Below are 71,426 nucleotides of genomic sequence, written 5' to 3' on the forward strand. Positions count from 1 at the left end.
CCCAGAGCCGGGATCGAACCTGGGACCTCGGCGCTGTGAGGCAGAAGGGCTAACCCACTGCGCCCTTGTGCTGCCCCCTCACAGTCAATGTTGTGAGCAATCAGCACGCTCCTCACTTCCCTCGCCCCTCGCTTTACATCTGAATCACGTCAATCAAACCAGTTGGAATAAATCCATGCGGACGGAAACCAGAGGAATGTGACAACCCCACTCGTGGGAAACAGCCAACAAAATGTCTCGGGGGCTGCACTCAGAACCCAGGTGGGTGGCATGTGACACCCCCCCCCCCCCCCCCCCCCCCCCCACATTCTCGCTACAAGGCTGGAATGGAGATCGGTGGGTACTGCCAGGACTTGATAATGTCCAGAATTATTTTGGAGCCCCTCTGCGCTGAGTTGAAAGAGATAATGAAGCTGGCTGGGGATTAATGGGAACAGCCGTACAAAATTAACCACTTCAAGTATATATGGGCGACACGGCAGCACAGTGGTTAGCACTGCAGCTTCACAATTCCAGGGTCCCAGGTTCGATTCCCGGCTTGGGTCACTGTCTGTGAGGAGTCTGCACGTTCTCCCCGTGTCTGCGTGGGTTTCCTCCGGGTGCTCCGGTTTCCTCCCACAAGTCCCGAAAGACGTGCTCATTAGGTGAATTGGACATTCTGAATTCTCCCTCAGTGTACCCGAACAGGCGCCGGAATGTGGCGACTAGGGGCTTTTCACAGTAACTTCATTGCAGTGTTAATGTAAGCCTACTTGTGACATTAATAATGGTTATTATTATATAGCCAAATGGAAGGTTTCTCTTGATTCTTCTTCCCTTTTGAGGTAGAATGTTCCAGATCATAACTCACTGTGTAAAAAGAATATAACCTGGTTCTTTGCTATTTTTGTGAAATTTGACCCCCGGTAACCCATTTCCTGCCACTGGGAACAATTTCACAATATGGACTCCGTTAAAACCTTCCCTGATTTTTGAACACCTCCATTAATTCGTCCCTTAACTTTCTGTGCTCGAAGGAGAACAGAACATAGAACATAGTGCAGAAAGAGGCCATTCGGCCCATTGAGTCTGCACTGACCCACTTAAGTCCCCACCTCCACCCTATCCCCGTAACCCAATAACCCCTCCTCACCTTTTTGGTCACTAAGGGCAATTTAGCATGGCCAATCCACCTAACCTGCACGTCTTTGGACTGTGGGAGGAAACCGGAGCACCCGGAGGAAACCCACGCAGACACGGGGAGAACGTGCCAGACTCTGCACAGACAGTGACCCAGCGGGGAATCGAACCTGGGACCCTGGCGCTGTGAAGCCACAGTGCTAACCACTTGTGCTACCATGTCGCCCTAACAGTAAAGGACAGGGCTGGGTTTGCCGTTGTCGTTTCCGGTGCCTGATTCGATGCCGGGTGGTCCGTCCGCTTTCTTTCCCGTTTTGTGTTTTTATTGTGGCGGAATACAACGGAGTGGCTTTCTCAGAGGGCATTTAAGAGTGAACTGTGGGTCTGGAGTCACGTGTAGGCCAGGCAGTGTAAGGACGGCAGATTTATTCCCGAAAGGACATTAGTGAACTGGATGGGTTTTTATGAGAATTGACATAGTTTCATGGTCATCATTAGACTTTTAATTCCAGATTTTTATTGAGTTGAAATTCCATCACCTGTCGGATGGGATTCGAACCCGGGTCCCAAATCGTTATCCGGGGCTGTTTAGCACACTGGGCTAAATCGCTGGCTTTGAAAGCAGACCAAGGCAGGCCAGCAGCACGGTACGATTCCCGTAACAGCCTTCCTGAACAGGCGCCGGAATGTGGCGACTAGGGGCTTTTCACAGTGACTTAGTTTGAAGCCTACTCGTGGCAATAAGCGATTTTCATTGTTTTCATTTCATTATCCTGGGTCTTTGGATTACTAGTGCAGTGACAATACCACGATGCCACCCCCTCCTCTTAAACAATCCCAGCTTCCCCAGTCTCCCCACATATCCATCAGAGAGTGCAGCTGAAGTGGTCAGTGACACTTGTTTCACTGTTCCTTTCTCCCAGACGAGGTCCGTACTGGTGCCTATCGCCAGCTGTACCACCCCGAGCAACTCATCACCGGGAAGGAGGATGCGGCCAACAACTACGCCCGTGGGCACTACACCATCGGCAAGGAGCTGATCGACCCTGTTTTGGACAGAATTCGCAAGTTGGTAAGAGCAGTGATGCTTAAAGCTCATGTTGCAGGGGGACTTCCGGTTGCGGCTATGCGGAGCTAAGCCGCACGTTCAGCGGCTCCCGCCAGCAACGGACTTTTGGGCTCTTTTAAGGGCCCCCAGCGGTACTTGCTCGACGGTTCCCGACCTGGGAAGGTGTCTGCAGCGGATCCCCAGTGGTCTATGGTCTTGACCAGGAGTGGGGCCGGCAAAATAGCGGTGGCAGGGCCTAAGAAATAACTGTTAACTTTTGGTGGGAAGGGTCTCTGTTTTATGCTGCTTCAAGCGGTTTTAAGCTGGTTGTGTGTTGTTTCTAGGGCGGGTGGGTCGCTGTCTTTTTTGCGTGGGCGGGGTCAGGCAGGGGGAAAGCGCGGGCTTTTCTTCTGTTTCCCGCGCTGAGGGTGGATGGGGGCAGGGTCGGAGCTGAGAAGCGCGGGCTTTTTTTCCCGCGCAAGAGCGGGAGGGGGAGGAGGAGGGTCTGCTGATGGGTCTGGGGGAGGAGAAGTAGCCCCACGTTGGGAGGGGTCGGAGGTGTGGCGGGAGCTGCCAGGGTCAGCAGAAGTTAGCTGGCTCACGGGAGTGCTATGGAGGGAGTAACGCGGCTGGGAGGGGTCCTGGCCTGGGGGGAGGGGGGGGGGGGGGGGGGGGGTGTACCGGGTTGCTGCTGAAATGGCCAGGAAGGAGCTGGAGTCTGCAGGGGGGGCCAGGGTGGGGGTTTGCCGCCGTGGGGAACGGGCCGAGCGGGGGGCGCTGGCCTGGGGCGGGCAGGGGACGGTTATGGCTAGTCGGCAGGGGAGGGAGGCAGGGAGCCCTCTGATCCGGCTGATAACTTGGAATGTGAGGGGGCTGAATGGGCCGGTCAAATGGGCTCGGGTATTTACGCACCTGAAGGGGCTGAAGGCGGACGTGGCCATGCTCCAGGAGACACACCTGAAGGTGCCGGACCAGGTTAGACTGAGGAAGGGATGGGTAGGCCAGGTGTTTCCTTCGGGGCTGCATGTAAAAAATAGGGGGTGACGATTCTGGTGGGAAAAAGGGTGTTGTTTCAGGCGTCAAAGATGGTGGCTGACAGTGGATATGTGATGGTGAGCGGCAAATTGCAAGGGGAGCGGGTGGTGCTGGTGAATGTCTATGCCCCAAACTGGGACGATGCGGGTTTTATGCGGCGCATGTTGGGCCGCATTCCGGATCTAGAGACGGGGGGCCTGATACTGGGGGGGGGGAGACTTTAACACACTGCTGGATCCCCCATTGGATCGATCCATGTCCAGGACGGGTAGGAGGCCGGCGGCGGCTAAGGTGTTGAGGGGGTTTATGGACCAGATGGGAGGGGTGGATCCTTGGAGGTTCGCGAGGCCGAGGGCCAGGAAGTATTCATTTTTCTCCCACGTGCATAAAGCCTATTCCCGGATCGATTTTTTTGTTCTGAGCAGGGGGCTGAATTCGAGGGTGGAGGATGCCGAGTATTCGGCCATAGTCATTTCGGATCATGCCCCGCACTGGCTAGACCTTGAGCTGGGGGAGGAGAGGGACCAGCGCCCGCTCTGGCGCCTGGAGGTGGGGCTGCTGGCGGATGAGAAGGTGGGCGGGCGGGTTCGGGGGTGTATCAAGAGGTACTTAGAGGCCAATGATAATGGGGAGGTCCGGGTGGGGACGGTTTGGGAGGCATTGAAGGAGGTGATTAGAGGGGAGTTGATTTCCATCCGAGCCCATAGGGAGAGGGGAGAGCAGAGGGAGAGGGAGAGATTGGTGGGGGAGATGGTGAGGGTGGACAGGAGGTATGCGGAGGCTCCGGAGGAGGGACTGCTGAGGGAGCGACGTAACCTTCAGGCCAAGTTCGACTTGCTGAAAAATGAAAATGAAAATGAAAATCGCTTATTGTCACGAGTAGGCTTCAATGAAGTTACTGTGAAAAGCCCCTAGTCGCCACATTCCGGCGCCTGTCCGGGGAGGCTGGTACGGGAATTGGACCGTGCTGCTGACCCGCTTGGTCTGCTTTAAAAGCCAGCGATTTAGCCTTGTGAGCTAAACCAGCCCCTAAAAATTTAAAATCGCTTATTGTCACGAGTAGGCTTCAAATGAAGTTACTGTGAAAAGCCTCTAGTCGCCACATTCCGGCGCCTGTTCGGGGAGGCTGTTACGGGGATCGAACCGTGCTGCTGGCCTGCTTGGTCTGCTTTCAAAGCCAGCAATTTAGCGTTGTGCTAAACAGCCCCTATAGATCCTTAAACAGATCCTTAAACTGATCACCAGAAAGGTGGAAGCTCAGTGGAGGAAGGCACAGGGAGCGGTGTACGAATATGGGGAGACCAGGGAGATTGGTGGAGTGACGGATAAGGGAGGCAATGTGGTGCGAAGGGTGGTGGACATTAATGGGGTCTTCAGGGACTTTTATGGGGAATTGTACCGGTCCGAGCCCCCGGTGGAGGTGGGGGGGGGGGATGGGACACTTTTTGGATAAGCTGAAATTTCCGAAGGTGGAGGAGGGGCAGGTGGAGGGGCTGGGGGCGCTGATTGAGCTGGAGGAGCTGGTCAAAGGGATAGGCAGAATGCAGTCGGGGAAGGCGCCGGGACCGGATGGGTTTCCGGTCGAATTTTACAAAACGTACGCAGATCTGCTGGGCCCCCTGTTGGTTAGGACCTTTAACGAGGCAAGGGGGGGGGGTTGCCCCCGACTATGTCACGGGCGCTGATTTCCTTGATCCTTAAACGGGACAAGGACCCCCTGCAGTGTGGATCATACAGGCCGATCTCGTTGTTAAATGTGGACGCCAAGCTGTTGGCGAAGATCTTGGCCACAAGGATAGAGGACTGTGTGCCGGGGGTCATTCATGAGGACGAGACGGGGTTTGTGAAGGGAAGGCAGCTGAACACCAACATACGTAGGCTTCTGAATGTTATAATGATGCCGGCGGTAGAAGGGGAGGTGGAGATAGTGGTGGCGTTGGACGCGGAGAAGGCCTTTGATAGGATTGAGTGGGCGTACCTGTGGGAGGTGCTGGAAAGGTTTGGGTTCGGGGAGGGGTTTGTCAGTTGGGTGAGGCTGTTATATGAGGCCCCGATGGCGAGCGTAGCCACGAATAGGAGGAGATCGGAGTACTTTTGGTTGAACCAGGGGACGAGACAGGGGTGTCCCCTGTCCCCCTTGCTCTTCGCGTTGGCAATTGAGCCCCTGGCCATGGCGTTGAGGGAGTCGAGGAATTGGAGGGGTCTGGTGCGGGGTGGGGAGGAGCACCGAGTGTCATTATACGCAGACAGACAGACCTGGCTTCTCTCATTAACTACATCATCTGTAATCTGATAAAATGTCCCATCACCTGCTTAGCTGGGAACTAATACAATCCCTCAAATTATCTACACTGCAGGGAATATCCAACACGCTAAACAATATCTCATTAGCCATCTCTTTTTAAACACGTAAATGGTTGAAATCAATCATTACCTCACCTTTTAGGAATCCTTAATTACAGCTTTAGGAGACATTTGCGGGTATGTATTTTAACCCAGGGTTTTAGTGTCATTACTGCCATAAATAGGAAATATAATATATAACAATTTCTATGTTCACACACGTTTGATGCATATTGGAGGGGGTGGGGTGATGCATATTGGAGAGGGTGGGGTGATGCATATTGGAGAGGGTGGGGGTGATGCATATTGGAGAGGGTGGGGGTGATGCATATTGGAGAGGTGGAGGATGTGTATTGGGGGATAGGTGATGTGTATTGTGGGGGATAAGCTTGATTGATCTGTTCGTGATCATTCGTCTCGTATATTTGTATTTATTGAATTCCTGGGCGCAGGTAACTTTATTGAAACCCAAAGGTTAAGGAGCAGGTAATGTAGCACTTGTTTTCATTGGGAGGGAGGTAACATTTGCCATTTTCTTATATTCTCATTTTCCTTTGCCAGGCTGACCAGTGTACGGGTCTTCAAGGTTTCCTGGTCTTCCACAGCTTTGGTGGAGGCACTGGCTCTGGGTTCACCTCCCTCCTGATGGAACGTCTCTCCGTCGACTACGGCAAGAAGTCCAAACTGGAGTTTTCAATCTACCCGGCTCCAAGGATCTCCACCGCTGTGGTCGAACCGTACAACTCCATCCTGACCACCCACACCACCCTCGAGCACACCGACTGTTCCTTCATGGTCGACAATGAAGCCATCTACGACATCTGCCAGAAGAATCTAGAATTAGAACGTCCGGGCTACGTCAACCTGAACAGGCTGATTGGCCAGATTGTGTCGTCAATCACAGCATCTCTCCGTTTTGATGGAGCACTGAACGTCGACCTGACAGAATTCCAAACTAACTTGGTGCCTTATCCTCGTATCCATTTCCCCCTGGCGACATACGCTCCAGTAATCTCGGCTGAGAAAGCTTACCATGAGCAACTGTCTGTGGCCGAGATCACCAACTCCTGCTTTGAACCAAGCAACCAGATGGTCAAGTGTGACCCTCGCCGTGGCAAGTACATGGCCTGTTGCCTACTCTATCGGGGTGACGTGGTGCCGAAAGATATCAATGCTGCTATTGCCACCATCAAGGCCAGGCGTTCCATCCAGTTTGTTGACTGGTGCCCAACTGGTTTCAAGGTTGGCATCAACTACCAGCCTCCCACTGTGGTGCCTGGAGGTGACCTGGCCAAGGTGCAGCGTGCTGTGTGTATGCTGAGCAACACTACGGCCATCGCTGAAGCCTGGGCTCGCCTTGATCACAAGTTTGACCTGATGTACGCCAAGCGCGCCTTTGTGCATTGGTATGTGGGTGAGGGGATGGAGGAAGGGGAGTTCTCAGAGGCCCGTGAAGACATGGCAGCTTTGGAGAAAGATTACGAAGAGGTTGGTGCCGATACTATATCTGATGATGATGGAGAGGATTTCTGATCTCCATTCAACCCAAGGATGCATCATTTCACTTTCATTTTGTCTTGATTTAGATGTGAATAAAACTCATTAATATTGAGAGATTGTGTTCTGACGTGAATTGTCTGAAAAACTGAACCTTTTGAACATTATAGATTATTAGACTCAAGGTACCTATTTGGAAACTCGCTTCGGTTTATGTAAATAAACGCTATCAAATTGTTTTGGCAGGACGGGGGCACGGTGGCGCAGTGGTCCGATCGCGGCCCCGGCTCACTGTCCCTGTGGAGTTTGCACATTCTGCATGGATCTCACTCCACAACCCAAAAAGATGTGTAAGGGTAGGGTGAATTGGCTGCACTAAATTGCCCCTCAATTGGAAAAACAAAACTGTTTTGGCGGGACTTTTGACCGTCTAATTATTAAGACAAATCAAAGTAGAATGTTGCCATAGACAAAGAACAACAAAAGATAAAGAAAAGTACAGTAAGAAGTCTTACAACCCCAGGTTAAAGTCCAACAGGTTTGTTTCAAACACTAGCTTTCGGAGCGCAGCTCCTTCCTCAGGTGAATGAAATGAAAAGGAAAATGAAAATCGCTTATTGTCACGAGTAGGCTTCAAATGAAGTTACTGTGAAAAGCACCGAGTCACCACATTCTGGCGGCTGTTCGGGGAGGCTGGGACAGGAATTGAACCCGTGCTGCTAGCCTGCCACATTCCGGCACCTGTTCAGGAAGAGGTATGTTCCAGAAACATATGTACAGCCAAAGTCAAAGATGCAAGACAATGTTTTGAAAGCGAGCATTTGCAGGTAATTAAGTCTTTACAGATCCAGAGATAGGGGTAACCCCAGGTTAAAGAGGTGTGAATTGTCTCAGGTCAAGACAGTTGGTAGGATTTTGCTTGTTGTGCTCACCCCAGTCCAACACCGGCATCTCCACATCAAAGAAAAGTACAGCACAGGAACAGGCCCTTCGGCCCTCCAGGCCTGCATCGACCATGCTGCCCGTCTAAACTAAAATCTTCTACACTTCTGGGGTCTGTATCCCTCTATTCCCATCCTATTCATGTATTTGTCAAGATGCCCCTTAAACGTCACTATCGTCCCTGCTTCCACCACCTCCTCCAGGGACTTTATGGTGATTTTTTGGAAATATTTTAATTGAACTTTTAACATTTTATACAAATCAAAACAATAATAAAACTTGTGTCAAGAATTTTAAAAAGCTCCTACCAACAACTATAGGTACCCCTCCCTAAGGAAAAATGCCATGATGTGGAGATGCCGGCGTTGGACTGGGGTGAGCACAGTGTAGCCACCGAAGTTGGCCATTCCCTCAATACAAAATGGAGGAACGCAAAGCTTACAGGGTAAAATGGACAAAGTTTGCAGCACAAGCAGGCTGCACCAAGCCACTGTGTATTCTGTCTGCTAAGAGAGCAGACAGCACCGAAATGAACATTCCGCATACTAATGAAGCAATCTCCGGGACAGTTAGCATAGTAATGGAACGATCCCAGGGACAAAGGACACAAATAGGGAAGTGATTGCAACATTGTATGGGAAGCCAGACACCCCGGCACCAGCGGGGTTCGAAGACAAAGCACCTGAAGGCCCGCCCAGTAGCCGAGGGACAGCCTCAGTATTGAGGGGATTCAAACAAATCGATTGGGAAGAGGCCCAATCGATCCCCAGCAGATAGAGGGTCTGCCCAAAAGGGCGCAAAGCCCTGGGACCTATAAAAGACAGGTCCCAAACTCAGTTCGTTCTTCTTGACCAGCCCTCCTCTCTTGACCAGCCCTCTCGACCAGCCTTTACCGAAGAAGACCTTGACCGAGAGAGAGGAGAGGTTCGGACAGCAGCCGCCAGCAAGTAAGTGTCTCACAACGATCGCTACCAGAGATAGACACACCTGACCCCTTTCAACCCGTACCAACCTGAAGTCTGCGAACCCAGTGCAGAGCAAGAGGCCATTGTCCCCCTGATCCGGCAGTTCCTTATTCAGATAAGTATTGGTCTATTTAGTGGTAGGAATAGTTTAGTCATCTTAGCGTGTGCATGAGTAGTTTATAATTGTATTATAATAAACTCATTTGTTTGAACTTACTAATTGGTATATGGTTTTATTGCTTTGAACTTGACCTTGAAACTTGTGGTGGTATCTTAACGATACCTGGCGACTCCAAAGCTAAGTAACGAAACAGAGCCAAATCGAGTGTTAAGCACACTCACCCAGAACGAGCAACAACAGTAAGAAATCTTACAACACCAGGTTAAAGTCCAACAGGTTTGTTTCAAAAACTCCGAAAGCTCGTGTTTGAAACAAACCTGTTGGACTTTAACCTGGTGTTGTAAGACTTCTTAAAGAAAAATTAACATAGAACATCCCCCTCCCCCAACAGCTAACAGTGATCAGAATCAGATCCCAGAAATGTTGGAGAATGAAAGGTTTAGGGAGAGTGAAGAACTGAGGAAGATCAATATTAGTAGAGAAATGGTGCTGGGAAAATTGATGGGATTAAAGGCGGATAAATCCCCAGGGCCTGAGAATCTGCATCCCAGAGTGCTTAAGGAGGTGGCTCTGGAAATAGTGGATGCATTGGTGGTCATCTTCCGGGATTCTATAGACTCTGGAACTGTCCCTGCAGATTGGAGGGTAGCTCACGTCACTCCGATATTCAAAAAGGGAGGTAGAGAGAAAGCAGGGAATTATAGACCAGTAAGACTAACATCGGTAGTGGGAAAAATTCTTGAATCCATTATCCAAAACATTTAGAAAGCAGTGGCAGGATCAGTCAGTCAGCATGGATTTATGAAGGGGAAATCATGCTTGACAAATCTGTTGGAATTCTTTGAAGATGTAACCAGTACAGTCGACAAGGGGGAGCCAGCCGATGTGGTATATTTGGACTTTTAGAAGGTGTTTTGACAAAGTCCGGCATAAGAGATTATTGTGCAAAATTAAAGCGCATGGGATTGGGGGCAATGTATTGAGGTGGGTAGAAAACTGGTTGGCAGAGAGGAAACAAAGAGTCGGGATTAATGGGTCCTTCTCAAATTGGCAGGCGGTAACCAGTGGGGTAACACAGGGATCGGTGCTGGGACCCCAGCTATTCACAATATATATTAGTGATTTGGATGAGGGAACAAATATAACATCTCAAAGTTTGCAGATGATACCAAGTTGAGTGGGATGATGAATTGTGACGAGGATGCAGGGATCCTACAGCAAGATCTGGACAGGTTGGGCCAGTGGGCAAACCAATGGCAGATGCTGTATAATTTGGATAAGTGTGAGGTTATTCATTTTGGAAACGAAAACAGGAAGGCAGATTACTACCTGAATGGCTGTAAATTGGAAGAGGAGAGTGTGCAGCGGGTCCTGGGTGTCCTTGTGCACCAGTCACTGAAGGTAAGCATGCAGGTGCAGCAGGCGGTAAAGAAGACTCATGGTATGTTTATTGCGAGAGGTTATGCATGCAGGAGCAGGGATGTGTTGCTGCAATTATACAGGGCCTTGGTGAGGCCACACCTGGAGTATTGTGCGCAGTTTTGGTCTCCTTTTCTGAGGAAGGATGTTCTTGCTCTCGAGGGAGTGCAGCGAAGGTTTACCAGACTGATTCTAGGGATGGCAGGACTGATGTACGAGGAGAGATTGACTAGGTTGGGATTGTTCTCGCTGGAGTTCAGAAGAATGAGGGTGGATCTCATAGAGACTTATAAAATTCTAACAGGACTAGACAGGGTAGTTGCAGGAAGGATGTTCCCGATGGTGGGTGGGTCCAGAACCAGGGTCACAGTCTGAGGATTCAGGATAAACCATTTCGGACAGAGATAAGGAGACATTTCTTCACACAAAGAGCGGTGAGCCTGTGGAATTCATTACCACAGGAAGTAGTTGATGCTAAAACATTGAATATATTCAAGAGGCGGCTGGATATAGCACTTGGGGAGAATGGGATCAAAGGCTATGGGGAGAAAGCAGGATTAGGCTATCGAGTTGGATGATCAGCCATGATCGTGATGAATGGCAGAGCAGGCTCGAAGGGCCAAAAGGCCTCCTCCTGCTCCTACCTTTTATGTATCTATGTATCCTTAAAGTGCAATATGTACAGCTGCCATCTACGATAGAACCCGCTGATCGTTCCCCTCACCGTGAGCTTGACCTTCTCAAGGTACAGAAACTCCAACAAGTCACCTCGCCACACTGCGGCACTTAGTAGTGTCGCCTGTTCGGACTCAGTGGAATCCACGGCCAAGCCAGCAATGAGCCGAATGCCAGGGCATCCGCCCCCACACCCGTTCTCAGCTCCAGCTGGTGCTACGCTCCAAATATAGTGACTAACGGACAGGGCAAAGCTCAGGATTACCAATATGGTGTTGAAAAATAGAACCTCAATCCCCACCAATTTGGGGACTTCCGGTTGCGGTGGTGCGGAGCTAAGCCGCGCGTTCGGTGGCTCCCGCTATTTCCGGACTTTTGGGCTCTTTTCAGGGCCCGTAACGGCGCTTGACGGACTTCTCCCGGTGTGGGCAGGCTTCAGTAACGCTTCCCTGCCGGTGGATGGACTGGACCAGGAGCGGGGCGGTAAACAAATCGGCGCTGGAGCAGAGAAAGGTGCGAGGGAGGAAGAACAAGATGGCGGCGGGCGGGGAACCGGCAGCGTGGACGCAGTGGGCGCAGGTGCGGCAGGAGCTGCTCCATCGCTGCTTCTTGGAGATGATGGCTGAGCTGCTGGAACCGCTAAAGGCCTCTTTCGACAAGTTCCTGGCGACTCAGACGGCCCGGAGGGCGGAGATCCGCGAGGTTCGGCAAAAAGCATCAGAGAACGAGGCTTGGCGGTGAAGGTGGAGGCGCACGAGGCGCTGCACAAGAAATGGCAGGCAAGGCTTGAGGAACTGGAGAACCGCTCGCGGCGGAAGAATTTGCGGATCCTGGGCCTCCCGGAGGGGTTGGAAGGATCGGACCTGGGGGCCTATGTGGTCACGATGCTGAACTCGCGAATGGGAGCGGGGTCCTTCCAGGGGCCCTTGGAGCTAGAGGGGGGCCACCGAGTGCTGGTGAGGAAGCCCAAGCCTAACGAGCCGCCAAGCGCGGTGATGGTGCGGTTTCACCGGTTCATCGATCGAGAATGTGTGCTCAGGTGGGCCAAGAAGGAGCAGAGCAGCAGGTGGGAGAATTTAGAGGTCCGAATTTACCAGGACTGGAGCGCGGAGGTGGCGAAGAAAAGGGCCGGTTACAACCGGTCGAAAGCAATGCTGCACAGGAGAGGGGTGAAGTTTGGCCTGTTACAGCCGGCGCGCCTTTGGGTCACCTATAAAGACCACCAATATTACTTTGACTCCCCGGAGGAGGCCTGGGCCTTTGTCCAGGCCGAGAAGCTGGACTCAGGCTGAGACTTGAGGCGGGGATCGGGGACTGTTGTGTAGTGTTTTGGAGTTTTTTCTTCCTTGTTCCTTTGTTTTCTTTTTCTTTTTGGGGACGTTTGGGGGCTGTTGCGTAGCCCTGTTGGACAGGCTCCGGGAAAGGGGGGAAGGTTTGGGTTGGGAGGGGTTGAAGGTTAGGGAAGGTTGATGGGGCCTCGGGGGAGGGAGGGGTGGCCCGTGCCGGGGCGGGGGAGTTTGGGCCTGGGAAGGGAGCTGCGCCAGAGGGGGTGGGGCAGGACGAGCGGGTGGCGCGGGCTTTCTTCCCGCGCTTTGGACTGAGGGGCGGGGCTTAAGTTGGATGCGCGGGCTTTTTTCCCGCGCTGGGGCCAGAATGGGAGGGGACTGTGCCTGTCAGTGGGTAGGGAGGGGAGGAGCAGTGTTACACCGGGGGGGGGGGGGGGGGGGGGGGGGGTCGTTGGGATGGCGGGAGCAGCCGGGGTCAGCAGGAGTCAGCTGACTTACGGGAGTGCAATGAGAGGGGCAACGCAGCTAGGGGTGGCCCTAGCTAGGGGGGGTGGGGGAGGGGGTGGTTGGGGGGGGGGGGGGGAGAGGATTGGGGGGGGGGGGGGGAGTACCGGGTTGCTGCTGGAAGGGCCGAAGGGGAACGGAGGTCTTTCGGGGGGGGGGGGGGGGGGGGCGGATGTGGCTATGCTCCAGGAGACGCACCTTAGGGTGGTGGATCAGGTGAGGTTGAGAAAGGGGTGGGTAGGGCAAGTGTTCCATTCGGGGTTGGATGCGAAGAACCGGGGGGGTGGCGATTTTGGTGGGGAAGAGAGTATCGTTCGTGGCGTCGGATAGCGGTGGCAGATATGTGATGGTAAGCGGTAAGCTCCAGGGGGAGCGGGTGGTGCTGGTTAATGTGTACGCCCCGAACTGGGACGATGTGGGCTTTATGCGGCGTATGTTGGGCTGGATTCCGGACCTTGAGACGGGGGGTTTAATAATGGGAGGGGATTTCAACACAGTGCTGGACCCGGCTCTGGACCGCTCCAGGTCCAGGACGGGTAAGAGGGTGGCGGCGGCCACAGTGCTGAGGGGGTTCATAGACCAGATGGGAGGGGTGGATCCCTGGAGGTTCATGAGGCCGGGGGGGTGGGGAATTTTCGTTCTTCTCCCATGTCCACAAGGCTTACTCCCGGATTGACTTTTTTGTTCTGAGCAGGGCGTTGATTCCGAGGGTGGAAGGTGCAGATTATTCGGCGATAGCCATTTCAGATCACGCCCCATTTCTAGATCAGATTGGGGATCTAGAGCTGGGGGAGGGGAAGGACCAACGCCCGATGTGGAGGTTAGAGGTGGGGCTGCTGTCGGACGAGGAGGTATGCGAGCGGGTCCGGAGGGGTATCTAGAAATTAATGATAACGGGAGGTGCAGGTGGGGGTGGTCTGGAAGGTGCTGAAGGCGGTGGTTAGGGGGGAGCTGATTTCCATCAGGGCACATAGGGAGAGGGGGGAGAAAAGGGGGAGGGAGAGGTTGGTGGAATAAATGGTGAGGGTGGACAGGAGGTACGCGGAGGTCCCGGGGGAAGGGCTGTTGAGGAAGCGTCGTAGCCTCCAAGTGGAGTTTGATATATTGACCACCAGGAAGGCGGAGGCGCAGTGGAGGAGGGCACAGGGGGCGGTATACAAATACGGGGAAAAGGCGAGTCGGATGCTGGCGCACCAGCTCCGGAAGAGGGAGGCGGCTCGGGAGATAGGGGGAATTAGGGATGGAGGAGGAAGTCTGGTGCGGAGTGTGAGGGGCATTAACAGAGTGTTCAGGGCCTTTTATGAGGAACTATACCAGTCAGTGCCCCCAGTGGAGGAAGGAGGAATGGACCGCTTTCTGGACAAGCTAAGGTTTCAGAGAGTGAGGGAGGAGCAGGTGGAGGGTCTGGGGACACCAGTCGAGCTGGAGGAGCTGGTTAACGCGATGGGGAGCATGCAGCCGGGGAAGGCACCGGGACTCGATGGGTTCCCGGTTGAATTCTATAAGAAGTTTTCAGACCTGCTGGGCCTGCTGCTAGCAAGGACCTTTAATGAGGCGAGGGAGGGGGGGGGGGGGGGGGGGCTTTGCCCCCGACGATGTCTAGGGTGCTGATCTCACTGATTCTGAAGCGGGACAAGGACCCCCTTCAGTGCGGGTCGTATAGACCGATTTCACTCCTCAACGTGGACGCGAAGCTGGTGGCAAAGGTCTTGGCCGGGAGGGTGGAGGACGTGGTGCCGCAGGTCATACACGAGGATCAGGCGGGTTTTGTGAAGGGGAGGCAGCTGAACGTCAATGTACGGAGCCTTCTCAATGTCATATTGATGCCGGAGGTGGATGGGGAGGCGGAGATAGTGGCGTCGATGGATACGGAGAAGGCCTTTGACAGGGTGGAGTGGGGATATCTTTGGGAGGTTCTGGAGAGGTTCGGGTTTGGAGAGGGATTTATTAGGTGGGTGAGGCTGCTGTATGATGCCCGGGTGGCGAGTGTGGTTACGAATGGGAGGAGGTCGGAGAATTTTCAACTGTACCGGGGGACGAGGCAGGGGTGTCCCCTGTCTCCCCTGCTGTTCGCGCTGGCGATCGAGCCCCTGACCATGGCGCTGAGGGAGTCGAGGAACTGGAGGTGGATAGTGCGGGGGGGGGGGGGGGGGGGGGGGGATCGGCTGTCATTATACACGGATGATTTATTGTTACAGGTGGCAGACCCTGTGGGGGGGGGGGATGCCAGAGGTGATGAGGACGCTTGAGAAGTTTGGGAAGCTTCTCCGGGTATAAGCTCAATATGAGGAAGAGTGAGCTGTTCGTGGTGCATCCGGGGGACCAGGAGAGAGGGATTGGGGAGCTCCCACTGAAAAGGGCGAAGTGGAGTTTCAGATACCTGTAAGGTCTAGATAGCCAGGAGCTGGGGGGCCCTGCACAGGCTCAACTTTACAAAGCTGGTGGAGCAGATGGAGGAGGAGTTTAAGAGGTGGGATGTGTTGCCACTCTCCCTAGCGGGCAGGGTCCAGTCTGTCAAAATGACGGTGCTCCCGAGGTTCTTGTTCCTCTTCCAGTGCCTCCCTATTATGATTCCGAAGGCTTTCTTCAGGAGGGTCAGTAGGAGTATTACGGGGTTTGTGTGGGCGCAGAAGACCCCGAGGGTGAGGAGGGTGTTCCTGGAGCGGAGTAGGGATGTGGGGGGGTTGGCGTTGCCCAATCTGTGTGGGTACTACTGGGCCGTCAGTGGCGATGATACGTACGTGGGTGATGGAGGGAGAGGGGGTGGCATGGAAGAGGCTGGAGGTGGCGTCCTGTGTGGGCACGAGCTTGGAGGCACTGGTGACGGCGCCGTTGCCGCTCCCCCCAACGAGGTATACTACGAGTCCGGTGGTGGCGGCTCCCCTCAAGATTTGGGGGCAGTGGAGGAGGCATAGGGGGGAGGTGAAGGCTTCAATTTGGCCCCCGATACGGGGGAACCACCGGTTTGTACCAGGGAGGATGGATGGAGGGTTTCTGAGTTGGCACAGGGCAGGTATCAGGCGGATGGGGGACCTCTTTCTCGATGGGAAGTTTGCAACCCTAGAGGAGTTGGAGGGGAGGTGGGGTCTCCCCCCCCCGGGGAACACCTTTAGATACATGCAGATTAGGGCGTTTGTCAGGCGGCAGGTGGCGGAGTTTCCACTGTTGTCGCCAAGGGGGGTTAAGGACAGGGTGCTCTCGGGGACGTGTGTCGGTGAGGGTAGGATCTCGGCGACCTATCAAGTGATGCAGGAGGGGGAGGAGGCCTCGGTGGAGGAGCTGAAAGGTAAGTGGGAGGAGGAGCTGGGAGAGGAGATCGATGAGGGGACGTGGGTGGTTGCCCTGGGGAGGGTGAATTCCTCCTCCTCCTGCGCGAGCCTTAGTTTAATCCAACTAAAGGTGCTGCATAGGGCACATATGACTGGGACAAGGCTGAACCGGTTCTTTGGGAGTGAGGACAGGTGTGTCAGGTGTTCGGGGAGCCCGGCAAACCACACCCACATGTTTTGGGCGTGCCCGGCGTTGGAGGGTTTTTGGAGGGGCGTCACGGAGACGCTGCCAAGGGTGGTTGGTTCCAGGGTGGAGCCGGGTTGGGGGATCGCAATATTTGGGGTTGCAGTGGAGCCGGGAGTGCAGGAGGCGAGAGAGGCCGGTATTACATAAGAACATAAGAACATAAGAACATAAGAACTAGGAGCAGGAGTAGGCCATCTGGCCCCTCGAGCCTGCTCCGCCATTCAATTAGATCATGGCTGATCTTTTGTGGACTCAGCTCCACTTTCCGGCCCGAACACCATAACCCTTAATCCCTTTATTCTTCAAAAAACTATCTATCTTTACCTTAAAAACATGTAATGAAGGAGCCTCAACTGCTTCACTGGGCAAGGAATTCCATAGGTATTCTGGCCTTTGCGACCCTAGTAGCCCGGCGTAGGATTCTTTTGCAGTGGAGGGACGCGAGGCCCCCGAGAGTGGAATCCTGGGTCAACGATACGGCTGGGTTTATCAAACTGGAGAGGGTCAAGTTTGCCCTAAGGGGGGTTGGTGCAAGGGTTCTTCCGGCGGTGGCAGCCGTTTCTAGACTTCCTGGCGGAGTGTTAGGGGGCGGTCAACTTCAGCAGCAACCCGGGGAGGGGGGGGAATTCTTTACTGGGTATGTGTATTTGTTTCCATGTTATTTAATTATTATTTTTGTTAATTTATTGCTTCTGTATTTGGGGGGGGGGGGGGGGTTACTGTTTTTTTTTCCTCTTTTTTTCCGTGTTGTTGGTTAAAATTTGTTGAAAATTTGAATAAAAATAATTTTTTTTAAAAACCCCACCAATTTGGGGCAGTACCAGAACATGTGCTAGTGGTTCGTGGGCCCTTTCATACACCACTCACACCTATCATCAAACCCCTCAAACAAAATTGAATCATTCTGGCCTTGGTCAGGCCTTGAGATGCATCAAATTCAACCTTGCAAAGGATGACGTAGTGCTCACCCAACAGAGGGACTCACTCCGCACCTTCTCCCCCAAATTGGGTCCCAACTCCTCCTTCTATCTGGCCTTCACCTCTTCTACCTGAATCTGCTCTTCCCCCCCATGATCCATCCGTATATCCCTGCCGTGTTGCCCTCCTCCGACCCCACACAGCAAAGTGGATGGCGATGCCACCGGGAATGTGCAAAATGCCCGACGGACAAAATCCAGCAGCTCAAAGTATCTGAACATATCTGCTCCCCACCCCGGGGAACTCCTGCCTTCTGCTTCAACTCCTCCCAGCTGGCAAACCATCCCTCCAGAAGCATGTCCCTCACCCCCTCCAGCCCCTTACCTTTCCACCCCTCAAATGTGACATCCAATTTCACCGGCTCAAACAAATGGTCCCTACTAAGAAGAGCGCGGTCATAGAGTAACAGATATCAGACATAACAATAGTCCAACCATAATCGACAGAACCTATTTACAAGTTTGTATCTGGGGATGGCCCCCACTCCCGCCCCAGCTTTTAAGTCCTTCCTTTGCGGCTGCGCTTTCCACCTCCCATCACCAGCACCTCCGAAACAGGACCCCTTGCATGACCCCAACGCCATCCACTTCCTGGTCCCCACACCAGCCCAACACCTTCTCCGCATTGAACGCCCAATAATAAAACATCAAATTCAGCAGCGCCAAGCCCCCCTCCACCTGTCTCTCCCCTGTAGGACCCCCCCCCCCCCTCACCCCGTCGCTCCGAAACAGAGGACTTCTCCTCACCGCTATGAAACCCATTATGAGCCGCTCAAACCCCCAAAAAAACATCTCAAGTAGAAAAGCCAGAAGGCATTGAAACAAAATGAACCGGCCAGCCAGCGACAACGGGAGGCTACCCCACCTCTGTGGGTCCGCCCAATCCCGAGCCATCTGGACCCCCAGACACTGGAAACGAGTCCCAGCCAGACGGGAAGGCAGCCCCCTCCCCCCGCAACCCAGCTCCTCCCCTCGAAGGGCTCATCACAAAATACTCACTCTTCCCAACGTTTAGTTTGTACCCCAAAAAAGGAGCTGTTGGCCTCAACATTGGACAACAGTTTACTGCCCTTCACAATTCCTGTCTGATCCTCCCCCACTCCCTCCAGGAGACAGGGCTCCAACCTCAACACTAAAACCTGAGACAAAAGGTTCACATCCACATTGAGTGGGGAAATCGGTCCACACTCTGTGGGGTCCCTATCCTTCTTCAGGAGGAGGGGGGGGTGGGCGCCTGCCCCAGGGTCTCCGGGAGGGATTCCCGTACCGTGAGTTGCTAAATATCCCCAACACTAATGGGGGCCAGCTGATCCGTGAACCTGCAAAATTCTACCGGGAACCCATCCGGCCCCCGCACCTTCCCCATCTGCATCTTTCCCAGGGCCATCCGAATCTCCTCTAACCACAACGGTACCTCCGACTCCTCCTGCAATTCCTCCCCCACCTAGGGGAATTCCCACCGCTCTCAGAGCTCTACCATCCCCCGCTCGTCCTCAGGCAGCTCCGACTTATAAAGCCCCTCGTAGAAGGACCAAGATTCACCCCTCCCCCCACCCCCGTGGTCTACTATCAAACCCTGAGTGAAAAACCTGGCTCACCCGGGCCCTCCACAACCTGATCTGGTCCCGCATCCGCAAGTGAGCCTCCTGCAAGAACACCACATCGGCCCTCTGGGAAGAAACCCTTGCCCTCTTCACAGGCCCCCCCCCCAAACCCCTCACGTTCCAGGTGATCAACCTTGTCGGGGGTGTCTCTCATCCACCCCTCCCCATCGGGTCAGCCATCTGCACCGTCATACCCAAATTCCTGGATCCCAGGCCTACCTAAAGTGGACACCAACTCCACCCCTAGGGTAATGTCACTGTTAGTTCTCCCCCCCCCCCCCCCCCCCCCCCCCCCCCCCACACTCCATTGTCCTTGTTATGATCCCCTTGGAGATCTCGGGGTGTGCACCATCCGGTTCCCCGTGACCACCTCAGATTAGGAACATCGCCGATGAATGGGGCGGGGCTTCCTCCTTAGCAAAGGGAACCTCTCAGCATATAAACCCCAACCTAGCTGCAGGTCAGGAAGGATGACTTCCCATCCATTGACTCCATCTAATAATAATAATAATAATAATAATAATCATCGCTTATTGTCACGAGTGGGCTTCAATGAAGTTACTGTGGAAACCCCCCTAGTCGCCACATTCCGGCACCTGTTCGGGGAGGCCGGTAACAGAATTGAACCCACGCTGCTGGCATTGGGCAGCACGGTAGCATGGTGGTTAGCATCAATGCTTCACAGCTCCAGGGTCCCAGGTAGAACATAGAACAGTACAGCACAGAACAGGCCCTTCGGCCCTCAATGTTGTGCCGAGCCATGATCACCCTACTCAAACCCACGTATCCACCCTATACCCGTAACCCAACAACCCCCCCCCCCCCCCCTTAACCTTACTTTTATTAGGACACTACGGGCAATTTAGCATAGCCAATCCACCTAACCCGCACATCTTTGGACTGTGGGAGGAAACCGGAGCACCCGGAGGAAACCCACGCACACAGGGGGAGGACGTGCAGACTCCACACAGACAGTGACCCAGCCGGGAATCGAACCTGGGACCCTGGAGCTGTGAAGCATTTATGCTAACCACCATGCTACCCTGCTGCCCTCAGGGCTCAGGGTTCGATTCCCGGCTGGGGCACTGTCTGTGCGGAGTCTGCACGTCCTCCCCGTGTGTGCGTGGGTTTCCTCCGGGTGCTCCGGTTTCCTCCCACAGTCCAAAGATGTGCGGGTTAGGTGGATTGGCCAGGCTAAATTGCCCTTAGTGTCCTAAAAAATAATGTTAATGGGGGTTGTTGGGTTACTGGTATAGGGTGGATACGTGGGCTTGAGTAGGGTGATCATTGCTCGGCACAACATTGAGGGCCGAAGGGCCTGTTCTGTGCTGTACTGTTCTAATTCTAATTCTAATTGTTCTGCATTACAAGCCAGCTGTTTAGCCCACTGTGCTAAATGAGCCACACTGCCCCCACATCTACACCTCCCGCTGCCTGGGGAAAGTGGGCAGCATAATCAAAGACCCCTCCCACCCAGCTTACTCACTCTTCCAACTTCTTCCCTCGGGCAGGAGATACAGAAGTCTTAGAACACGCACAGACTCAAAAACAGCTTCTTCCCCACTGTCACCAGACTCCTAAACGACCCTCTTATGGACTGACCTCATTAACACTACATCCCTGTATGCTTCATCCGATGCCTGTGTCTATGTATTTACATTGTGTACCTTGTGTTGCCCTATTATGTATTTTCTTTTCATGTACTGAATGATCTGTTTGAGCTGTTTGCAGAAAAATACTTTTCACTGTACCTCGGTACACGTGACAATAAACAAATCCAATCCAATCCAATCCTTTTGAAGAGTGGAGAGATTTGATTTGGACACGGGCAGTCGCATGCCGCTCCGCTGTTTTGCGCCTGGGGCCGCAGTTTATCTCTGCAATTCCTGCATCGGGGTCACATGGATCCCAAGTGCACAGATCTCATTGAGTGCGGGGGACAAGCTCATGGGGGGTAAGTAACCTCCTCCTAATCTTACAAACACCCAAAAGGTTCACAAATGTTCTTTATTCTGCTGATCGTACCCAAACTTCAACTTCAGCTCTGGGCAGCACGGTGGCGCAGTGGGTTAGCCCTGTAGTCTCACGGCGCCGAGGTCCCAGGTTCGATCTCCGCTCTGGGTCACTGTCCGTGTGGAGTTTGCACATTCCGGTTTCGCCCCCACAACCCAAAGATGTGCAGGCTAGGTGGATTGGCCACGCTAAATTTCCCCTTAACTGGAAAAAATGAATTGGGTACACTAAATTTATTTAAAATAAACTTCAACTCAACACCACCATGGCTGACTCTGCAAGATGAGCTGTATTATAATCGCGAGTGTGGGTGCTCCACATCCCAGTGTAAATATCAGGGTCAAGCCCTCATTTCCTTGGCCAGCTTGCCCTGCCTTAATTTTGCAGGTAATGGCCGTGGGGGTGGGGGGGGGGGGGGGGGGGGGGTGGCGGGCATCCATCTATCTCCAGGAGGAAGTCCCATCTCATAGTGCTGCCGACCAATCCGAGACCAGCAGCTCCGCGTCACACTAGGATGAGTGGCCATGGCCGGTATTGCAGGAGGTCCCGGGAGGAAAGGGATTCATGGAAATCTGCAAACCCAACCAAGTCTGGCATCTCGCCGGGCGGAGTGTTGGAAAGAACACTCCCTATTCAGCCCTTATTCAGATGATTCAGCTGGGCATTAATTGCCCACTTGATGGCCTTAATTAGGCCGCCTGGCACCTCGCCCGCCACCCAGAAAATGATGGCAGTGTGGGGGCAGGTGGGGGCATGCCACCAACACTAACGTACATGTCCATCCACCTGTTTCCACTCATAGGCAGCCCATTCAATTCAGCCCATGGTCCAGCGAAGCAGGCATGGGTATCAAAATTGTGACCAGCCCTTCAAGAGGGCTGCCCTGTCCCACTAGCTTCTCAAGGGGAAAGGTAAGACGGACTACATGTTGGCCTTGCACATTGAAAATTAATCAGACAGGTAGGCTTGCCTTGATTATCAACTTTCATTGCGAATTGGATGCTTTTTGTAACAAATTCAGAGATAGAAAGAGATTAAGAAACGGCTTCTGCAGTGACCAGGTACAGAAAACTATATCTCGTGTAAAGAACCCCGCTGATGTTTACATAGAATTTACAGTGCAGAAGGAGGCCATTCGGCCCATCGAGTCTGCACCGGCTCCTGGAAAGAGCACCCTACCCAAGGTTAACACCTCCACCCTATCCCCATAACCCAGTAACCCCACCCAACACTCCCCACCCAACACTAAGGGCAATTTTGGACACCAAGGGCAATTTATCATGGCCAATCCACCTAACCTGCACATCTTTGGACTGTGGGAGGAAACCGGAGCACCCGGAGGAAACCCACGCACACACGGGGAGGATGTGCAGACTCCGCACAGACAGTGACCCAAGCCGGGAATCAAACCTGGGACCCTGGAGCTGTGAAGCCATTGTGCTATCCACAATGCTACCGTGCTGCCCACTGTGTTAATTGCAAATTTATCCCAAAACACACAAAGGTAACTTGGAAACTGGGTTCTTCATGGTGGATATTTTCAATTTAGTATAATGTGAGAAAAGATGTGCAAAACCAGGGAGGAGGTCCAGTCATTTTGTGATCAATTAAAAAAAATATATTATTAACTTAAAAGAAAGCAAGCGACAAGAAGGACTATAATACAGTAAAATAGTACACTTAACCACACTGATGACCATACACACACAGAGCATCTCATGAAGTTACCTCTTGTTGTCAATTACCTACCTGTAATGAATTTTATCAGTAGCTGATATAATGGTACCTTACCTTTAATGCATTGGCCCTTTAAGACCAGGCTTGGAACCCTGGGGGACTCCGCCTCTGGCTCCGCCCCCAGGAAACGGTATATAAGATAAGACTCACTCAGGGCACATGTGATGAGCACACTTCTCGGCTGCTGTACAGTTCTCAGATGATTAAAGCCTTTGAATCATCTATCTTCTCTCCTGTGTCGTGATTGAGGGTATCTCACTACCCTTCCTCAACTCTTTCCCCAAACAACATCCAATATTATATAACTCAATGAGCTAAATCCAGCAGATAGTTACCAGCCACAAGTTACATAAGGGGCTGGTTTAGCTCACTTGGCTTTTAAAGCAGACCAACAGCACGGTTCGATTCCCGTACCAGCCTCCCCGGACAGGTGCCGGAATGTGGTGACTAGGGGCTTTTCAGAGTAACTTCATTGAAGCCAACTCGTGACAATAAGCGATTTTCATTTCATTTCTTGTTCATGCTTGGGAAAGCTGTCTTCAGTTTCAGTCTCCAACTGGCTTGCCATTTAAACTCCAGCACAATGATTTTGCATGACCTAGTTTACTACGGTGAAAGCATCTAATTTTCCTCATCCCCTCAGCAACACCTTTTTTAATTTGAGGCAAAGTCTCCTTGGAATTTTCAACCGCTCCTTCTCTTGCTTGACTGTCTTTTCTCACATCTTCCTATTTGATATCTTTCTCAGATTTAAAAGTGTGTCGAAAAAAAGGCTTGGGCCTATAAACCAATTCATAGTCATCAGTAAGTTCTAGGGCTTGGTCTCGCATTTTTATGTCTTTGTTCCTCCACGTGAGTACTTATCATTGCAAGTAATGAAGCTTTGAATTCAGAAAACAATGTACAGCACAGGAACAGGCCCTCCAAGCCTGTTCCGATCATGGTGCCCCAACTAAAAAAAAATCTTCTGTCCTTAGTCCGTATCCCTTTATTTTCTCTCTATTCGTGTACCCATCCATGTGCCTCTTAAATGTTGCTAATATGACTGCTTCCAACACATACTCTGGCAGTGCAGCACGTTCCAGGCATCCACCACTCTCTGCGTGATAAACATACCCCGCACGTCTCCCTTAAACGATCCCCCTCTCACCTTGAACCTGTGCTCCCTTGTAATTGGGTTGGTTTAGCTCAATGGGCTATCCAGCTGGTTTGTGATGCAGAACAAGGCCAGCAGCACGGGTTCAATTCCCGTACCAGCTTACCCGAACAGGCACCAGAATATGACGACGAGGGGCTTTTCACAGTAACTTCATACTTGTGACAATGAAAGGTTATTATTATTAATTGACACTTCCATCCTTGGAAAAGACATCTGACCGTCCACCCTGTCTATGACTCATAATTTTGCAGACCTCGATCAGGTCTCTCCTCAGCCTCCATCTTCCCAGTGAAAGCAATCCTAGTTTATTCAACCTCTCCTCATAGCCAACACCCTCAATGCCAGGCAAGATCCTGGTGAACTTTCTTTGCCCTCTTTCCAAAGCTTCCACGCCCTTCTGATAACGTGGTGACCAGAACTGCACACAATACTCCAAATGCAATCTAACCAAGGTTTTATACAGCTGGAACATGATTTCCCAACTCCTGTACTCAATGCCCCGACTGATGAATGCAAACGTGCCGTATGCCTTCTTAATCACCTTGCAACAGAATTACTTCTCTAAGAGCCTCATAGGTTCCTTCTATTTTTACTGCTCTCACCCACCTCTCAAAATTACTTTATTTAACCCATTCAAATTCAATATAAGTCTGACTGGACGGTTTTCTTACATTTCAAAACTTCTGTCTGGAAGCCTCTTGTACTAACTCATTCGCACTCTAGTTGAGGCACTCTCAATTACGACGCGAGAGTGAGGTCAGTAATCAAAGGCTTTAATATACAGAGAACAGGACTGCATTCGAGAGAAGTGTGCTCGCAACATGGAGCCTTATCCTATACTGTTTCCTGGGGGCGTAGCCAGAGGCAGAGTCCCCCAGGGTTCCAAGCCTCTTAAAGGGGCAAGATCTTAAAGGTAAATACCGATCATCACAATAGTTTTCTTCACTGTATTATACTTCCCAGATCTTTCCTTTGAAAAAGACACATGTATAGACCTACCTATGAGCCTACTCTGTAAGACCAGCATCCAGATAGACACATATCTATGAGCTTACTCTGTAAGACCAGCATCCAGATAGACACATAGACCTACCTATGAGCTTACTCTGTAAGACCAGCATCCAGATAGCTTGCGACCATTTAAATTTGTCTCGCTATTTTCTCAAATGAGTTTTAAAAATACCTCCACGTCCTTCTTGTCAAATTTTGTAAGTGCTGTACAAATCTAAACATCTTCCCACTAGGTTCGTGTCTGGACTTGCGTCCTTCCACAGCCTGCCCTGGTGTCTTGCTTTAACTTCCAGCATTTTAAGTTCCAATTCTCTCTCTCTCTTTTTCCTCGTTTCCCCTTCCTAACCTTCCACGTCAAGTTACCTCAATTCCAATTTCCCTTGACATGGCTGCTCTTCTTCCATCTCTGGTTCATGTATTTTCGCTCGCAGGTGAATTTTAGACGATTCAATTGCCTCACTTTTCGGAGAACTTGATCTATCGGACAAGTCTTGTGCATGATGTACCATCGATTGCACGCGAGGCGAGTGATTTACCAAAGTCTGGCTTTAATTAACTAGAACACAGCTCTGCGATCGTCTACAGTGGAAAGGGACGATCGTCAGGCATTTGAGCATTTATACCTCGTTAATAGAGGCGTGGTTAACTCAGCCTCTCGGCCAATCGGTCGAGAGGCACATGACCGACCAGGGCCAATGGTAAGCCGACGTTCTGGCCCAATGGCAGACGAGTATGCAGATCATATCATCACAGTGCATTTAAATGCTTTGCTATATTTTCAATTACCTCGACTGTCTTAGTCCCTGCAGGTAACCCACATTCACCAATTCCATCGATTTCGCTTCAGGTACACTTCGCAAGCCTTCCGACGTTAGAATGTTTCCTCCCAAACAAATCTTAGCGGTGACAAGAGCCATGGCATGTTTCAGTCACCTGATTTTCAATCACAGGCCTCCTCACTTAGTTCAACGCTTCCCTCACTCTCGCGACGTTTAAAAGTCACAAGTTCCCCATAAATCCCGCCTCAAATTTTGTTAAGAACCCCGCTGTTGTTAAATACGAGGGTATCCCAAAACACAGAAGGGTAACTTAGAACATCAGTTCTTTCAATTTGGTCTGCTGTGAGAAGAGATGCGTAAAGCTAAGGAAACAGCCCAGTTGTTTTGTGATAAAAAATATTTATTAGCTTAAAAGGAAACACATGACAAGGAGAACTACAATACACCACAACAGTAAACTTAGCTACATTGATGGCTGCACAGTATTACATTAAATTACCCCCCCCCCCCCCAACTCCTGACGTTTCCTGACCTCTGGGAAATTCTCCTTCTTTGCAAACAACATCCAATATTTTTTTTTAAATTTTAGAGTACCCAATTAAATTTGTCCAATTATGGTGCAATTTAGCGTGGCCAATCCACCTACCCTGCACATCTTTGGGTTGTGGGGGCGAAACCCAGGCAAACACGGGGAGAATGTGCAAACTCCACACAGACAGTGACCCAGGGCCGGGATCGAACCTGGGACCTCGGCGCCGTGAGTGCTAACCCACTGCGCCACCGTGCTGCACAACAACATCCAATATTATATGACTATATGAGTTACATCCAGCAGATAATTACCACCAGAAGGGTATTTGTCCCTTTTTGGGCAAGCTGTCTTCAGTTTCAGAGAAGGAATAATCTTCTTGGTTGGAGCTTTTGATTTTAACCGGTTGCCCTTTTAGCAATATCTTGTTTTCTGGAGAGTCTGGCTTTCTGCAGCTGGGTGTGGCTGTATTGCTATCTGCCTCCACTGTGTCCCTTTCTCCAGTTATGTGCTATGAATATATCATTTTTCCCTTTGAAGTTACCCACCCTGTGGATCTAGTTTTGAGCAGATAAGTGCCAATTCCCTTATCTCTTCACCTTAAAGTCACCTCTTCTAGACCCCATTGTTTTCCCCCCCAAGTCGCATAGGTAAACACTTGCTTTTCCCAAGGGTATGCTAATTTGCATATCAAAACACCCATTCAGACAGCTGCACTTGTCAGTCCGCTTTTATCCCCTTTTCTTATTTTATTATCCCAATTTAATGTTTTAATCTTAATTTTCCTTAACAGCTGGTTCTGAAGCCAGTTTCACAAAGTTCTAACGCTCTTCCCTCAACCAGAAGATTGATCCACCCCAAAAACATGGAACACAATATCCTATTGCAGTTCGGAGGGAATGCTGCAAAGTCGGAGGTGCCACAGAATCATAGTCAGAGAGGTGTGACGTCTTTCAGATGCAAAGAGTTCCATGGCCACCGTTTCAAAGAGGAACAGGGGAGATAGCCATGGAATCCTGGTCAATATTGATTCCTCCAGCTACAGTTGATTATCTGGTCACTTATCATATTGACTATTCATTCATTCATTCATTAGCGCCCTACCCAATGGTTGGTCCTTGGCTCACTGTCTGCATTGTTCATTGAAGCATGCAGGTGCAGCAGGCGGTAAAGGCGGCAAATGGTATGTTGCTCTTCATAACGAGAGGATTCGAGTACAGGAGCTGGGATGTCCTGCTGCAATTATACACGGCCTTGGTAACTCCACATCGGGAAGATTGGGTGTAGTTTTGGTGTCCTTATCGGAGGAAGGATGTTCTTGCTATGGAGGGAGTGCAGCGAAGGTTTACCAGGCTGATTCCTGGGATGGCAGGACAGATGTATGAAGAGATTGCTGGAGCACATGCAGCCATCAAGTCTCGAGGTCTGGACACCCAAGCGAAAGCCGAGAGGTGAGCAGAGCAGCATTCAGGAGGTGCGAAGGTGGCCAGTCGAGCGGCGGTGTCGTACCTGGGGGAATTGGGCAGCAGCAGCAAGTAGTAGCAGGGTGACTCAACCAGAGCCACAGACCAGCCAGGCAACTGGGCTGGACTGGGCGGCGAGGGCGAGGTTTTGGGTTTCTGTACCTTGCATTGTGTTAACTGAGGGTGGGCAGGGTAGGAACGGAGTTGACGTCACTGTGGATGGGGCTTGACGTCACTGTGGGTGGGACTTGACGTCATTGTGGGTGGGACTTGACGTCATTGTGGGTGGGACTTGACGTCATTGTGGGTGGGACTTGACGTCATTGTGGGTGGGACTTGACGTCATTGTGGGTAGGCTGCCACATCACCGGGGGCAGAGTGCAACGTGGGGCCCCCGCAAAGAGGAAGAGCGCGGGGCAGCCAAAAGCACAGGTCCGCCTCTGCACGCTATGGCGTAACGTTTAAGAAAACAAAATGCCGGAAATCTAAAGTCCAGCTGGTTATGGAAACGATACAAATGGAGAGAAGAACAGATTAGAGTTCAAGAAAGTCACAGAGATTCGGAAAGACATTGGATCGTGAGAGGCCAGAAAGATATCTACGGTAATGCTAAAGTTTGTAAGAAATTAGAACAGTTTGCGAGACATTATTTGAAATAATTGTGGAAATGGGTGGCTGGAGCTCGGAGTTTGTGTAAAAGCCTTTAAGACAAATTAAACCTGAAGGGAGAGGTGTAAAACATGAAAGGGAAACCTCAATGGAAGCAGTGGAGGGAAAGTTTAATTTAATAGAGTATTTGAAACCACTCGTGTGGGACCTGGAGTTCGGTGAGGCAAGGTGGGCTCATTGTGCCAGAAAAGCAGCACTGCACAGCCAGGAGGACCCTGTCCCAGGATTTACCCAGCTTGTTACACCTCGAGAGAGCCAACGAGACATCACAATGTGAACTTTAAAATGGCTTCCCGATCACTCCCTACACTGAGGAGTTCTGGCGAGCGCCCAGTGAGGTTAGCACTGTTGTGTCACATTGTCAGGGTCCCGGGTTCGATTCCCGGCTTGGGTCACTGTCTGTGCGGAGTCTGCACGTTCTCCCCGTCTCTGCGTGGGTTTCCTCCGGGTGCTCCGGTTTCCTCCCACAAGTCCCGAAAGACGTGCTTAGGTAATATGGACATTCTGAATTCTCCCTCGGAGTACACGAACAGACGCCGCAGTAGGGCGACTAGGGGCACCCAACTTCATTGCTGTGTTAATGTAAGCCTATTTGTAACACTAATAAAGATTATACTTCTCTTTAAAATGAGGATTAATAAGTAAAACTCAAATGTACAATATTTAAACAAATTGCTTTAATAATTCAGTTTTCAACAAAACTGAGTCACATTTAAGTCAAGAATCAAAACAAAACGTGCTACAGTATAACATTCAATATTCTTCGTCATCATCATCAGCTACACTGTCTACACCAACCTCTTCGTAATCTTTCTCCAAAGCTGCCATGTCTTCACGGGCCTCTGAGAACTCCCCTTCCTCCATCCCCTCACCCACATACCAATGCACAAAGGCGCGCTTGGCGTACATCAGGTCAAACTTGTGATTGAGGCGAGCCCAGGCTTCAGCGATGGCCGTAGTGTTGCTCAGCATACACACAGCACGCTGCACCTTGGCCAGGTCACCTCCAGGTATGGCACTGGGAGGCTGGTAGTTGATGCCAACCTTGAAACCAGTTGGGCACCAGTCAACAAACTGGATGGAACGTTGAGCTTTCATGATCGCAATAGCAGCATTGATATCTTTCGGCACCACGTCACCCCGATAGAGTAGGCAACAGGCCATGTATTTACCACGGCGGGGGTCACACTTGACCATCTGGTTGTCTGGTTCAAAGCAGGAGTTGGTGATCTCGGCCACAGACAGTTGCTCATGGTAAGCTTTCTCAGCCGAGACTACTGGAGCGTATGTCGCCAGGGGGAAATGGATACGAGGATAAGGCACCAAGTTAGTTTGGAATTCTGTCAGGTCGACGTTCAGTGCTCCATCAAAGCGGAGAGATGCTGTGATTGACGACACAATCTGGCCAATCAGCCTGTTCAGGTTGACGTAACCTGGACGCTCAACACCCAGATTCTTCTGGCAGATGTCGTAGATGGCTTCATTGTCGACCATGAAGGAACAGTCGGTGTGCTCGAGGGTGGTGTGGGTGGTCAGGATGGAGTTGTACGGTTCAACCACAGCGGTGGAGATCCTTGGAGCCGGGTAGATTGAAAACTCCAGTTTGGTCCTCTTGGTATATTCCAGAGAGAGATGGCGCATCAACAGGGAAGTGAACCCAGAGCCAGTGCCTCCGCCAAAACTATGAAACACCAGGAAACCTTGAAGATCTGAGCATTGATCGGCCTGACGGGGACATAAAAGTGCAGGAAGGTATTATCAACATGCTCTAGTTTTGCGAGTCATATGCCATTATGAATCATTTGAATTAAACTCATTGCGTCCATTTTGCATGTGTACAATCTTTTGAGAGGACATTCCAATTTTATCCACTTCATCCCCTTCTCCCTAACCCTGAAAATTCTCCAAGTAAGCATCCAACGCCCTTCTGAAAGTTAGGAACCTTGAGATATTATGTCTGAATGCGCAGATTTTTAAAAAACATTTGCCCAGCCCTCTGCTCGTGGAAATGATTTCTCCTTATTAACTTCCAAAATTCCTTATCATTTTGAACACCATCACATCTGCCCTCAGTTCCTCTGGTCCACGAAAAAAGTTCCCGACTTCCCCAGTCTCTCCAAATAACTGAAGGATGTCATCCCTGGTACCAGACTTGGTAGCAGAACCATCTCAGGACCCAATCCACTTTTAAATACACTTAGCACTCAGGAAAACCCCGCTGTACAGGGATGTCTTGAACCTCCACTTTGAGAGATCTTTTGAGAGTGGTTTAACTGAAGAGACGTGACCCGGTCAGAGGATCAGTAGGATCTCCAGCTGCAGTCTTCAGAAGCAGTATTCTTAGAGACTTACATCTCCCAACTGGACTGCCTTCCTTCCTGCAAAATTCCTGGTACTGGAGCTCCTCCCATTAGTTACATCATCTTACCAAACTGAAACACAATGGGCGTGATTCAACTAAACGGAAACTAAGTCCCATAGAGAGCGCATTTAGCCACATGTTTCCCAGCGCTCACAGTGCTGAGAGACGCCGTTCGCATTATACAAGGGGGCCTCAGAGGGGAATACGTGGCCAAGGACGCACATCAAGGAGCTCTACTCGCCGGAACTCCTCAGTGTAGCGAGAGATCAGGATGCCATTTTTAAACGGCATATCAATCTCCGAAGCACCCGACACCCCCCCAAACCCCAACGCACTACGGGAGGGTCCCCACCAGCTCCACCCAGGTGGCACCATCAGTGCAGGGTACCAGCATGCATCTGGGGGCCTCTGATCCTTTGGGAGACCCCCCACAAGTGCCATTCCATCTGGTCCCTGTTTGTGGGGACCAGTGTTGACCGGCACTCACCCGAGGTCGCTGGGACGAAGGGGATAGATCCCAAAGCCTCTGGTACCTCGGGAATCTGCACATTAAAGTGAGACTAGCCATTGTGCTCCAATATGCAGATTTGATAAAAAAAAGTGATCCCACCCACTGTGAGCAGGATTTACAATGGGCGGGATTTACAGCGTGGGACCTCCTGAGGCATTGCGAGCCGTGTAAATCCCGGAAGCCGGATCTCCCGGTTTCTAATCACCACGCTGTGCCAAGCTGCTTTTGGGGTGCAGCTTGGCCATTGGATCACGCCCAATGTCTCTACTCCACAGTGAAACCCTCCTAATCTAAACAAAAATCTATTAGCCCAAGCTTTTACAATGCTTTAATTGCACCTATAGCTCTCAAAAAAACCTAGCTCTCTTACAAACCAGAATTTAAAAAAAACCGTGATTGCAGCACTCAAACACACAAACACTCAAACCCTTACTGCGCCAAATACATATATATCTGAAATTGCTACATTCACCACACAAATTAGACACCAAATGAGGCGAGTCAGAAAGGTAAAGTGCTTTGTTTAACTAATTGGAGTGATGGCCTGTGTTCAAATTCCCATGGTTTGAAGGATTAAGATGGACTGTTGGATACACATGATAGCGAGTGGAAATTCTCCTTGGAGAATTCCTTCCCAGATTCCACTCAGATAGACTTCTTCACTATTACTCACCTAAAATTCATCACTTTGAGCATGTTATTCTGCTGATGGAACAAGCTGGATGGGCTAGCAGGCAACTCCTCTCCTAACATTATTGCAGCAAGTATGGTTTTCCCCACGGGCAGCACGGGGCGCACTGGTTAGCACTGCTGCTTCACAGCACCGAGGACCCCAGTCCTGGCCGCGGGTCACTGGAGGAGTTTACACATTCTCGCCGTGTCTGCGTAGGTCACCCCCCCCCCCAACACACACAACCCAAAGATGTGCAGGACAGGTGGATTGGCCACGCTGAATTGCCCCTTAATTGGAAAAAGTAATTGGATACTCTCATTTTATTTTTTTTTTTTTAATGTATGGTTTCCCTGGATTGAGGGAGGGTGAACATAACATAAGAACATAAGAACTAGGAGCAGGAGTAGGCCATCTGGCCCCTCGAGCCTGCTCCGTCATTCAATGAGATCATGGCTGATCTTTTGTGGACTCAGCTCCACTTTCCGGCCCGAACACCATAACCCTTAATCCCTTTATTCTTCAAAAAACTATCGGTCTTCATCTTGAAAATATTTAATGAAGGAGCCTCGACTGCTTCACTGGGTAAGGAATTCCATAGATTCACAACCCTTTGGGTGAAGACGTTCCTCCTAAACTCAGTCCTAAATCTACTTCCCCTTATTTTGAGGCTATGTCCCCTAGTTCTGCTTTCACCCGCCAGTGGAAACAACCTGCCCGCATCTATCCTATCTATTCCCTTCATAATTTTATATGTTTCTATGAGATTCCCCCCTCATCCTTCTAAATTCCAACACAGTCCCAGTCTACTCAACCTCTCTTCGTAATCCAACCCCATCAGCTCTGGGATTAACCTAGTGAATCTCCTCTGCACACCCTCCAGTGCCAGTACGTCCTTTCTCAAGTAAGGAGACCAAAACTGAACACAATACTACAGGTGAGGCCTCACTAACACCTTATACAATTGCAACATAACCTCCCTAGTCTTAAACTCCATCCCTCTAGCAATGAAGGACAAAATTCCATTTGCCTTCTTAATCACCTGTAAACCAACTTTTTGCCACTCATGCACTAGCACACCCAGGTCTCTCTGCACAGCGGCATGCTTTCATATTTTATCGTTTAAATAATAATCCCGTTTGCTGTTATTCCTACCAAAATGGATAACCTCACATTTGTCAACATTGTATTCCATCTGCCAGACCCGAGCCCATTCACTTAACCTATCCTAATCCCTCTGCAGACTTCCAGTATCCTCTGCACTTTTCGCTTTACCACTCATCTTAGTGTCATCTGCAAACTTGGACACATTGCCCTTGAAGCTTTGACATTTTCGGATCCGGAGTGGGGAGAAGATACTTATAAATGGCTCCTGGAGTATAAGTGCCTGGCCACAATATTCAACCAAGCACAATGGATATCTAACTTCTCCATCCCCCGCTTTCTCTGTGAATATTTCCTAATGGAATCCATGTGACCAACAGCTGGCAAAATATCCCAGTTAAATATTTGATAGGCTTGGTCAGGGTGTGTGCATATTGTTGCTTAAATTCAGTAAAGGGTGCGTTACACTTTTTCGACCAGTTTGCTACCTGGAAGGACAGAACAGCAGAAGCGAGGGGAACAGCTCCAGTTCCAGTCAAATCGGGACTTTGACATGTCCGCCGTTCTTTCATTATCGCTGCGTGAAAATTATGGGACTGCCTCCCTAACAGCACTGCGGGTATACCTACACTGCATGGGACTGCAGCAGTTCAAGGTAGCTCACCACCACCACCTTCTTAGAATCATAGAATCTTGAGGGTAAATAGGGTTGGGCAATAAAAACCCAGCCTTGCCAGCAATCCACACGTTAAATAGATTTATCTGTGAAATAAATTTGTATATAAAATAACGAATGCGGACACCCACCAGTTTGCGTATTCTTTCCAAGACTTTGTCAATGATCTGTGCACCAATGCAGTAACGGCCACGGGCATAGTTGTTGGCAGCATCTTCTTTCCCAGTGATAAGCTGCTCGGGATGGTACAGTTGGCAATACGCTCCAGCTCGGATTTCATCTGCAGGAATAATGGTGGAGAAACACTTGTGCTAACCCCCCTCCACCACCGACGCACGGTACCAGCCGTGTGTACCATTTACAAGATGCCCTGCAGAAACTCACCACGGTTCCTTAAGCAGCACCTTCCAAGCCCAAAACCACTACCATCTAGAAGGACAGAGGCAGCAGATGAAATGAAAAATTGAAATGAAACCGCTTATTGTCTCGAGTAGGCTTGAATGAAGTTACTGTGAAAAGCCCCTAGTCGCCACATTCCGGCGCCTGTCCGGGGAGGCTGGTACGGGAATCGAACCGTGCTGCTGGCCTGCCTTGGTCTGCTTTAAAAGCCAGCGATTTAGCCCAGTGAGCTAAACCAGCCCCAATACCTAGATACCTAGGGACCTGCAAATTCCCCTCCAAGCTGTATATCATCCTGACTTGGAATTATAATTGCTGTATCTTCGTCGCCAATACCCTGGATCTCCCTCCCTAACAGCACCGTGGGTGTACCTACACCACATGGATTGCACCAGTTAAGTGGCTCGCCACCACCTTCTCAAGGGTAATTAGGAATGAGCACAGATGGTGGCCTAGCCAGCAACACCCACATCCAACTAGAAAATGTTTTAAAATTAAGAGGGATAGCGATCCTTAATAATGATGTGGAGATGCCGGCGTTGGACTGGGGTGAGCACAGTAAGAAGTCTGACAACACCAGGTTAAAAGTCCAACAGGTTTGTTTCGAATCACTAGCTTTCGGAGCACTGCTCCTTCCTCGGGTGAATGAAGAGGTAGGTTCCAGAAACATGTCCAGAGGACATGAGCCGCAGTCGTCCAGTGACAGACGTTTCTTTGCCTCATCTTCAGGCGGGAAGGAGGCGGATAAGCGGAGGCACTAACAAATCACTAACAGCTACAGCCAGTTTTTTTTTTTAAGTTTAAAGGGCGGGGGATTTAAACTCAACACTTAGCTCAAATAGCATTGTTTTGATACTTTCTTCTTACATGGTCCATGTTCATCCCCTTGACGAGCCCTGCAAAGTGCTTTCTTTCATGGGCGGCACGGTAGCACAGTGGTTAGCATTGATGCTTCACAGCTCCAGGGTCCCAGGTTCGATTCCCGGCTTGGGTCACTGTCTGTGTGGAGTCTGCACGTTCACCCCGTGTCTGTGTGGGTTTCCTCCGGGTACTCCGGTTTCCTCCCATAGTCCAAAAATGTTCAGGTTAGGTAGATTGGCCATGCTAAATTGCCCTTGGATGTCCATAAAGGTGAGGCGGGGTCACTGGGTCACCGGGATGGGTGGAGGTGTGGGCTTAAGTAGGGTGGTCTTTCCAAGGGCTAGTGAGGACTCGATGGGCCAGATGACCTCCTTCTGCACTGTAAATTCTAGGATTTCTATGAAATGTATGATTTCTTTTTTTAAATATATATTTTTTAATTTTTATAAATTTAGAGTACCCAATTATTTTTTTCCCAATTAAGGATCAATTTAGCGTGGCCAATCCACCTACCCTGCACATCTTTTGGGTTGTGGGGGTGAAACCCACGCAGACACGGGGAGAATGTGCAAACTCCACACAGACAGTGTCCCAGAGCCGGTTTTCGAACCGGGGTCCTCAGCGCCGCAGTCCCAGTGCTAACCACTGCGCCACCATGCTGCCCTAAAATGTATGATTTCTTAGCAGCAATAATGGGATGTCATAAATAGCGTGGGACTTCCATATCCGGGTCTTGCCCACCATTTTCTTTTAAAGAAGGTCCGTGGAGTTGTCCGGACTCTGCGGAAATCCAGCCCAGTGCGCGTGTGCGATCAATTTCACAGGTCAGCTTCACTGGCCCAAGCACACAGCAGCAGAGATTGGGTAGACTAGACCTATATTCGTTGGGGTTTGGAATAATGAGAGATCTCACTGGAACATAAAAAGTCCTTGAGGGGCTTGATGGGGTAGGTGCCAAGAAAATGTTTCCCCAGACTACAGAATCTAGAACATGGAGCGTGGGTCCCAGTGAAAGGGTTGGCCATTTAGGACAGAGATTGTAGAGGTGCTGAATCTTTGGGATCCTCATGGAACTGCGCATGCTCCAGTTGTTAACGTAAAAAAAAAGGAATGAAATGAAAATCGCTTATTGTCACGAGTAGGCTTCAATGAAGTTACTGTGAAAAGCCCCTAGTCGCCACATTCCGGCACCTGTCCGGGGAGGCTGTTACGGGAATCGAACCATGCTGCTGGCCTGCCTTGGTCTGCTTTCAAAGCCAGTGATTTAGCCCTGTGCTAAACCAGCCTCTTTATTATATTCCCCTGATTATATTCAACAGGTAGAGAAAAAAACAACAGGTAACGTTCAGCGTGTGCCGCCCTTCAGAATGGCCAGGACCTGAAACATTAACTGTCTCGCCCTCTGCAAATACTTCCTGCACCAGCCCGTTTCGAATTTCAGATTTGTAGCATCTGCAGCATTTTACATTAGACGTTGATCAGAATTTTGGATAGGAAGGGGATTGGGGGACGATGGTGAGGGAGGCCCAGTTGTGGTAAGTCAGCCGTGAAAAGTCCTTTCATGGGATGTGGGTGCTGCTGGCTCGGCAATTATTGCCCATCCCTTATCGCCTTTGAGAAGGCGGATTCTTATGTTTATTTATGTCCACATCTCAATGGGACGGTAGAGTTCAGCACAGTTGTCCTGGATCCCACTGCCGATATTAGCTGGAGAGTTTGTGCTGAATTCCACTGCTCCATTAAGCACATTCTACTCAAATCGTTTTACTGTAATGCTATCAAATCTTCCCACAATATTTGTAGACTTGGGTGCATACATTACCAATCACAGATGGTTCCAAATCCACAAAGATGGCCCTGGGCACATGTTTCCCAGCTCCCGTCTCACAGAAGAAGGTGTTAAAGATGTTATCTGCCCCTCCTGGGCTCGTGCCATCCCGCCTGTGCCCATCAGGCTGGAAGCCATGTTCCAGACAGTACAGCTCCCAGCAGGCATTGCCCATCTGGACACCAGCCTGGCCAATGTGGATGGAGATACATTCACGCTGGTGAGAAGAATAGAAAATCAGAGGGATAGCAGCACGGTGGCAGTAAAGAAAAAAGTTATTTTTGTCACTGTTAATTCCTAGAGCCGCAGCGCAATTTTCCCCCAAAAAGGTGAACTGCTGTGCTTAAGAGTTGCCAACTCCACCCCCCGCCCACCATCCCTTCTTCCCCTGCCCAACCACCGTCAACTTGCATCAGAAAGCACTTTTAACATTGCAAAGAAAATCCTTCCAAACAAGAACGATCAAACATAGAAACGTAGAAAATAGAAGCAGGAGGAGGCCATTCGTCCCTTCGAGCCTGCTCCGCCATTCACTAGCATGGCTGATCATCAAGTTCCATACCCTGATCCTGCCTTTCCCCCATATCCCTTTAGCCACAAGAGCGATATCCAATTCCTTCTTGAAAATACACAACGTTTTGACCTCAACTACTTTCTGTGGCAGTGAATTCCACAGATTCACCATTCTCTGGGTGAAGAAATTTCTCCTCACCTCAGTCCGAAAAGGTTCACCCCTTATCCTCAAACTATGACCCCTAGTTCTGGACTCCTCCACCGTCGGGAAATTTTTTCTGAATCTACCCTGTCTAATCCGGTTAGAATTTTGTGAGTTTCTATGAGATCCCCTCTCACTCTTCCAAACTCCAATTAATATAATCCTAACCGATTTAGTCTCTCCTCATACGACACTCCCACCATCCCAGAAATCAGCTTGGAAAACCTTTGCTGCACTCCCTCCATAGCAAGAACATCCTTCCTCAGATAAGGACACCAAAACTTCACACAATCCTCCAGATGTGGCCTCACCGATACCCTGTACAATTGCAGCGCAGGTTCAATTCCTGTACCAGTAGAGAATTCTGAATTCTCCCTCTGTGCACCCGAACAGGCGCGGGAATATGGTGACTAGGGGCTTTTCACAGTAACTTCATTGCGATGTTAATGTAAGCCTACTTGTGACAAAAAAGATTTATTTATATAGCAAACTGAATTTTACACAAGCAAATGAAGGAGTTCGGACAGATAACCAAAGACTTGGGTTTAAGTACTGCCCGTGTGTGGAAAACCAGAGGAAGGGAATGCTAGAGGTTAGGGCCCAGGCAGCAGAAAGTGTTGTACATTTTATATAGTCGCTTGGGAGTACAGAATTTGAGTATTGCTGAAAAAAAAGACATGCTGTCGAAGCTTTTCATCTTGGACTCATCAGGTCAGCTCACAGGAAATTACCAATGGCAAAGGGAGAACAACAATTTATACTGCACGTGAAGTGTGTGCTGATTGGTTGGCAATTGGACTAGACGTTGCCATGAAGAATGCAGAATGGAAACATTTAATTATTTAAATTCAAAATGTCTACTCTTACGCCGCAGCTCTGGCTTTAGTTTACTTTTCTGAGTCCACACCCACTAATCAAGCATGATGAGCATCAATAGTAACCAGACTCACCCATAATCAAATACAGAATAGTAGAATGCCAAAAAAAGGTATGGATGCAAACGGTGGAATGATTAAAATGAGGGATGCAAAAGAATCCAGAAATGGAGGAACACAAGAGTCCCCAGATGCTGGAAGAGTTTGGAGGAGGATCGCGATAGTGAGGTGCGTAGCATTGAAAACGTTGATGAGAATTTCACAAAAATATTTTAAAAGAGGTGGGTTGGAAGAGGAGGTGAAGAGTGCAGTGTTCACTGCAACTACTGTATTGCCACATCGACAATTAATCAAACCTCAGACAGAATCTGCACCGTTCAGGGAGGTTCACAATAAGCAAAACTAGACCACTTGAGCCTCCCATTCAATTGAGATCATGGCCGATCGGATGGTAACCCCCACCGACCCCAGGTAACCTTTCACCCCCTTGCTCATCAAAAATCTATCTACTTTTGTCTTAATGATATTCAAAGCCTCAATTCTTGAATTTCAAAGAAGATTTCAAAGTCTCTCAGCCCTCAGAAAATAAATAATCTCATCCGTCTTCAATGGGAGACCCCTTGTCCTAGATTCTCTCCGAAAAGAAACTACCTTCTCCATCTCCACCCTGTCAATGCTCCTCAGGATCACAGATACATTTTAAACAAGTCATTACTTTTTAGGTGGACGATAGCTATACAACCAATCAGAGCGTAAACCTAATGTGCTCTGTGCAACCTGCTCTCACAGACTTCATGCTGAACGTCATTTGATACACCTACAATTATTTGTCTGTTTAAGCTGACCCTTAATGACCTTTCTCCTGGTGTGTCTCGATGAAGAGCTTCAGGTTCATGCCCTACTTGGGTCAGATGGAAAGTACAAGAGTCAGTGCTCCTTAAATTGTTTGAAAAAACTTCTGAGCCATGAAGATGTATTCAATAAGCCATGATGTGGAGACGCCGGCGTTGGACTGGGGTGGGCACAGCAAGAAGTCTGACAACACCAGGTTATAAAGTCCAACAGGTTTGTTTCGAATCACTAGTTTTCGGAGCGCAGCTCCTTCATCAGGTGAGCAATAAATTGGAGGGTGTGCAGAGGAGATTCACTAGGTTAATCCCAGAGTTGAGGGGGTTGGATTACGAGGAGAGGTCGAGTAGACTGGGACTGTACTCGTTGGAAGGATGTGGGGGATCTTATAGAAACATAAAATTATGAAGGGAATAGATAGGATAGATGCGGGCAGGTTGTTTCCACTGGCGGGTGACAGCAGAACTAGGGGGCATAGCCTCACAATAAGGGGAAGTAGATTTAGGACTGAGTTTAGGAGGAACTTCTTCACCCAAAGGGTTGTGAATCTATGGAATTCCTTGCCCCGTGAAGCAGTAGAGGCTTTTTCATTAAATGTTTTCAATATAAAGAGAGACAGTTTTTTGAAGAATAAAGGAATAAAGTTGTGGCAGACAAGACTAGTGGTATATTGTATGTATTACGGCACTGCCCGTATATTACAGGTACGACGGTAAATCCCTGCCTGCTGGCTCCGCCCAGCAGGTGGTGTATAAAAGTGTTTACTCTCCTGCACTGCTCCAATTCTGGTTCCATCTTGTGAAATAAAGCCGCGATTGTTTCACCATTCTCGTCTCGAGGTAATTGACGGTACATCAATTTATTGGACAAGATTTTAAAAGATGGATCTCCTAATCAAGCCTGATCGCCTGCAGCTGAGCCCTCATGCAGCCAATGCCACGTCTACCTTCGACCACTGGCTAGCCTGCTTCGAAGGCTACCTCAGAGCAGCCGCTGAAGAACCCTCGGACTCACAAAAGCTCCATGTCCTCTACTCGCGAGTGAGCCCTGAAATTTTCCCCCTCACCCGGGATGCGCCCACCTACTCAGAAGCGATGACGCTCCGATAGGGACATTACATTAAACCGGGGAATCAAGTGTACGCCAGGTACCTCCTGGCCACGAGACGGCAACTCCCTGGGGAGACTCTGAATGATTTCTTGCGGGCCCTACAGATCCTGGATAGGAACTGTGACTGCCAGGCAGTTTCGGCAGTCCAACACACCGAACCTTTAATCAGAGACGCTTATGTCAGGGGCATGAAGTCTACGTAGGTTCGCCAGCGACGGCTGGAAGGGGATACGCTCGATCTTGCGGAGACGAGGCAGCTTGCAAATTCACGAGAAGTGGCCTCCCGTAACCTGGAGTCCTACACCCACAACCGCGCGGCACCCTCGTGGGCATCATGGGCCCCACCAGCTGCCGACTCCAGCTCACCACAAGCCTGCGCCACGCGGCAGCCAGCCAACTCTGGGGGGGGTCCAAGTGTTATTTTTGTGGACAAAGCAAACACCCCAGGCAGCGCTGCCCGGCACGGAGCACGACCTACAACGGGTGTGGGAAGAAAGGTCACTTTGTTTCTGTTTGCCAGGCCCGGTCACTCGCTGCTGTTTCCAGGCGCGGCATTTCTACACCCCCCCCCACCATGTGCAACCCAGGGGCGCCGCCATCTTCTCCTCCATAAACTCCGTGTGGCCCGTGGGCTCCGCCATCTTTGGCGCTATTGTGGACTGTGCCTCAGGACCCCGGCTCGTCTGGCCGTTCGCCGCCTCCTGCTACCTCCACCACCGCTGATCAGGCCGGGACCTCCCAACATTTTCCGCAGCTCGCCTCCTTCACCCTGGATCAGTCTCGGCCCCGCAACCTCGCGACCGCCACGACCACGGCGAAGATCAACGGGCACGAAGCGACCTGCCTCTTTGAGTTCGGGAGCATAGAGAGTTTCATCCACCCCACTACGGTAAGGCGTTGCTCCCTCCCGGTACACCCCATCACCCTGAAAATCTCCCTGGCCTCCGTATTCCATTCCGTGGAAATCCGGGGGTACTGTATCGCGACCCTCACCGTCCAGGGCGTAGAGTTCAGCAGCTTCAGGCTCTACGCCCTCCCCCATCTCTGCACTGCCCTGTTGCTCAGCCTGGATTTTCAATGCCATCTCCAAAGCCTTACTTTGAAATTCGGCGGACCCCTGCCCCCCCCTCACCGTCTGCGGCCTCACGACCCTTAAGGTCGATCCACCTTCCCTGTTTGTGAACCTCATCCCGGATTGCAAACCCGTCGTCGCTCGGAGCAGACGGTACAGTGCCCAGGACAGGACCTTCATCAGGTCGGAGGACCAACGCCTTCTGCGGGAGGGGATCATTGAGCCCAGCAACAGCTCCCGGAGAGCTCAAGTGGTGGTGGTGAAGACCGGGGAGAAGCACAAGATGGTCATTGACTACAGTCAGACCATCAACCGGTACACACAGCTCGACGCGTACCCCCTCCCACGCATATCTGACATGGTCAATCAGATTGCGCAGTATCGAGTCTTCTCTACAGTTGACTTGAAGTCCGCCTACCACCAGCTCCCCATCCGCCCGGAGGACCGTCCATACACTGCGTTCGAAGCAGATGGCCGCCTCTATCACTTCCTCAGAGTTCCCTTCGGCGTCACCAATGGGGTCTCGGTCTTCCAGCGCGAGATGGACCGAATGGTTGACCAGTACAGGCTGCGGGCCACCTTCCCACACCATCTGCAGCCATGATCAGCAGGACCACGACGCAAACCTCCAAAAATTCCTCCATACCGCCAAACTCCTTAACCTCACATACAATAAGGAGAAATGCATGTTCCGCACCAACCGCTTTGCCATCCTTGGCTACGTAGTGGAAAATGGAGTCCTAGAGCCCGGCCCCGACCGCATGCGCCCCCTCCTGGAACTCCCCCTCCCCCATTGCTCCAAGGCCCTGAAACAATGCCTGGGGGTTTTCTCGTATTACACCCAGTGGGTCCCTAATTATGCGGCCAAGGCCTGCCCACTCATCAAATCCACAGTTTTTCCCTTGACGGCGGAGGCCCGCCAGGCCTTCAACCACATCAAGGCAGACATCGCCAAGGCCATAATGCATGCGGTTGACGAGTCCCTCCCCTTTCAGGTGGAGAGCGATGCATCAGACATGGCTCTGGCCGCCACCCTCAACCAGGCGGGCAGACCCGTTGCCTTCCTTTCCCGTACCCTCCATGCCTCTGAAATTCGGCACTCCTCTGTCGAAAAGGAGGCCCAAGCCATTGTGGAAGCTGTGCGGCATTGGAGGCATTACCTGGCTGGCAGGAGATTCACTCTCCTCACTGACCAACGGTCGGTTGCCTTCATGTTCAACAATACACAGCGGGGCAAGGTCAAAAATGACAAGATATTGAGGTGGAGGATCAAGCTCTCCACCTATAACTTTGAGATCTTGTATGGCCCGGGGAAGCTCAACGAGCCCCTGATGCCCTATCCCGCGGTACATGTGCCAGCGCACAAGTGGACAGACTCCGGGCTCTCCACTATGACCTCTGCCAGCCAGGGGTCACCCGGTTGCAACATAGAATTTACAGTGCAGAAGGCGGCCATTCGGCCCATCAAGTCTGCACCGGCTCTTGGAAAGATCACCCCACCCAAGCCCACACTCTAAACTCTATCCCCATAACCCAGTTACCCCACCCAACACTAAGGACAATTTTGGACACTAAGGGCAATTTAGCATGGCCAATCCACTTAACCTGCACATCTTTAGACTGTGGGAGGAAACCAGAGCACCCGGGAATCGAACTTGGGACCCTGGAGCTGTGAAGCAATTGGGCTAACCACAATGCTACCGTGCTGCCCGGTTCTTCCATTTTGTCAAGGCCCGCAACCTGCCCTACTCCATTGAGGAGGCCAGGACTGTCACCAGAAACTGCCAGGTCTGCGCAGAGTGCAAGCCGCACTTCTACCGGCCAGATAGATCTCATCTGGTGAAGGCCTCCCGCCCCTTTGAGCGCCTCACCATGGACTTCAAAGGGTCCCTCCCCTTCACCGACCGCAACGTGTACTTCCTCAACGTAATTGACGAGTACTCCCGGTTCCCTTTCGCCATCCTGTGCCCAGACATGCCTTCTGCCACGGTAATCAAAGCCCTGCACAGTATCTTCACTCTGTTCAGTTTCCCCACCTACATCCACAGCGATCGGGGATCCTCGTTCATGAGTGATGAGCTGCGTCAGCTCCTGCTCAGCAAGGGCATCGCCTCGAGCAGGACGACCAGCTACAACCCCCGGGAAACGGGCAGGTGGAGAGGGAGAATGGGACGGCCTGAAGGCCGTCCTGCTGGCCCTGCGGTCTAAATATCTCCCGGTCTCCCGCTGGCAGGAGGTCCTCCCCGACGCGCTCCACTCCATCCGGTCGCTCCTCTGCACCGCCACTAACGAGACCCCTCATGAACGTGTGTTTGCCTTCCCCAGGAAGTCCACCTCCGGGGTCTCGCTCCCAACATGGCTGACAGCTCCTGGACCCGCCCTATTCCAGAAGCATGTGCAGAGTCATAAATCAGATCCCTTGGTCGAGAAAGTCCACCTCCTCCATGCAAACCCGCAGTACGCCTATATGGCGCACCCCAACAGGCACCAAGACACAGTCTCCCTCCGGGACCTGGCACCCGCTGGTTCCCCACCCACGACCCCCGACCTGACACTGCCCCCCCCGGTTGCCTCATCCACCCCTGCGCCACCCACCCTCCCACCAGCGAACCTCACGGCAGCCCCCACCCCAGCAGGATCCGTCCTCCCACCGGATTCACTGAGGGGTGACGAAAACGAGGACAACACGCTCCCAGTGTCGCGGGTGACCACGTCGACGCTCATATCACCACCAGGACTGAGGCGATCGCAGCGGAGGGTCAAAGCCCCCGACAGACTTAATTTGTAATGTTTTCGTCACCCTCGCCGGACTTTTTTTTTTAAACAGGGGGCGAATGTGGACACAACTAGTGGTATATTGTATGTATTACAGCGCTGCCTGTATATTACAGGTACAGCAGTAAATCCCTGCCTGCTGGCTCCGCCCAGCAGGCGGAGTATAAAAATGTGTGCTCTCCTGCGCTGCTTCCATTCTGGTTCCAGCTACAGGAGGCACAACATCTTCTGCAAAAAAGCCTCGATTGTTTCACCATTCTCATCTCGTGGTAATTGACGGTACATCAAAAGGGTTATGGTGTTCGGGCGGGAAAGTGGAGCCGAGTCCACAAAAGCTCAGCCATGATCTCATTGAATGGCGGAGCAGGCTCGAGGGGCCAGATGGCCGACTCCTGCCCCTAGTTCTTAATATGTAAAAAGGTGGGACCCATTCATTTGCATTTACCTTCGGTAAACATGAAAACAGCACAGACCCCCTGGAGTAGTACCGAGATAGTGCTGCGCTGGCAGAAGTGACATCTTTCTGAGGCGATGTTAACCAAGGCCTGTGCTGCCAACGGATGGTGTAAAAGACGTCATGGCCACTGGTTTCCCGGCCAATATCTTTCTTTGAACCAACATTGCGAGCAGAATATCCAGTCACCATCGCATTGCTGTTTGCTGGGTCTTGCTCCGTGCAAGTTGATGCTCAATTTATTGTCAAGCACTTTTGAGATGCCGCAAGATTGCGAAAGCCAACACTAATTTTTTCTATTCCAATTTTAACATTGGGGTAGATAAATAAAATGTCAACATCATCTTCCTTTGAGCCATTTCAAATTAGAATGTGCCAAGGAAGAGTTTCCAACCCCAGCCCCCTCCCCGCCTCCACCCCCCAAAGAAAGACCCCAAATCAGTCTTATGTAAAACCCACTAAGGGGGGGCACGTTACGCAGTGGTTAGCCCTGCCGCCTCACGGCGCCGAGGTCCCAGGTTCGATCCCGGCTCTGGGTCACTGTCCGTGTGGAGTTTGCACATTCTCCCCGTGTCTGCGTGGGTTTCACCCCCACAACCCAAAGATGTGCAGGGTAGGGTGGATTGGCCACGCTAAATTGCCCCTTAATTGGAAAAAAAGGAATTGGGTCAGTTAAATTTATTTATTTTTAAATGTAAAGCTCACCATTAAAGTCTTGTGGTGGGGACTATTTAGTCAGCTGGTGGAAAGAGACAAGGAGCTAGATTTAAAACGTAATGGAAGGCGAAGGGGACATTCCCCAAGAGAGAATTTCAAGTCATCTGGGAGAAAGAACAAAAAACAACAAACTCCCATTTCTATAGCAGGTTTCACACATCCCAAGGCAATTTATACACAACGTGTAGTTACTTTTGAAATGCAAGAAACATGGCTGCCAGTATTTGCACAGCAGGATCCCACAAACAGCCAGTACAATGAACAGACAACCTGCTTATTCTTTAAAAGAGTGGTTTTGGCCCAGGGATAAATACTTTCCAGCCCCAAGCAGACCCAACCCCAGTCCAACCCCCTACTCTGCCAGGCCCAGCCCCAACCCTAACCCAGCCAGGCCCAAGCTCAGCCCAGCTCCACCAGGCCCAAACCCAGCCCCAGCCCCAGCCAGGCCCAAGCTCAGCCCAGCTCCGCCAGGCCCAAACCCAGCCCCAGCCCCAGCCAGGCCCAAGCTCAGCCCAGCTCCGCCAGGCCCAAACCCAGTCCCAGCCCCAGCCAGGCCCAAGCTCAGCCCAGCTCCGCCAGGCCCAAGCTCAGCCCAGCTCCGCCAGGCCCAAACCCAGCCCCAGCCCCAGCCAGGCCCAACTCCGCCAGGCCCAAGCTCAGCCCAACTCCGCCAGGCCCAAACCCAGCCCCAGCCAGGCCCAAGCTCAGCCCAACTCCGCCAGGCCCGGATTACGTGTTCTCGGAGCGAGACTTGAACCTTCAACCTTGTGACTCCAGGGGAGAGAGATTTAACCCATTGACTGTGGGTCCTGACCACATGTTAAGGCGGATAGATACCAAATAAATATTTAGTTTCGAAAAGTCCAAGTGGTAGTGGGTGAATTCCACAGAGTAGTGAGTGGGGAAACATCAGAGCAACTAGAAACTGAGAAGAAAGTGTCACCTTTCTGATAGGTCATCTAAAATAGGAACCATGACTGTACATTTTATGCAAAGGCATTAATTAAATTTTATTAAAAAAGGTAGAGTTTGCATAGGACCAAAAGATAAGTTAACAAAGACAGATGACAGGCAGCACGGTTCCAATCACTTCATCAAAAACATTATCGACTCCACAATGTGCTCCGATTAGTCTGGGAGCACGGGGACAAGTGGTGACCATTCACATCTAAGCTGCCATCCAATTAAACTGTGGCTCATCTGTACTTCAATTCAGTTCTGATACCCTTCCCCATATCTCTTGTCTTGAATATATCTCAGTTAACACAAAAGTCTTTTTGAGGAGGGAGGCTAACGTCCATTTGAAGGTGTGCTTCCTGCCCTCAGCCTCACTTTAAGGTTATGCCTCTCTGGTACAGGGCACCCCCACGCCTCTCCTCTCTGTTATCAACTCCGGTTTAATGATTTTAAACACCTAGAACCTTAACCTTACAACACAGACCAAACAAACACAGACCAACCTTACAACACAGACCTTACAAACACAGACCTTACAAACACAGACCAACCTTACAACACAGACCTTCCTTACAACACAGACCTTACAAACACAGACCAACCTTACAACACAGACCTTACAACACAGACCTTACAAACACAGACCAACCTTACAAACACAGACCTTACAAACACAGACCAACCTTACAAACACAGACCAACCTTACAAACACAGACCAACCTTACAAACACAGACCTTACAAACACAGACCAACCTTACAGACACAGACCAACCTTACAAACACAGACCTTACAAACACAGACCAACCTTACAAACACAGACCAACCTTACAACACAGACCAACCTTACAACACAGACCTACCTTACAACACAGACCTTACAAACACAGACAAACCTTACAAACACAGACCTTACAAACACAGACCAACCTTACAACACAGACCTTACAAACACAGACCAACCTTACAACACAGACCAACCTTACAACACAGACCTTACAAACACAGACAAACCTTACAACACAGACCTTACAAACACAGACCAACCTTACAACACAGACCAACCTTACAACACAGACCAACCTTACAACACAGACCTTACAAACACAGACCAAGTACGCGAACCAGTCTTCAGAATTTAAACGACCTGAGTGTAGATTCAGCAGAGTGACAATCTCCGAGGTGTGCTGCCCAGTAACCAATGCAATGTTTCACACGGGATCTGTTCGAGATATGACTGACCCATCACTTTCTATTCTTTGCAATTCAGCTACGCTTGAGCTGAAGGTCAACATTGCCTTGTGTTTTCAATTTATTCTTTCCTGGGATGTGGGAGTCACTGACAAGGTCAGCTTCTGTTGCCCATGTCTAACTGCCCTCAAATGGAGTGGCTCATTGGGACATTTCAGAGGGCATTTAAGAGTCAACCACGTTGCTGTGGGTCTGGTGTCACAAGTAGGCCAGACCGGGTAAGGGAGGCAGATTCCCTCCCCTAAAGGGGAACCAAACGGGTATTTACGACAATCAGTGATAGTTTCATGGTCACTGTTACTGAGACCAGCTTTCAATTCCAGATTTATTAGTTGAATTTAAATTCCACCAGCTTCCGTGGTGGGATCTGAACCCATGTCCCCAGAGGCATTTCCCTGACCCTCTGAGGTACATTACCACTCTCGCCTGTGACTTTCATGTGTCAGGATATCAGGAAGCGTCTATCTGTAATAGGGTGGATGGGGCTGTCAATGACTGGCCAATTCCCAGAGGGCACCGCACATAGATGTTAGAAAAATCAACCCATGACTCAGACACAGCTGACCGCCGACATTTGTACCAACCATTTAAATCAATTTATCGCCATTTGCAGACCCCAACCCTCCCACCACTCACCCCCATACCCCCACAAACCCATACCCCAACCCCTTCCCACCCCCCCAGACGTCAACCCCTTCCCACCCCCCCAGACATTAACCCCTTCCCACCCCCCCAGACGCCAACCCCTTCCCACCCCCCCCCCAGGCGCCAACCCCTTCCCACCCCCCCAGACGTCAACCCCTTCCCAACCCCTTCCCACCCCCCCAGACGCCAACCCCCTTCCCACCCCCCCAGATGCCAACACCCTTCCCACCCCCCATACGCCAAACCCCTTCCCAACCCCCATACGCCAAACCCCTTCCCACCCCCCATACGCCAAACCCCTTCCCAACCCCGTGCCCCAACCCCCGTGCCCCAACCCCCATGCCCCACCCCCCCGCCCCCGTGCCCCAACCCCTCCGTGCCCCAACCCCCCCACCCCCATGCCCCAACACTCCCGCCCCTGTGCCCCAACACCCCCACCCTCGTGCCCCAACACCCCCACCCTCCGTGCCTCAACACCCCCGCCCCCGTGCCCCAACACCCCCACCCCCGTGCCCCAACACCCCCACCCTCCGTGCCTCAACACCCCCGCCCCCTTGCCCCAACACCCCCGCCCTCCCGTGCCCCAACCCCCCTGCCCTCCCATGCCCCAACCACCCTGCCCACATGCCCCAACACCCCCGCCCTCATGCCCCAACACCCTGCCCCCCCACCCCATGCCCCAACCACCCCATGCCCCAACCCCCCCCACCCCATGCCCCAACCCCCCACCCCACTCCCCACCCCCATACCTCAGCCACCTCACCCCAACCCCCACCCCCATCCCAACGCTCCAACCCCCCTCCCACACACCCCCACCCACCCCATGCCCCATCCGTCCCCCACCCCCATGGCCCAAACTTAGAGGAGGAAAAATAAGAGAAGACTGGAGTGGAGAATGAACACCGGCAGGGATTGGATGGGCTGAATGGCCTGTTTCGACCACATTTACTTGTGTGGATTGGATTTGTTTATTGTCACGTGTACAGAGGTACACTGAAAAGTATTTTTCTGCGAGCAGCTCAAACAAATCATTTAGTACATGAAAAGAAAAATAAGTCCAGGTGAGGCGATTTGGGGAGCTGCCGTTTAGATTAGTAGGGGGAAGCTTTAGTTACCTAGGCATTCAAGTGGTGCAGGAACGGGACCGGCTGCATAAATTAAATCTGGCCCGACTTGTGGACCAAATGAAGGACGGTTTTCAGAGATGGAACGCGCTTCCGTTGTCTCTGGCTGGGAGGGTGCAAACGGTGAAGGTGACGGTCCTCCCGAGATTCCTGTTTGTATTTCAGTGTCTCCCCATCTTTATTCCGCGGTCCTTTTTTAAGCGGGTCAACAGGGTGATCACTGGCTTTGTTTGGGCGGGCAAGATCCCGCGAGTAAGGAAGGTAATGCTTGAGGTGAGTCGGGGAGAGGGCGGGCTGGCGCTGCCACATTTTAGTAAGTATTATTGGGCGGCGAATATAGCCATGATGAGGAAGTGGGTGGTGTTTGAGGGGTCGGCATGGGAGCGTATGGAGGCGGCTTCATGCAAGGGCACCAGTTTGGGGGCGTTGGTAACTGCACCTCTGCCGTTCCCGCCGGCACGGTACTCCACCAGGACCGTGGTGGTGGCGACCCTGAAAATCGGGGGCAATGGAGGAGACATGTGGGAGCATCGATCTCATCCCCAATCTGTAATAATCACCGGTTTGCCCCGGGAAGTATGGATGGGGGGGTTCCGGATATGGCAGAGCAGGGATTGAGAGGATGGGGGATATGTTTATAGAGGGGAGCTTTCCGAGTATGAGGGCGCTGGAGGAGAAGTTTGGGTCGGCGAGGGGAAACAAATTCAGGTATCTGCAGGTGTGGGACTTCATACGTAAGCAGGTGTCAACCTTCCCGCTCCTACTGCTAAGGGGAATTCAGGACAGGGTAGTTTCCAGAGGATGGATAGGTGAGGGGAGCGTTTCTGACATTTATAAGGAACTTATGGGGTTGGAGGAGACGCAGACCGAGGAGCTGAAGCGCAAGTGGGAGGAGGAGCTGGGAGGAGAGATAGAGGAGGGCCTTTGGGCAGACGCGTTGAGTAGAGTCAACGCGTCTGCAACATGTGCCAGTCTCAGCCTGATACAATTTAATGTCGTTCACCGGGCTCACATGACAGTGGCTCGGATGAGCAGATTCTTTGGGGTGGAAGACGGGTGTGCAAAATGTGCGGGAGGACCAGCGAATCATGTCCACATGTTCTGGACATGTCCGATCCTTGGGGGATTTTGGCAGGGGTTTGCGGATGTCATGTCCACGGTGTTAAAAACAAGGGTGGCACTGAGTCCAGAGGTGGCGATTTTCGGGGTGTCGGAAGACCCGGGAATCCAGGAAGAGAAAGAGGCAGACGTTCTGGCCTTTGCTTCCCTGGTAGCCCGGAGACGGATACTATTAGCTTGGAGGGACTCAAAGCCCCTGAAGTCGGAGACCTGGCTATCGGACATGGCTAGCTTTCTCTGTTTGGAGAAAATCAAGTTCACCCTGAGAGGGTCACTGTTAGGGTTCTCCCGGAGGTGGCAACCGCTCATCGACTTCCTCGCGGAAAATTAATCGTCAGCAGACTGGGGGGGGGGGGGGGGGGGGGGGGTAAATGGCTTTTGCACTATGTTTATGGTTTCATGTATATTGTTTATTGTTACTATAGCTAAAATACCTCAATAAAATGTTTATTAAAAGAAAAAGAAAACACATAATAGGGCAACACAATGTAATGCCAAGTATGTAGATAGAGAGATACTCCCCCTCCCCACGAAATGAGAAGTGATCCCTCTCTCTAATCAGGGCAGGTGAGAATCTCCACAAATGCAGGCTCAGATCCACATCTTTAACTTTAAGCAAAACAAAACAAAACAAAACAAAACTTTCCCTTCTAACTTCAACAGATTAAACGCTTGTGGCCTGCTGGCTCCCATACACTCACCATTTTAATGTTGCGTAGTTTTTTTCTCTCTCTCTCTCTGCTGTAAGGGGTGAAGCAGCAGAGGGGCCAATTCAACCTGGGAAGGGAGACAGAGGGTGAGACAACAGCAACGATCTGTTCCCCGGGGCACTAATCATCCTGATTATCACAACAGGGGGATTGGTTAAAACATAAACGACTGAAATCAAGAAAATGACAACCTGCTGCTGAAGTTACACACCTTCCAAATGAGCTGTCATTTTTAAAATGTTGCCCCATTTTTATCAGTGTGCATGGCTGTTCCTGACTGAATAGAAGATAGCGATTTTATATAGTCCCTCTCAGCCACAGACAAGGTCAGCATTTATTACCCGCCCTAAATTGGGCAGGAAAATATCAACCATATTGGTGGGGATTCCAAGACCATTTAAAGACATCAGTAAACGCAATGGGTTTCTTCCAACAGTCACTTTTACTGACACCCCAGATTGTTTGAAAGAGAGACACACCTTGACAAGATTTCTGCTCTTGCACTCAATGGGACAAATGCAAGAATTCCAAATTTCCAATGATCACAACAATTTATATCACAGAAGAAAAGGGTGGTAATTAGTTGGCAAGTTGACTCTGATTGTCCGGGGCATTGCCATGGAGACAGTAACGGGGAACAATAGGCTCCCTCACCCCCCGGGTAATTGAAAAAGCGATGAGGGGATTGAACATGTTGGGCAGGATTTTACCAAAAGCATTCCAAGTGTGGTAGCGAGTGGGAAATGCCGCGAGCTTCCTGATGTTCGGCCCGGTGAACATCAGGGCTATCAAACGTTAATTGGTCCACTTAACGAGGCCCCGCGGGTTTCACGCCACAGATCATGGTTCGCCGGCTGATTCGCCGGGAACGAGGCCAACACTGCTGGGGTGGCAACCGCAGTGGACAACGTGGTGCACGACGTCAGCAGCATCAGTGGAGGGGTCCAAGGCGTGGCTTAGTCAGTGACGACCATGGCTGAGCAGCTCAACAGCGTGTCCCAGTCGCTGGGAGACGAGGCCCAATACCAGGTGGACCTTGACGAGGCGCTGGGTAACATGTCCCAATCTCAGGTGGGCATAGCCGGGGCTCCCCAGAGCATGTCCCAGTCATTGAGGAGCATCGTCGAGGACGTCATGGAATCCCTACAGTGCAGAAGGAGGCCATTCAGCCCATCAAATCTGTGCCATCCTACCTAAGCCCACCCCATCCTTGGAACCCAGTAACCCCATCCAACCTTTTGGACACTTGAGGGACAATTTAGCATGGCCAATCCACCTAACAAGCTCCCTTTTGGACTGTGGGAGGAAACCCACTCAGACACCGGGGGGAACGTGCAGACTCCGCACAGACAGTGACCCAAGCCGGGAATTGAACCCGGGACCCTGGAGCTGTGAAGCAACAGTGCTAACCACTGTGCCACCGTGCTGCCCCTGCGTGTCGACGCTATGCTGCAGGCATTGGAGAGCCGCTAGGGCTGGCAGAGCCAGATGATGCAGGGGCTCAATCCAGCTGCCCCTCCTTCCTGAGGTGAACTCCAGGGCCAGGGAGGAGGGGCCGCTGAGTGCCAACCCAGTGCCCCCCCGGAGACCCACCCCCCTGACAACAGTGCGTCTCGGAGTCAGCACCCGGAACTGGGCGGAACTGGGCATGTGCCGCCGGCAAGTGCGCCGGTACCTCCAGCCCCAGGGCCCCTAGGGGACGACCGCTGGGGCATCGAAGGGTCACGGGACAGGGTAGGCAGCTGGCTGCCTCCAATTCTGATGTGTATGCCATGGACACACGTAGGCGCAGTGGTATAGCATGGTAGGCGAAGCAGGTCACGGATCACTGAGAGGGCATGGGGGGGTTAGGGGGTAAGGGGGAAGGGTGCATTAAGGGGCGGAGGTGGGGGGTTAGTAGTGGTGGAGATGGTGAGGTGGCACCATCGGTGGACCAGGGCAGTTTGGGACACGTGTCCATTAATAAAAACCTTTGACCTCGAACACTATGACGCCTCTGCCACCTCCTTCCGCAATGCAGGCCGAGCATCAATGGAGGTGGAGGTCCTGGATGCCTCTTCCCCCCCCCCCCTTTCCCGGAACCCACTGCCCCCACCCCAGGCCCCAGCACCGGGGACAGTTCGCCGACCAGAGGGTGGGTGTGTGCACAGGGGGAGGAGACCAGTGCCCGGTACAGGTAACGTTCCATGCGGATGTCTGGGGCACAAGGTGTGGGGTCCGGTGAGCAGGGGCCCCCACTGCGGCTGGGGTTGCGTGGGCAGGGTGTGTGGAATGACAGGGGTTGTGGGGGTGTGGGGGGTGGGGGGGGGGGGGGGGGAGCGGGAGCAATGGGGGGAATCGAGGGTCCCGTGTGGAAGACACCGCTGGGTGTCAGTCTCACGCCCTCTTCAATCCCTTACAGATATGACACAGAATGGTTGACATTGTGGGCCCCGCAGAAGCTGACCTCGTGGTGCCTCTGCCAGGCCAGGTGGCCGGACGGTGGAGGATGCGGAGGCAGCAGCGTCGACAGAGGCTCGAGGTTGGTCGCCCATGGTTGCTGTACTTTCTGTGGAACTGTTGGATAAGTCCTCTTGGTGGAAATGACTGACTTTGGATCGGGTTTGGGGTGGGGGGGGGGGGGGGGGGGTGTGGAAAGCCCCCAATTAGTTTGGTCACCTGGAATGTCAGGCGGTCGAACGACCCTGTGAAAAGGTTGAGGGTGTTCACTCACCTTAAAAGTTTAGATGCCGATGTGGTGTTTCTGCAGGAGACTCATTTGCGGAGCAGAGACCAGACAAGGTTGTGGAAGGAGTGGGTGGGGCAAGACTTACATTTGGGCTTTGGTGGTGGGACGCCCCAAGGTGCGGCAATCTTTTAAAAAATTTACTTTTATTCAAATTTTTACATTTTACCATTTAAAACATATAATATTATAAATTAAAACCAACACAAAACCCCAAACCCGACCCCCCCCCCCCAACACCCTAACAAACCTTCCTATCTGTCCTCTCCCCTCCTCCTAGCAGTTGACGGCAAGCAGCTCATTGGGATGTAGTATAAACAAACCCCATCTCTTGTGGAACCCCTCACTAGCCGCCCCCCCCCACCCCCCAAGAGGAAATTTCACATTTTCCAAATCGAAAACTCCATTAAGTCCCCCAGCCACACGGAGACACAGGGGGGAGAAGCTGACATCCATCCCAACAGGACCCTATCAACCAGGCAAAGGATAAAACATCCGCCCCCTCCAGACTGCCAATCCAGCAAGTCTGACACGCTGGATATGGCCCCCAGGGGACTGGGCTCTAAGTTCACGTGCGGGATCGCCAACATGGTGCTGAAGATCAACCTCCAAAATTTCTCCAACTTTGGGCAGGACCAGAACCATAAGTCCTCACGACATAGGAGCAGAATTAGGCCACTCGGCCCATCAAGTCTGCTCCGCCATTCAATCATGGCTGATATTTTCTCATCCCCATTCTCCTGCCTTCTCCCCATAACCCCTGATCCCCTTATTAATCAAGAATCTATCTATCTCTGTCTTAAAGACACTCAGTGATTTGGCCTCCACAGCCTTCTGCGGCAAAGAGTTCCACAGATTCACCACCCTCTGGCTGAAGAAATTCCTCCTCATCTCTGTTTTAAAGGATCGTCCCTTTAGTCTGAGATGGTGTCCTCTGGTTCTAGTTTTTCCTGCAAGTGGAAACATCCTCTCCACGGCCGCTCTATCCAGGCCTCGCAGTATCCTCTAAGTTTCAATAAGATCCCCCCCTCATCCTTCTAAACTCCAACGAGTACAGCCGCAGAACAGGTGTACGTGATTGGCTGGACCCTTCCCACACCACTCGCAAACATCCTCCACCCTCAAACAACCAGCTCATCCTCGACTTTGTCAGGTGCGTTCTGTGTACCACCTTTAGTTGTATCAGCCCCAGCCTCACGCACGCAGCACCTCACACCACAATCCCTCCTCCAGCTCCATACCCAGCTCCTCCTCCCACTTGGCCTTAACCCCCTTCAGAGTCACCCTATCCTCCTCCAAAATCCTCCCACAGATCGCCGAGATGACCCGCCCTTCTAAAAATAAATCCTTCACTTCCATCACTCACTCCTCCCATTCCCGAAACTGCATATCCATCCTCCCAGGCTCAAACCCTTGGTTCCCTCGAAATCGGCATCAACATCGACCCCGCACCCACCCGAAAGTGTTCACCACCACCGGATTCCCCGAGTCCTTCCCTGGAGCAAACAGGAGCGGCGCCGTTGACTGCGCCCGCAATGCCGACCCCTCACAAGAACCTGCCTCTCTCCTCACCCACAAAAGCCTCCATCTCCCTGCTCCTGGGTGTGGTAATCATAATCAATAAAAAGGTCCTGGCTGACCCCAATGGTAGACACGTTATTGTCTGAGGGTCTTTGGCGGGCGCCTTGGCGATCCAGGTTAATGCCTCTGCTCCGAACTGGGATGATATGGATTTCGTTAACAAGCTGGTGGCCTCCATCCCCAATGCGGGTTTACACCAGCTTATTTTGGGGAGTGACTTCTGGACCCCAGGATGGATTGGTCCAGGCCCAAATCTCTGACTCCAGCAGGGGTGGGCAGGGTACTGCTGATTTCCTTGGAACACATGGGGGGGGGGGGGGGGGGGGGGGGGGGGGGTTGATGAAGCAGGTCTATGGCGTTTTTTCCACTCAGTAGATAAAGATTTGTCTTTTTTCTCTCAGGTGCACCAGATATACTCACACAGCGCCAATTCTGTGATGGATAGATCTCTCCTCCCTTCGATAGAGGGGGAGAGTAACTCGGCCATTGTGATTTCAGACCATGCCCCACATTTTGTTGATTGGATACAACGTCATTAGCGGACAAAAGATTTTGTGAACGCACGTCCAGCCGCTATTGGAGAACATGTTAATAATTAGAATTAGAATTAGAATTAGAACAGTACAGCACAGAACAGGCCCTTCGGCCCTCGATGTTGTGCCGAGCAATGATCACCCTACTCAAGCCCACGTATACCTATCCCAGTAACCCAACAACCCCCCCTTAACCTTATTTTTTAGGACACTAAGGGCAATTTAGCCTGGCCAATCCACCTAACCCGCACATCTTTGGACTGTGGGAGGAAACCGGAGCACCCGGAGGAAACCCACGCACACACGGGGAGGATGTGCAGACTCCGCACAGACAGTGACCCAGCCGGGAACCGAACCTGGGACCCTGGAGCTGTGAAGCATTTATGCTAACCACCATGCTACCGTGCTGCCCAATGTGAGCCTATCTTAGCTTCCACGCTGTGGGATGCCCTTAAGGAGGTATCAACGCGGGAGGAGTGGTGGGGGGGGGGGTTGGCGTGGGAGATAATTTCCGACAAAGTGCCCATGGTTAAGACAGCGAGGGCGGAGCTGCCGAGGCTGGTGGATCCCAGAGGCCATCTCAGAAGACCGTACTGGCTTTGTCAAAGGTCAGCAATTGTCGACCAACGCACATCGTCTATTAAATGTTGACCTTCCCCCCCCCCCCCCCCCCCCCCCTCTTTGGTGCCCAAACCAGAGATGATTGTTACCCTCGATGCTGAAAAGGCGTTTGATAGGGTGGAAGGATGGAGTGGGGATATGTTTCTCGATTCTTGGGAGGTTTGGATTAGGACAAAAGTTTATATCCTGGATTTGTTTATTGTAAGGGCTCCAGTTGCTGGTGTTCGCATGAATGCTTCGAATTTGGGCTACTTTCTGCTCGGTCAATAGACCCCGGTGGCCATAGTGCTGAGATCTTCCAGTAAGTGGAGGGGGATAAATCGGGGAGGGGTGGAGCAGATGTGTCCTTGAAGCGGATGACCTGCTTCTTTATATTATGGACGCATATTCACTATGGATAAGATAAGCTACTTGGGAACATTGGCTCCTTCTCTGAATAAGTGCCAATACTTACCAGTTAACCCCTGGGGAGGAGGCGAGGGGGGTCTATCTGGGGATGTTACCTTTTCGTCTTGCCAGATCTAGCTTCGTTATCTGGGAATCCAGGTGCGATTGTGCCCCGCTTCATAAATTAAATTATGCTGGTCTGGTTAATGGGGGCGGGCAGCATCCAGACTATTAAAATTTAGGTGATCCCGAGATTTTCATTTCTTTTTCAATGTCTCTCCAAGTACTTCTTTGTTAAAATTAATAAATTAGTGTCTTCGTTTATTTGGGCGGGTAAGATCCCAAGGATGCGTGGGGCGCTCCTACAGAGAGATACCCAATCTGGAGGCTTGGCTTTACCCAATTTATTATTTTGCTGCTGGGCAGGCAGAGAAGGTGCTGGGGTAGCTCACTGATCCGGGTTTCATATCGGGGCAAGTGGAGGCGAGGCCCTGTAAGGGTTCTTACCTCGGTGCCTTAGTAACCGCATCGCTGCCGTTCTGTCAGGCACGATTGTCCTCAAATCCCGTAGCGGTGGGTGCCCACCCTGAGAATCTGGAAGCAGTTCAGACAGCACTTTTGCTGCCCCCCCCTCTCTGCCATTTTCACCTAGAACATAGAACAGTACAGCACAGAACAGGCCCTTCGGCCCTCGATGTTGTGCCGAGCAATGATCACCCTACTCAAACCCACGTATCCACCCTATACCCGTAACCCAACAACACCCCCCCCCCCAACCCTACTTTTTAAGGACACTAAGGGCAATTTAGCATGGCCAATCCACCTAACCCGCACATCTTTGGACTGTGGGAGGAAACCGGAACACCCGGAGGAAACCCACGCACACACGGGGAGGACGTGCAGACTCCGCACAGACAGTGACCCAGCCGGGAATCGAACCTGGGACCCTGCTAACCACCATGCTACCGTGCTGCCCCACTTTTTGTCAACGTGTTTGGACTCGACGTTTACATCATGGGAGGGGAAGGGTTTGGAGATTTGCTCCTGGAGGGAAGGTTTGCCAGCTTTAAGGAGCTGTCGTAGAAATTTCAACTCCCTGGTCCCAATCCGTTTAGATTCGTGATTTTGCACGCAAGGCTTTCCCCTTAGCACTACTCTCCTCCCTGTTGAAGAGGATTTTGTCTTTGGTCGGGTCTGGTGGGGGGGGGGGGGGGGGGGGGGGGGGGGTGGGGGGAATCATTTTGTGCATATACAGCCAGATCTAATCAGCGGAGTCAGCTCTGTTGGATGAGGTAAAGGTGAAATGGGAGGGTGAATTGGGTCCTATTCTGGATGGGGGGGGGGGGGGGGGGGGGAGCAAGGCTCTTCCCAGGGTCAGCTCCACCTCCTCTTGTGCTCTGCTCAGTCTGATCCAATTCATGGTGGTGCACAGGGCCCACCTGACCAGGGTGAGGATGAATAGATTCTTCTCTGGGGTGGGAGGTCAGTGTGAGCGTTGTTCTCGACGGGTTCCAATTTCGCAAGCTTTTCAATCCATTTTCTTCAACACCATGTCAGAGATACTTATTGTAGCCACCTAAAATGGACACTGAGCTACAAAGTAAGCCAAGCGCTAAGACTGCAGGGAAAAAGGCAGTTTAGCCAAAACAGCAGTCTGCAAAGAGAGCATTTTGCATTCTGCAAGTAGCAGAAACCAGTTTGGGCTCAGGTGAGAAGACCTTAGTTAGGTGCAAATGGCAAAACGCTTTGCATACTAATGAGGCAATCAGACCTGAACACCCACACAATAGAAACATTTGACTCTGAATGGACACATTTTGAACCAAGGCCCAGACATCGAGGCACCAGAAACCTCCAAACAAAAGGGCATAAGAAACGCCCCCCCCATCACGGAGACCCCCTCGCATTGGGGAATTCAAACAGTATCGATGAGGAATTGACCCAATAGATAACCAAAGGTAAAGCCCGCCCAAGAAGAGGGAAGAACATTGGGGACACCTATAAATATAGACCCCCACACATGGTCCTGTCTGTTGTTCCGTGCTCCGGCCCTGACCAAGACCTTGAAGCTGTATCCTGACTCCAGCCGTTGAGCACCAGCCGCCGAACCGTAAGTGCCAGTACGACGCTCACTACACGAACTAAGCCCGCTAAACCCCCCAGTGACCAGAACGCTTGCTGAAGGTTGCAGCCCAAGACCGGGACGAAGGCCTCGCTCCCTGACCTTGCCTGTTCCTGTTAGATAAGTATTCTGATTACTTAAGTTTAGTTATAGCTTAGTCTCTTAGTGTGTGCATGAGTATTTATTATAATTGTATAATAAATATTGATCGTTTGGACCTTACTAATCGGTGTATCGTCTTTATTACTTTGAACTTGACCTTGGAATACTCGTGACGGTGTCTATACGGCACCTGGCGACTCCTGAGCTGAATAAATACATAGAACAGAGCCTAGTGGTGTTAAGCACTTGGAAGTTAATACACCCCAATAAACGCGTTTTACACTCATAGCAAAACGTGCAACATTATATGGAGCCATGTCTGGTGGTGCCATTTTCAGGGCGTCAGACTCACCATTGCAGCAGGTGTGGATAAAGGCCGATGTCCTCACCTTTGCCCCGTTAATAGCCTGGAGAGGAGTTCATTTTTTAAAATAAATTTTAAAGTACTTAATCATTTGTTTTTCCAATTAAAGGGCAATTTAGCATAGCCAATCCACCTACCCGGCACATCTTTGGATTGTGGGGGTGAAACCCACACAGATAAGGGGAGCATGTGCAAACTCCGCACGGACAGTGACCCAGAGCCACGATCAAACCTGGGGCCTCAGTGCCGTGAGGCAGCAGTGCTAACCACTGCACCACCGTGCTGCCCTATCTGGAGAAGACTGCTGATTGGGTGGAGGTCTTTTACTCTACCCAGTGCCTCAGCTTGGGTGGGTGACTTCATATCTTGGAGAAGGTTAAGTTCACCATTAAAGGGGCGGTAGAAGGGTTTTAACTAAGATGGAAGCCATTTTTAAAGGAACTCGTCACCATCAGTTGCTCAGGGTTTCAGCTTAGTGTTGGGGGTCGGGAGGGGGCTAGTGTTGAGGGTGGGGAAGGGGCAGGTTAGTTACTGCACTAAACAAAGAGCAAAGACCCTCTACCCTGGAGAAAAAAAGTCTGACTATCCACTCTGTCTATGCCCCTCATAATTTTGTAGACTTCTATCAGGTCGCCCCTCAACCTCCGTCGTCCAGTGAGAACAAACAGAGTTTATTCAACCACTCCTCATAGCTAATGCCCTCCATACCAGGCAACATCCTGGTAAATCTCTTCTGCACACCCCTCTTCAGAGAGTTGTGAATACCGCCCAGTCCATCACACGAACCTGCCTCCCATCCATTGATTCCATCTACACCTCCCGCTGCCGGGGGAAAGCGGGCAGCATAATCAAGGATCCCTCCCACCCGGCTTACTCACTTTTCCAACTTCTTCCATCGGGCAGGAGATACAGAAGTCTGAGAACACGCACGAACAGACTCAAAAACAGCTTCTTCCCCACTGTCACCAGACTCCTAAATGACCCTCTTATGGACTGACCTCATTAACACTACACCCTGTATGCTTCATCCGATGCCAATGCTTGTGTAGTACATTGTATATATTGTGTAGCCCTATTATGTATTCTCATGTATTTTCTTGAATTCTGTTTAATTCCCTTTTCTTTTCATGTACTGAATGATCTGTTGAGCTGCTTGCAGAAAAATACTTTTCACTGTACCTAGGTACACGTGACAATAAACAAATCCAATCCAATCCAATCTAAAGCCTCCACATCCTCGTGTTTGTTTGTCATTGTAACAGTTAATTGTCCTATATCATTTTGTTTATAATGAACATGTTTTTCAATAAACGTTTTATTATGTACAAATTTAGCAAACCCAGTCATTTTCTCCAATTAAGGAGCAATTCGGCATGGTAATCCACCGACCCTGCACCTCTTTGGGTTGTGGAGGCGAAACCTATGCAAACACGGGGAGAATGTGCAAACTCCACGCGGACAGTGATGTAGAGGCGGGATCGAACCTGGGACCTCAGCACCATGAGCCAGCAGTGCTAACCACTGCGTCACCGTGCTGCCCATAAACTTTTTTTTAGACCTCTATTTTAATAGGGGCAGCACAGTAGCATTGTGGATAGCACAATCGCTTCACAGCTCCAGGGTCCCAGGTTCGATTCCAGCTTGGGTCACTGTCTGTGTGGAGTCTGCACATCCTCCCAGTGTGTGCGTGGGTTTCCTCCGGGTGCTCCGGTTTCCTCCCACAGTCCAAAGATGTGCAGGTTAGGTGGATTGGCCATGATAAATTGCCCTTAGTGTCCAAAATTGCCCTTAGTGTTGGGTGGGGTTACTGGGTTATGGGGATAGGGTGGAGGTGTTGACCTTGGGTAGGGTGCTCTTTCCAAGAGCCGGTGCAGACTCAATGGGCCGAATGGCCTCCTTCTGCACTGTAAATTCTAAGTAAAAAATCTCAATGCAGCTTGGCATGATCACTGGTATAAGGGAGCCAAATGGAATAGAGTCAAGGGACAGCCAGAGTGACAGAGTGAATGGGAATAAAAATGGTTGAGCTTGGGAAGACTTGGGGCTGGTTTAGCACAGTAGGCTAAACAGCTGGCTTGTAATGCAGAACAAGGCCAGCATTGCGGGTTCAATTCGCGTACCTGCCTCCCCAAACAGGCGCCGGAATGTGGCAACTAGGGGCTTTTCAGAGTAACTTCATTGAAGCCCAATTGTGACAATAAGCGATTATTAGTATTATTATTAAGACAGAGAAACAAGGATTGGAGGCTTTGGAGAGGGTGCAGAGGAGGTTTACCAGGATGTTGCCTGGTCTGGAGGGTGTTAGCTATGCAGAGAGGCTGAATAGGCTCAGACGGTTTTCATTAGAATGAAGGAGGTTGAGAGGTGACCTGGTAAGAGGTCAACAAGATTATGAGGGGCATGGATAGAATGGATGGGCAGGCACTCGTTCCCAGGGTGGAGGGGTCAGTCACCAGGGGGCATAGGTTAAGGTTCGTGGGGCAAAGTTGAAAGGACATGTGCGTGGCAGGTTTTTAAAACAAAATATATAAACACAGATGGTGGTGAGTGCCTGGAACGTGTTTCCAGGGGAGGTTGTGGAAGCAGAGGGTTCAATTCCTGTATCAGCCACCCCGAACAGGCACCGGAATGTGGCGACTAGGGGCTTTTCACAGTAACTTCATTTGAAGCCTACTTGTGACAATAAAGCAATTTTCATTTCATTATAGAGAGATGCAGCACAAGGAAGTGCTGAGGGTTTCGGCCAAGGTTGGTATCATGACCACTGCAGGCTTGGAGGGCCGAAGGGCTTTTTCCTGTTCTGTAGTGTTCTTTGCAGTGAGGGGCTGGGAGGAAAGATGTAGTCACCTGAGAAACGTTATCTTAGAGAATGAGGAGGATTCACTTGCTACCATAAAGGTAGTTGAAGCAAATTGAACCATTGTGGTGTAGTTCAATCCATTACCAGTGCCCACCACCAATCGGGAACCGGTCCAACAGGGAAACTTGTGAGATTGGATTCAGCAGACTGCCTGTGTACTGCCCAATGCAAACAGGAAAGACTTGACTGGTGGCTGCAATGAGTTACAGTATTGGGAGTTTATATGCAGCACCAAATTTCACAGACAGGTTGTGCAAATTAGGCCGTGTGCTTGCAACAGTCATTTAAAATATTAAAAAGCAAAGACAGGAAGCTGTTCATCTTTCAAGAAAAAATTACATGACTCCTTTGAACTATACTCTGTTCTAAACGACAAAAATTACCCAATTGGGTGAAGAGAGAAAGTGAAGGGGAATCTCCTTTAATTTCAGTTCAGTCATTCAGGGAAATGTCAGGAGGAATCCCCTCAATCAATGGGCAATGATCTCTTAAAAGCTGGAGTTTAGATTTGATATCCCTCAGTACCCTGAAGTTGCACCTTGGCTCCCATCTCCACATGTTCAGCTGTAGACACAGGAACCCCACCCCCCTCCCCACAGAAAAAAGGGACAAACTTGGGAGAATGGGAATTGATGCCAACACAACATACAGGAAGGACAATTGAACAAAAATAATTTTATTGCCAAGGTCAATTCTGTGATCAAAGTTACAGCAGTTTGGTAAAACAGATTTGCCAGTTCAGAATTCCTCATCGTCATCAGCTACACTATCTGTACCGACCTCTTCGTAATCTTTCTCCAAAGCTGCCATGTCTTCACGGGCCTCTGAGAACTCCCCTTCCTCCATCCCCTCACCCACATACCAATGCACAAAGGCGCGCTTGGCGTACATCAGGTCAAACTTGTGATCGAGGCGAGCCCAGGCTTCAGCGATGGCCGTAGTGTTGCTCAGCATACACACAGCACGCTGCACCTTGGCCAGGTCACCTCCAGGCACCACAGTGGGAGGCTGGTAGTTGATGCCAACCTTGAAACCAGTTGGGCACCAGTCAACAAACTGGATGGAACGCCTGGCCTTGATGGTGGCAATGGCAGCGTTGACATCTTTTGGCACCACATCACCCCGATAGAGTAGGCAACAGGCCATGTACTTGCCACGGCGAGGGTCACATTTGACCATTTGGTTCCCTGCTTCAAAGCACGAATTTGTGATCTCTGCCACCGACATTTGCTCATGGTAAGCTCTCTCAGCCGAGATTACTGGGGCGTATGTTACTAGAGGGAAATGGATACGAGGATAAGGCACCAAGTTAGTTTGGAATTCTGTCAGGTCGACGTTCAGTGCTCCATCGAAGCGGAGAGATGCTGTGATTGACGACACAATCTGGCCAATCAGCCGGTTCAGGTTGACGTAACCTGGACGCTCAACACCCAGATTCTTCTGGCAGATGTCGTAGATGGCTTCATTGTCGACCATGAAGGAACAGTCGGTGTGCTCGAGGGTGGTGTGGGTGGTCAGGATGGAGTTGTACGGTTCGACCACAGCGGTGGAGATCCTTGGAGCCGGGTAGATTGAAAACTCCAGTTTGGACTTCTTGCCGTAGTCGACGGAGAGACGTTCCATCAGGAGGGAGGTGAACCCAGAGCCAGTGCCTCCACCAAAGCTGTGGAAGACCAGGAAACCTTGAAGACCCGTACACTGGTCAGCCTAAGGTGAAAATCATAATTACTCCCAAACATAAAACAAACCTCCCATTATCTGGGAGAATATTTCCTTCTTCCAAGTGTGGGTTCATCCTGATCTTACTCAATCGTGCACCACTCAATATTATTTGAATAAGGCATCATGGTGGCAGTGGTTAGCACTGCTGTCTCACAGCACTGAGGACCCAGGTTTGCACATTCTCAAGTGTCTGCATGGGTCTCCCCCACACCACAGCCCAACGATGTGCAGGGTAGGTGAATTGACCATGCTAAACTGCCCCTTGCAACAAAGTTGAATTGGGTACTTAGAATTTTTTTTTTTTTTAAATAACTGCTATCTTGATATATACAGGACGTCCACAGGGACTGTAGGTTGACATACGTGTCACCAGAGATTTACATACATACATAGAATTTACAGTGCAGAAGGAGGCCATTCGGCCCATCAAGTCTGCACCGGCTCCTGGAAAGAGCACCCTACCCAAGGTTAACACCTCCACCCTATCCCCATAACCCAGTAACCCCACCCAACACTAAGGGCAATTTTGGACACCCAAGGGCAATTTATCACGGCCAATCCACCTAACCTGCACATCTTTGGACTGTGGGAGGAAACCGGAGCACCCGGAGGAAACCCACGCAGACACGGGGAGAACGTGCAGACTCCGCACAGACAGTGACCCAAGCCGGAATCAAACCTGGGACCCTTGAGCTGTGAAGCGATTGTGCCATCCACAATGCTACCGTGCTGCCCTTGAGATAGATCAATTGGATGGATGTTATGTTCCTCCTGGCCCCACAGAGTCTGGAGGTTAGGTCTAACACTAGCAGAATGAACCAAAGGCCATTCAGTCTATACACCTGCACCAGCAGAGAGGTCAATCGACCGCAACCAACCTGGTTATGTGCTGCCTTCATGGATGCTTGGGCATTGTCAACAGCTGCTTGCCAAGAATCAAAACTGGCTTTTGAACACCCTTGACCTTAATCAGCTGGACAAATCAAGCCACTGGGTGGAAAATGAGAATTGTGCACAGTATACAATCTTGTTATCACATCCAATCACTCATTTCTCAATGCAAGGTTCACATCACATCACCCTTACCAGTTTACGGATTCTGTCCAGGACAGAGTCAATCAGCTCCTTGCCGATGGTGTAGTGCCCTCGAGCGTAGTTGTTGGCCGCATCTTCCTTCCCAGTGATGAGTTGCTCGGGGTGGAACAGCTGCCGATAGGCACCAACACGGACCTCACCTTTGAAAAATATAGATCATAGTTTAGCAAAACAGTTGCATCATAAATTGTATTAACTTTTTCATTCCACACAAATACAGATGACCAAGTTCTTATCTCAAACAATAAAGTCCACAACCGGTCTTTAATGGAAGATAAGAAACAGGAGTAGACCATTCGGCCCATCAGGCTGGCACTCCCATTCAATATGTTCATAGAATTTACAGTGCAGAAGGAGGCCATTCGAGTCTGTGCCGGCTCTTGGAAAGAGCACTCCACTTAAGCCCCACACCTCCACCCCATCCACGTAACACAGTAACCCCACCCAACCCGTTTTGGACACCCAAGGGTAATTCAGCTTGGATTACACATCTTTGGACTGTGGGAGGAAACCGGAGCACCCAGAGGAAACCCACGCAGACAGGGACAAGGTGCAGACTCGGCACAGACAGTGACCCAGAGGGGAATTGAACCGGGGACCCTGGAGCTGTGAAGCAACTGTGCTAACCAGTTCTCCCTCATAGCCGATCTTGGGCTTCCAACTCCATGCCCCTCGATTCCCAGGGAGAAAGATCGCTCTATCCCAGCCTCAATATGTGTCACTCCCGGGTTAAATCTCAATGTACCATAGGATAAGGAGATCATTCAGCTCTGCCAGCCTGTCTCACTATTCAATTAGATCACAGCTGATCACATCTTTAAAATTTACCCATCTTCTATACACCCCTCAAATGTTCTTTGCACAACTGAAGCTAGCAATCTCAGCTTGGAATTTTTCCATTAGCCCCTTAGCCTTGGAAAGGGTTGCAGATTTCTATTACCTCTAGTGTGAAGTTCCTCTCAATGCCTCCAGGTAATGAGTCCTTAAAGATTCTGGACTGTTCCAGAGACAGTCAGTGTAGTCAATTCAATTATTTCTAAATATCTCAATCAGCTCGCCCCCTTCAATCTATATATTTGAGAACAAAAGCTTAGTCTCTGCAATTTGACTTCGGCCCCATGATCGACATGTACCCCTCCAAACCACAGCATGGTAGCGATAGATACAAAGAATTCACTTTACTCCCAGAATGGTTAAGATTCATCATTTTTAGAATGAATCCACAAAAGAAAAGGAGAACAGATACCAAAATAGATATTCAGGTGTTTGAAACAAGGATTGTTCAGGGAGAAGGTGCAAGACCTTTGTGGTGATATGATCTGCATACCTGTCTGCCATTGGGGCAGAACACCAGCTTACCATTGGCCCTGGTCGGTCATGTGCCTCTCGACCGATTGGCTGAGAGGCTGAGTTAACCACGCCTCCATTAACGAGGTATAAATGGACAAACGCCCGGCGATCGTCCATTCCATTGTAGACGATCGCAGAGCTGTGTTCTAGTCTATTAAAGCCTGACTTTTGTAAAGCACACGTCTCGCGTACAATTGATGGCGCATCAACCTTCTCCTTGCTAAAACCAAGCGTAGTATAATTTGAGTGCCACAATTACCAATCACGGTTGGTTCCAAGTCCACGAAGATTGCCCTGGGCACATGTTTCCCATTTCCGGTCTCACAGAAGAAGGTGTCAAAGGAGTCATCCGCCTCTCCAGCACCTTTGGCATTTGGTCTCAGCCCATCAGGCTGGATACCGTGTTCCAGGCAGTACAGCTCCCAGCAGGCATTGCCCATCTGAACACCGGCCTGGCCAACATGGATGGAGATACACTCACGCTGCAAGGCAAGAAGAAATGAGTTTGAAGAATTAGCACAAATGTTTCATCAATTTTATTGCACAGGCTTTGCAACATTAATTGAGGCGCCACATGAGGCTTCTTCCATATCCTTCTAATCCCCTATCCCTCACGTGTGCACCTAGACCCTCTTAAATCCATCTATGCCATTTCCCACAATTACTCCTGGGTAACAAATTTCACATGTGGGCAAAAAGCCTCCCTTGGATTTTGATTGGCCTCTTGGATCTCCAAAAGCCCAGGAACATTTGCCACATCTGAAAATATATATTTATTAACTCACTTTCCCATCTCATGGTCTTCAGTTTTTGAAGAACAAAAAAAAAGGGCCTGGGGCAGCTCAAACCTTAGATGCTTGGTTGGAGTGGAGCGAGGAAGGAGACGCTATCTGGAGGGTGGATTGAGAAGCAGCGTTCATAGATTTAAAGTGACTGACAGAAGAACTTGAAAGGAATAGAGAATGTTATACCCTTGGTGTGTGATTGTGAAATCAGAAGAACCCACTTCAAAAGTGAATTGAACCGGGGCAGCATGGTGGCACACTGGTTAGCACTGCTGCCTCACAGCACTGAGGTCTCAGGTTCGATCCCGGCCCTGGTCACTGTCTGTGTGGAGTTTCCCATTCTCCCAGTGTTTGAATGGGTTTTACCCCCACAACCCAATGATGTGCAGGGTAGGCGGATTGGCCACGCTAAATTGCCCCTTAATTGGAAAAATAAATTGGGTACTCTTAAGATTTATTTTTAAAAAATGAATTAAACTGGACATCTACTCAAAGACGACTAACTGGAGGGTCAAAAGGAGAAAGGCTTGCATTTATAATCAACAACCTCAGGACATGCTTGGAGCTCAGGTAGTACTTCAGGAATGTAGTCACTGCCATAGGGACTTGGGGCAGTGGTAGGCAAGCCAAAGGGCAGTGGTAGGCAAGCCAATTGCATAACAGCAATCTCCCACAGAATAGCAATGACTTTGAAGTTGATTTAGGGATGAATATTGGCCCAGGACATTCAAAACAATTCACAGATAAATCTTGGTCAGGACATTCAAAAAAATTCACCTGCTCTTCAAAGAAAGACTATGGGAGCTTTCACATTTGCCCGAGATTAGAAGTGACCTCAGTTTAACATCTCACCCAAAGGTACTTCTGAAACAGAGGGAGTGCTGCACAGAGATTTTTGCACTCAAATCCTGAAGTGAGGCATGACCTTTGACTCCAGCAAGAGTGCCAATAGTGACCATTTTCAGGAGGAAAAATGACTGTTTATTTGTGCTGTAACTCCAGATGGAACATTTCCTGCACATGTGCAGGAGTCAGTTCTACATAACAAGTTGGCCTGACATAGACTAATAATAAATACTGTTCAAGATTAATAATAACAACAATAACAGATACATAGAACATAGAACAGTACAGCACAGAACAGGCCCTTCGGCCCTCGATGTTGTGCCGAGCAATGATCACCCTACTTAACCCACGTAACCCATATACCCGTAACCCAACAATCCCCCCATTAACCTTACACTACGGGCAATTTAGCATGGCCAATCCACCCAACCTGCACATCTTTGGACTGTGGGAGGAAACCGGAGCACCCGGAGGAAACCCACGCACACACGGGGAGGACGTGCAGACTCCACACAGACAGTGACCCAGCCGGGAATCGAACCTGGGACCCTGGAGCTGTGAAGCATTGATGCTAACCACCATGCTACCGTGAGGCCCCAAGATACAATACAATCCTTAACCAATTGCAAACTGAAAGATAATTAATTGGGAAATTCCCAACTTTGAATGAACTAAAACTGGGGAAAGGGAAGTTCAGCTGTGAATCGCCACAGAACACAGGCTCCATCCATACACCTCTACATGAAAACAACATTTGAAAATTCTCTTCCAACTTCAAAGTCTTGAGACAAACTGACCATGTGCAGTTCACGTCACTCACCATTTAATATGCCTGCTTCTCCTGCTCTGTAAGGTGGCTGATGTTGGGGAAGAGATCATCACCAAGCAGCTGGCTCTGCAACCTATTTATACAGCTGATCACAACATGATAGGGATTGGCCAAAATAAATTAATGTAATTAATAGGATTAAAGAGATCATGTCAGAAATCTTGTGGCCCTCTAATGGACTGCCCTCATTAACACTACACCCCTGTATGTTTCACCCGATGCCGGTGCTTATGTAGTTACATTGTAAATCTTGTGTTGCCCTATTATGTATTTTCTTTTATTCCCTTTTCTTCCTTGTTGCTCGCCTAGAACTTTATAAGAGGCTCCGCCTCTAGTGTCGCCTGATTTTAATCGCTCTATCGCTCTATCGCTGATGGTCGTGTCTTCAGCCATCCTGACCCTAAGCTCTTTAATTTTACATAGAACATAGAACAGTACAGCACAGAACAGGCCCTTCGGCCCTCAATGTTGTGCCGAGCCATGATCACCCTACTCAAACTCACGTATCCACCCTATACCAGTAACCCAACAACCCCCCCTTAACCTTACTTTTTATTAGGACACTACGGGCAATTTAGCATGGTCAATCCACCTAACCCGCACATCTTTGGACTGTGGGAGGAAACCGGAGCACCCGGAGGAAACCCACGCACACAGGGGGAGGACGTGCAGACTCCACACAGACAGTGACCCAGCCGGGAATCGAACCTGGGACCCTGGAGCTGTGAAGCATTTATGCTAACCACCCTGCTACCCTGTTGCCCTTTCTCTCCGCTTCTCTCCTTTCTCCTTTAAGATGCTCCTGAAAACCCTAACGTTTTGTCCAATCTTTTGATCACCCGTCCTAATATCTTCTCGATCTCAACTTTCCTTCGGTAATCGTTCCCTCTCAAGCTCTCTGGGGCATTTGACTACATTACAGGCGCCACACAAATACAAGTTGTTGTTGTTGGTGGGGTCTGGTTCATCAACAGTCCAAATTAATCCAACAACCAAGGCCCAACTTTCCTGTCCACCTGCTTGTGATTTGTTTTGGGGGGTGCGGTGAGGGAGTATCAAGGCAAGTTCACTGTCTGTGTGGAGTCTGCACGTTCTCCCCATGTCTGCGTGGGTTTCCTCCGGGTGCTCCGGTTTCCTCCCACAGTCCAAAGATGTGCAGGTTGTGGTGAATGTATTAATACTACCATTCACCATTGTATTGCATTACATTGTATTGTATTATGTTGATGCCCTTGTGGACTCTGCCTATGGCTCTGCCCCCTCGGGGAGGTATATAGATCTGCAGCCTGTAGGTGACGCTCAGTACTGTCGCTGGCAGGCACAGATCTAGCTGATTAAAAGCACTGTTCACTTCTACTCATCGTCTCGTGTGAATTAATGGTCGCATCACACGTTAGGTGAATTGGCTATGCTAAATTGCCCCTTAGTGTCCGAAGGGGTTGGTGGGGTTACTGGGTTATGGGGATAGGGTGGAGCTCAAAGTTGATATAGTCAGCTGCCTGGGCCTACAGGGCATCTGTGCTCATTTCTAAATGGTGCCCTGATCTCTTGCCCCCCCCCCCCTCCCGATGCGACCCCTGAAACCCCCCTCCCCCCAAATGCCTCAACCCACCTGTTGGGGGGGGGGGGGGGGGGGTCAAGCTTCCTCTGCACCCACCTCATACCGGCAGGACACTCCTGGACCCGATCTCTGGTGTGGGCAAAATGTCACCTTGGTACCATGGCACTGCCAGCCTAGCACCCTGACAGTGCCAGGGTGGCACCTGGGTGGCACCTGGGTGGCACTTCCAGGGTGCCACAGCCAGGGTGCCTGGGTGACATCAGCAGTTGCTCAGAGGCCCACTACCTGGGGGTAGTTGGCATCCCCCACACCCCGCCAAGTGCTGTTCCGCCTGGTCTCCATTTGTGGGACCGATGCTAATTGGCGCCTGGTTGGGGCCTCCTCGGTGAGCTTTTAACAATGCAAGTCTGAATCCCGGCCACTGTGGTGATATGCATCACTGTAAATACACAAGGGGTTAATGTAAATACATGTAGACTAGTGAGACACTAGAGGGAGCACCAGAGACATGACACACAGACACTCAACCAATAGGTCAGTTAGATAGGATATGACCAATGGGGATTCACGATACACACAGAGGTGACACCACCACAGGAGGGCATTACACCAACCCATATATAAAGGACACAGCACACGTGATCTTCCTCTTTCCAGTGGAGACACTCTGTGAGTAGAGACACGGGGTTGATTCAATATCACACCCACCACGTGGATTGTAGCAGACTGGTTCGTCAGCCTGAGTAGC

At 50.8% G+C, this 71,426-nt stretch overlaps 3 protein-coding genes across 3 annotated transcripts in view; 1 reads left to right on the plus strand and 2 right to left on the minus strand.

Moving 5' to 3' along the window:
* The window catches only part of LOC119962182 (tubulin alpha-4A chain-like), a 12,313-nt gene extending 5,156 nt beyond the window's left edge, over nucleotides 1-7,157 (plus strand). Inside the window, exons 3-4 of the mRNA XM_038790137.1 lie at nucleotides 2,043-2,191; nucleotides 6,107-7,157. Coding sequence (XP_038646065.1) covers nucleotides 2,043-2,191; nucleotides 6,107-7,078 — 1,121 coding nt within the window. The 3' untranslated portion in view covers nucleotides 7,079-7,157. The remainder of the gene's footprint in view (nucleotides 1-2,042; nucleotides 2,192-6,106) is intronic.
* Nucleotides 7,158-29,073: 21,916 nt separating this feature from the next.
* Nucleotides 29,074-51,273, minus strand: LOC119962183 (tubulin alpha-4A chain-like). Its single transcript, XM_038790138.1, has 4 exons — nucleotides 51,187-51,273; nucleotides 36,817-37,039; nucleotides 33,866-34,014; nucleotides 29,074-30,136 (listed from the first exon to the last, which is right to left on the minus strand). The coding sequence occupies exons 1-4, from the start codon at nucleotides 51,187-51,189 to the stop codon at nucleotides 29,165-29,167; spliced, it is 1,347 nt and encodes a 448-aa protein (XP_038646066.1). The 5' UTR covers nucleotides 51,190-51,273; the 3' UTR covers nucleotides 29,074-29,164.
* An 11,872-nt stretch (nucleotides 51,274-63,145) lies between these two features.
* On the minus strand, nucleotides 63,146-69,162 carry LOC119962184 (tubulin alpha-1A chain-like). Its single transcript, XM_038790139.1, has 4 exons — nucleotides 69,109-69,162; nucleotides 66,917-67,139; nucleotides 65,299-65,447; nucleotides 63,146-64,197 (listed from the first exon to the last, which is right to left on the minus strand). Exons 1-4 carry the CDS (start codon nucleotides 69,109-69,111, stop codon nucleotides 63,229-63,231), a joined length of 1,344 nt encoding a protein of 447 aa, XP_038646067.1. The 5' UTR covers nucleotides 69,112-69,162; the 3' UTR covers nucleotides 63,146-63,228.
* Between the last annotated feature and the right edge of the window lie 2,264 nt (nucleotides 69,163-71,426).

The sequence above is a fragment of the Scyliorhinus canicula genome, chromosome 2 (assembly GCF_902713615.1).
Source record: "Scyliorhinus canicula chromosome 2, sScyCan1.1, whole genome shotgun sequence".
Lineage (NCBI taxonomy): Eukaryota > Metazoa > Chordata > Chondrichthyes > Carcharhiniformes > Scyliorhinidae > Scyliorhinus > Scyliorhinus canicula.

Bases quoted from the DNA above. Each gene is read 5' to 3' on its own strand.
- LOC119962183 (XM_038790138.1), bottom strand. The intron at 34,015-36,816 runs GTAATGTATGCA...TTATTCCTGCAG, and splicing joins TTTGGAACCATCTGTGATTG to ATGAAATCCGAGCTGGAGCG. The intron at 30,137-33,865 runs GTGGGTGTCCGC...TGTCCCCGTCAG, and splicing joins TGGAAAGAATACGCAAACTG to GCCGATCAATGCTCAGATCT.
- LOC119962184 (XM_038790139.1), bottom strand. The intron at 65,448-66,916 runs GTAATTGTGGCA...TATTTTTCAAAG, and splicing joins CTTGGAACCAACCGTGATTG to GTGAGGTCCGTGTTGGTGCC. The intron at 64,198-65,298 runs GTAAGGGTGATG...TTTTCACCTTAG, and splicing joins TGGACAGAATCCGTAAACTG to GCTGACCAGTGTACGGGTCT.